Raw genomic sequence first — 72,089 nt, 5'->3', positions numbered from 1 at the left:
AACAGACACCGGCAGTTTTACGAGACAAAACCTAAATTGAAGAGGCTGGCTTTGTGCCAGGATTTTAGCTGCACACCCAATGATGTCACTAGGGTTTCATTTCTTCTTTCTTGGAGAGACTTCTGAATCACTTCCTTATCGTGTAATCCTATGCAAAAAATCACAGACACATTTTTCTAGGAGCTAAGAATGAAATTGAAAACAAGAATTAGATGCAGTATTTTATTTCTTTTGAGCAGATTACTAGGCTTCTGTTCTTCCTATAATCATCTATGATCTCTGCGTATGATTAAGCGGCTATTCTTGATGCATATTAAGATGCTACACTCAGTTTTCACTTAAGTATCTATTAAAATCATCAGTATTACCGTGGTTAAAATTAAAGCTAAGGCAATTGTCAGGGATGGATATTAAGGTGCAGATTTATTAAGGTTCGAATTGGAAATTCAAATACGAGTTCTCGAGTTGGATTTTTGGTCAAAACTCATAAAATCAAGTTGGGAAAAATCCAAACTCGAATTCGAGATTTATCATACCTGGACCCTGGGAACAATTTGACTATTGGCCATCTAAAACTTGCTGAGTTCTTGTATAAGTCAATGGCAGAGGTCCAGTGACCCATTTGAAGATGATAATAGTCTTCCTGACATTTAAAGTTTTTTCCAGAGAAAAAACTTGACTCGAGTTTAGTCAAATTTGATTCGATTTCGATTCAAGTTTTAGGCCGGTAATATTAGAGTTTTAGATATTCGAATTTTTTCTTAAATACGATAGTATTCAAATTTCGAGGTCATTCAAAGTCATTCAAGTTCATTCGAATTTAAAAAAAAACTTGACATTCGACCTTTGATACAACTCCTATATGTCAACCCGCTAAATACACTACAGCAGAATGAGGCTAAAATACTTAAAGACAAATGCATTGACATGATTTAGGCTTTTGTATTAAAGGCTATAGTACATGGGACAATGCTGTTGTAATAAGGTAGAAATCAACAAGGTTAAAAATGCCCCCAACCCACCTCTCACCGCTTCCAATAGAAATCCATAGGAAATGCAGTGCCTGAAGCACTAGGGTTACTGCCTGGCTGATATTTCTTTGGCCTAGCCAGTAAAATACGAGCCAGTGCGGTATTACAAATTTACCAGCAATACACTTACTTAGCAAATTTCAATCCCTGCCTCTGATCCACCTCAATTCCGGTTCCCCATTCTCCCTCCATCCTGCCCATTACCTCTTTTACCCTGTCTCCTCACGATTCACCCTTTACTTCTGCCCTTGTGTCATTGGTCAGTATCAGGCCAACTAAAAGTGGCAACCCTAAGCAAGCATGAAGACTCCTGATGCCACTAGCCTTTGATCAGCAAAGTGTGTGCTGGTCTAGTAGAATTATGAAAGCAAACATCTGATGCAAATAATTACTGGGCCAGTACAAATGCATAGAAATTCCTAGAAGGGGGTAGTTCACTATTACTTGTTGATGCAGACATATGTATTCGAAGACAATGTGGCGTTTGGTTTCATTTCAATTCTTCTAGCAATATTGATATTGTTTGTTCAGCAACTCTCTAAACTGGAATTTCTACTGCTGTCTGGTTGCTAGGGCTTAATTATCCCGACAACCAGGCATCAGTATGGAGGTAAGAATGATATATCAAAAGGAGAGGGCCTGACTCAGGTTTCAGTTACTCCCTGAAAAGAAAAGAGTACTTTTAGTTACAGGCTGGAAAAATACAACATAGGAACGCAAATAATTAAAAAAATTATAAACAATAAATAGTGAGCAGTTGATAAGTTGCTTACACTAGATTCATCTATAAAGGAGCAATAGTAAAACAGGCGAAATGTTTCGTCAAATAAGTAAAAAATAAAAAATACTCTAATAAAACAAAGACTACAAATTATCATAAAAAACACAGTTAGGGGCTCATTTACTAAGGGTCGAAGTGAATTTTTGAATTAAAAAAAAAAGTAATGTTTGGGTACTTCGACCATCGAATAGGCCGAAATTCGATTTAAATTGAAAAAACTTCACAAATTCGACCATTCGAATATCTAAGTACTGTCTCTTTAAAAAACTTCAACACTTCGCCACCTTAATCCTGCCAAATTGCTGTTTAGCCTATGGGGGAACCTTCTATAACCCATATATATTGGCTACGTTTTGAGAAGTAGAAGGGTTTTTTGTAAAATCATACGATCGTACGATTAAATCGTACGAGTAAAACGATTCAAAGGATTTTATTGTGCGATCAAATGATTTTAATTTTAAGGAAAACACCTTTCACTTTGACTATCGTACTACACCTATTCGATGGTCTAATTTTGAAGGTTTTTCACTTCGAAATTCGACCCTTGATAAATCTGCCCCTAAATGTTTAATACGTGGCTTACAAACCAATGCCCCTAAATATGATTAACAACTAATATTTACTACCCTCGACAATCAGCATGGTTAGTTTTAGTATTGTTTAATGTTTCTGTGAAATCAAAACACATTGACATATTAAATATGATAATGGATCCAAGTAAATCTACATCTAAATCAGGTCTGTAGGAGCCTACATTCAACTTAAATACAGTTTTAGGTCTGATGTTCCCTTTGGCATTATATCCTAATTACAGTGCAGCTAGCATTGCACTACTTTGTAAGACAATCATTGTTTTGCAGGAAAGAGGATCTTGTCAACATATACAGTCAGTGTAAGAAGAAATCCAGAAGCACATCATTATATTGCTCAGTGAAGTCGATGTTTTATTAAGCCCATGTGTATCCGCAAAAAGGACAACTTTTCCGCCCCCTCTGGGCCCTTTGTCAAGGATTAGTCTTCCTTGGACCCCCTACCTCCCGTCACCGGATTTCCTATGGAAATCCATGACGTAGGGTGGGGAGGGTTTTAAAAAATTTTTTAAAAATAGGCAACCCATGGGCCGCCCCCAAAACCGTGCCGCCCTAGGCACAGGCCCTTGGGGGCCTTTATATAAATAAGGCCCGGGACTTTACTGAGCAATATAATGGTGTCCTTCTGGATTTCCTCTTACATGTATCTATGACTCAAGGGAAGGGTCTTCCAGTAGAGCACCCAGCACTTTCAACAAGTGTATTTCATCAGGTAGAGCATTCCACCATCATGCAGTACCATATGCAGTAAGTGTAACTGATCTGTATCAAACAGTCTGAGAATACATTTGTTTATCAGCTGGGCCTACATGTAAGTGTAATGGAAAATCTGAGTTAGTAACTACTTTATAGAAATTAGGGAAGTCTGCAACAGAACTAGTATACTAGTAGACTTAATCATATAAAAAGAACTTTATATTCTTTTATTTGTTATGTCACATTTGTATTCTTTAAATATACAACACTTTTTATGTTTTGTCAATCATTTTATAAAAGATGCATATAAAAAGGGCATGCTGCACAGCATCCCCTCGATGCTAACTTTACTTGTAATACCACCGCATAGAGATGCATTGTTTTCTATGGGTTCAGGCAGGAGGGAGAGTGCAGCAGTCACCATAACTTGTAATCGGGAAGTGTGGGTGCAAGCAAGAAGCAGGGTGCAGCTGGAGTACAGGTCCTCTCTCCCTCAGGCCTTACCTGCAGTTATGGGGTCTGCTTTAGCATAGTTATACCACTGGTTACCACTAAGTGGGTTAAAAAGTTTGGCAATAATTTCAGGATCTATTGTCCAGACTGCTAGAGGTTTTCCGTATAAGGGATCTTTCTATAATTTAAATTGCCATAATTTAGTTATAGATTATAGAAGATCCCTATAAAGATAATTTAAACATTAAATAAACCTAACAGGATTCATGCAGTTAATTTGGATCAAGTACAAGGTAATGTTTCTTTTCTACAGAAAAACAGGAAATCGGTTTTAATAATTAGAATTATTTGCTTAAAATGGAATCTATTGAATATGGCCTTCCCGTTATTCAGAGCTTTCTGGATTACTGGTTTCCAGATACATGTACCATCGACTTTTTATGGTTCTGGAGAAAGCCCTACAAGGATTTCCAGTACATTATTTTAAAGCTGAAATTGAAATTCTTGTTCTGATTACTATTTCATATTTATATCAAACCAAGCACATTATTTAACCCAGGCATATTTAATACAATATTATGGGGATTTGATTAAACTCTATAAACATTACAAGACTCTTCCTCCCACATCCCTTACAGAAAAACTGGCGTTTCTAATGTGTTCCAGTAATGACTCAGAGGTACTTAGAGTGATAAGTCAAAGAACATCTGAAATTTCCCTGCCTCCTGGACCGTCTATGGTTCTTTAGCAACAAAACATATTTTTTACAAACACATTGTTCACTTTGATTCTAACAAGAGTGTTACTATGGGCAACTCAGAAAGAATGAATTATGAAATGTCTTACTCTCTCTCTGGGATACATGTACTTAGCCCACACATTCTGTAGCAACAAAGAGCACTGGTTAAAAAAATTATTCTGACTTTCATAATAAAAAATTATTAAGGTGGTACATCACAGGAATATATACCAGTTACTTTATAAATACTTAAATCCAAGGAAGATAATTGACAATTGGCTGATGATTGATGTTACCGGGGTGGTTAGTTTAGGATGGCCAATTCTAAGCAAATGTATCAACTGGTTTTCATTATTTTATTATTTTTTCAGTTTTCCCAGTTTTCAAATGGGGGGGTCACTGACCACATCTAAAAACAAATGCTCTGCAAGGTAACAAATGTATTGTTATTGCTAATTTTTATTACTCCTCTTTCTATTCAGGCACTTTCCTATTCATATTCCAGTCTCTTATTCAAATAAATGTATGGTTGCTAGGGTAATTTTGACCCTAGCACACAGACTGCTGAAATTGCAAACTGGAGAGCTGTTAAATAAAAAGCTAAATAACTCAAAAACCACAAATGTTAAAAATAAAAACCAATTGCAAATTATCCCAGAATATCACTCAATACATCTAACTACATCATACAAGCCCTTTAATTCCAAATCAGACAATGCTTGCCTTGTTAATTTACTAAGCAACATATCAGTATATTGTAAGTCAGTTTAAAGCAGTTGCAAATTCATTTCATCTGTTAAAGAGAGAGTTCAGGACAGGATCAGAGAGACCTGAGTGGAAGAAATAAACAATGTATAAAATTGGAGCTTATGGCTTAAATGCTGAAAGAGGGCAGAAAATGAAGGCCAGTAATTCAAAAAACTATAAAGAAAAATGATGACCAGTTGAAAAGCTGCGAAAAATAGCCAGTGCTATGACAAACGCTAACCTCTGTCACTTGAAATGTTGCTCCAGTATAGAAAAATCTCTGGAAAATAATATTCTAAATTGTATGCGTTTGGAAAAAAAAATACTTTGTTTCGTATTTCTTATTAAAACTATGTGACAGATTGTATGTACTTTAAACAGAGGAATCCTGATGGGAACATTTTTTAGAAATTGACACAATTATCAAAGCAGATCCTAAGGGGTAGCTTTATCAAAGAGTGAAGTTAGAGATCTCCACAGTCCACAGAGTAAAATACCGCCTCTCTCCATTCATTTCTATGGGATTTTTAAATGCGTATTCATCAAATGGTGAACTTTCACTATCACCCTTTGATAAATACGACTTTAAAAATCACAAAGAAACAAATGGAGAAAGGCGGTATTTCACTGTGGACTGTGGAGATTTCCAACTTCACTCTTTGATAAATCTACCCCTAGGAATGCATTTTCTTTGAGCAGTCAAACACATTCTTTTCTATTATTTGTTAGAGCTCAGCACTCCTGCTAAGCACTAACACACGTAAAAAATTAATCTGATGCAAATGTCACTATTGTAAAAAAAATAATCCATTAAACTGAAACTGGCAATGAATTGTATTCAGGAGGATCTTTAGTGTAAAGCCAATCTATTAGTGGGTGAATTAGTGAAAATATAATTTTTCTCTGGAAATAAGTACTAGAGGAATAATATATAACTCAATGAAATACAAAGGTAACCATATTATTTTTGCTGTATCCTAGATGGAGTTTTAACAGACATCTCTAGATTAATTCTTTTAAATTTTCTCTAGGAATGAGAACAATGTCATATACACTTCTATAAACATTCCTTTATTAAACCCAGACACAAATTATGACTTCATAAAAGAATGCAGTGTGAATTATAGTGCAATTCACATCAGCATCTTGTTGACATAAAGGTGACTCCTGTGGGTGCTGCTGTGCCAGGGATTTACAGTTCAAGCCATTAAATTGAGAACATGGGAGGTTAAACTTTCGGGTTCCAAGCTGTGCCAAGGATTATAGTATGCTATAAATACTCACTGAGTAGCTGGAAAGGGCAGCATTTATAACTTCCCTAAAAAACAGTAACCTGACTTTAACGAGAAAATAAAGCTACAGTTTAAATGTAATGGCCTGTTAATGGGAAAAGTCTTTGAAAAAAAATCCATTATTGGTCTAATAATTTTCCAGCCACAGAGACAGAAATTCCAGACATACCTTTGTGGAATGCACTCTACCTCCACTCTGCATTGATTTCAGTGCGAGAGAATGCAAATAGTAGATAAACCAGAATAAATAAAATCAAAATGCAATAATATCTTGAGTGGATATAGTAGACCAGGCTAATCTCATTCGTTTTGGTAAACAAGAACAGTGTTACAATCATATAATATCTAAATATCCAGGAAAGATGTCATATGACACTACTTGGTTATAACCTCCCTTTATACTGCTATCCTTGCTTATTGTTATGTATGTGCCCAACAATACTGTAGATGTTGATTTAAAGGGATTCTGTCTTGATTTTTTTATGTATTTTTTATTTCTAAATTACACTGTTTACAATGCAAATAATTCACTCTACAATATAGAATTTAATTCCTGAACCAGGAAGTGCATTTTTTTAAGTTGTAATATTGGTGTGTAGGCAGCCATCTCAGGTCATTTTGCCTGGTCATGTACTTTCAGAAAGAGTCAGCACTTTAGGATGGAACTTCTTTCTGGCAGGCTGTTGTTTCTCCTACTCAATGTAACTGAATGTAACACAGTGGGACCTGGCTGCAGCAGTAAAGAGTGACTGAAGTTTATCAGAGCACAAGTGACATGACTTGGGGCAGCTAGGAAACTGACAATATGTCTAGCCCAATGTCATATTTCAAAATTAAATATAAAAAAGTGGATTTCAGTGCAGAATTCTGAGCAGCACTATGAACTGATGCATTTTGGGGAAAAAAAAATTCCATGACAGTATCCCTTTAATGAAATCTGTTATATACCACCCTATTTCTAACATCAGATTTGGTGCAAGCAGGCATTACAAAAATGGGTTACTGTAATGTGCCCTTCTACAATAACAATCATAGGTCATGTCAATTGGGTTTACATTCTGATATATACAGTAGGTGCTTCTTAGGACCATTTGCAAAATGACACCAAGAAAAAATAGCATTAGAAACAGTGTAAAATAAATTACATTTATAAAGACCCACTGTTCAATCCATATCAAGAAAGAAGTAAACCACTGCAAAGAGATAATGTTTTTTATACAGGTTTGAGATGAATTTTATCCTGCACTAATGACATATTTTATGCCATTTACACCATCTCAGACCTGGCATAAATATAAAATATACTGTAAATGAATCAAAAGAAATAACATACTTTATTTGCCTGCTATGGAACAGCACTTTTACACTTGATGGGCCAAAGCAAAATGGGTCAGATTCACTCATCACTAACCAGTTCAGAGGCCTCTCTGAACATGGCTGGCTGGCTGGAGGTGCCTGTACTCTTGCTCTAGTGATATAAATTCTTCTATAATTCTATATCATCCATCTACAGTCCTACCTCTCCAAACTGTTTACTACAAAAACGGCAGATTTTCAAACTATGTTATATTTATAGGCCTTAATGAGCATGAGAGAAGGTTTGAGGGTTGCATGATTAACATATGCAGGAACTTTAGCACAATGCCATACACATTCACATATAATTGCTGTTTTGTGATACTGAAAACTACACACAGTGTGCCACAGTTAACATCTGCCTGTATCTTTCCATCGATCTCAAACATTCCCATGACTAATCCTACAGCTGTAAACAGATGGAATGTCTGGACACGGGAGGCAGAAGAAAGTGCAGAGGACAATGCACTGGATTCAGTTGAAACGATCACGTATATAATGAATAGAAATACCACATTATCTTTGGAAGAGATACAGTAAGACACAAGAGGGAAGTTTGGTTTCAGGGACAGAAAAAGAAAACAGATAATGTGATAGCAGAAAACAGATAATGTGAAGCAGTGATAGGCAGATAACATGAGATCTCCATAAAATGGCTTCCAGATCTACTGCTTTCCAAGACAAAGTGGGACACTTTAGGAATAGTGCAATTTATACAGTAGAGCAGAGAAGGCTGAGATATTTTTAGTATATGTATCAGGGATTTCAGACCTGCAGCTCTCCAGTCAGTGTCGGACTGAGGGGCCTGGGACCCACTGCCTGTTGCTTCGGGGGCCCCCAAACCACCTCCCGGGTCCCCCATCCGCAACCCCACACCAGGTCCCACCACTGGCAGAGTTTGCTAGAAGATCCCTGGCATTTTTTCAACTGTCTCAGTCTGCGTGGTCTTCACTGATCATCTCTATAATCGCTGTAGCCACATACACTCACAAATAGACTCTCGCTTACACACACTCATATTAATCAAGATGTTGGGGTGTGAATACTCCAATAAAGAGCTTAATCATCTTTATGCATCTCATATATAGTGGACACACTTTTGGGTACACTTTCCTCGATGTAGCAGCACAAAGGGTACAAGATAAGAAGAGCGTCCCTCTGTAAAAAAGGATATGGTAATATTCCTAGAACAGCTGAGATTCAAACTGGCAAAGAAAATGGATTTCCTAATCTAAAGTAATTACAAATTTCTCCATAGATTTCTGTTGAGTTTTCATGAGATACACAATGAAATAGATCAGATTGTCTCTGGCCAAATATGTGCAGGTCTTATTAGCAAGGAATCTCTACTGAAGTTGCATGTACTGGTTTTAAACAGCTGCAGAAAGCAATGATTCTTGAATCCTCATTTTCTATACATTTTCCAACCCTCTTGTGAGCAGACAGTATGCAGAACTAATGTGATATGCCAGGTTTTCTCATGAGAATCTTCTACATAGGTATAGTTATATATCTTTTTAACTACTTCCTTAGAAACATTATTAGTCCACTGTATTTATATGATGTCATATTTTAGATTATTATTTATTTATCTAAGTGGCAAACTGCTAGATGGGGAAACAAATCAAAGGTAGCCTGGACTTCATTTTAACATTTATCTTCTAGGCTGTAAAATACTAAAGGCCCCTTACATTGTCCCTGTCTTTACACCAACCCCTTTTTAATCTCACATCCTATATCTATCCAGAAATGAATTTGGAATTATGCTGCAGTTTTGTTTTCTAATGTGGGGGACAAGTGCCCACAGACACAACAGATCTCTGGACATATACCTGTATCACCAATACTTAATCTCACTCACAGTTAACATCACTTTTCACTCGACCACACAGGCACTCTGCCTCTCATCTCATCTTTTTCACCACACATCCAAACACTCGCAAAATCTTGCTGTATTCAGCTGTGCAACATTGCCCAAATACAGCCGTATCTCCATTCAGACACAACCAAAACACTTAAATAGTCTCATCATCTCTCACCTTGTCTACTGCAACCTATCCTTGCAGGTATTCCAACAAGTCACCTTTCACAACTCCAATCTATTCTAAATGCTGCTGCTAGACTCATCATCCTTCTTACAGCTCAACATCAGCTGCTCCCCTATGCATGTCCCTTCACTGGCTCCCAATCTCTAGAATCAATCTCAAACTAACACTCACATTCAAGGCCCTAAACAATGAAGCCCCTCCCTATATTTCATATCTGGTCTCAAAATACTCTCCTTTTCGCAACCTTCACTCTGCTACTGACCTATGCCTCTCTTCTCATCACTTCAGCTCATTCTCATCTACAAGACTTCTCTCAGGCTTCTGCTTTTCTCTGGAACTCTCTGCCTCGAACTGTCAGACTCTCTCCTTCCTTCCAAACTCTAAAGACCCACCTGTTTAGGGAAGCTTATTCAATGTATCAAAACTTCTTCATTGCATCTTAATTAAGTCATATTATAAATCACAAATGTGTTTCTAAAATCTTTATGTCTCAATTGTACCCTAACCCTTTAGTTTGTAAACTCTTGCAAGTAGGGCCCGCTAATCCTATTGTACTCTGTAAACCCTTGTTTGTTATTTACTGTTTGCTCCCTGATTGTTATATAATGTAAAGCACTGTGTAACTTGTTGGTACTATATAAATAAATGATGATGAAATGACGATGATAATCTTAAACTCACAACAATGAGTTCACATGTGCAACAAAATACAACAGTGGCCTCTACAGGTATTATTACAATTAACACATAATTCATTTATACAATATATAGGGAAGAACTTTTGATTATCATCTTAGTTAGCCAATAAAGGTATCACCTTTAGGGCTGGGACACACTGGGCGATTTGGGGAGATTTAGTCGCCTGGCGACTAATCGCCGCGACTTTCCACGACCAATCTTCCCCGAATGCTTCCCCTCGCTCTGCGCCTGGCTAAAACGAAAAATCGCCTGCGCTAATCACACGCGGCGATTCGTTTTCCGAAGTCGCCCGAAGTTTCCTCGTGAGGCAACTTCGGGCGACTTCGGAAAACGAATCGCTGCGTGTGATTAGCGCAGGCGATTTTTCATTTTAGCCAGGCGCAGAGAGAGGGGAAGCATTCGGGGAGAAAAGTCGCTGCGATTAGTCGCCAGGCAACTAAATCTCCCCAAATCGCCCAGTGTGTCCCTACCCTTACACCACTTTTGTTATGCTTCATATCAAAAGTTCTTCCCTATAACTTTCTCAACGGGCTAATATTATACAATATAAAAACTGAATTTACTACTTATCTTTAAAAACATGTGAAGATGAAAAAGGTCAACCCGTTGTTTTTTGTTATTTTTGTTAAGTCCTTAAAATTTAATTACTCATTATTTACCTGCAAAACAAACCCAAAATGATGATTTATAAAAGCACCTGAAACAAAAGGTTAAATACAAATAAAGACGTACATTATTGCAATTTAGAATTGCCCCATGAAAATCTCCAATATAAATGATTGAAATTTTCAGGGTTCTTCCAGAAAAGTTTACCTAGTCTGGAACGCCATTAACTTGTGCTCTAAGCTTTGCTAAAAACAACACAAATCTGCAGTGTGATTCAGTAGGAAGACAGAGAGCTGTGTGGCCACATTAACTCAAAATATACACGTTTGCTTGCTTAAAGGGGTGGTTCACATTTAGGTTAACCTTTAGTAAGTTACAGAATGGCTAAGTCTAAGCAACTTTTCAATTGGTCTTCATTATTTATTTTTTATAGTTTTTAAATGATTTGCCTTTTTCTTCTGACACTTTCCAACTTTCAAATGGAGGTCACTGACCCCATATAAAAACAAATGCGCTGTAAGGCTACAAATGCATTGTGATTGCTACTTTTTATTAATCATCTTCCTATTTAGGCCTCTCCTATTGATATTCCAGTCTCTTATTCAAATCAATGCATGGTTGCTATGATAATTTGGATCCTAGCAACCAGACTGCTGAAATAACAAACTGGAGAGCTGCTGAATAACTAAAAAAACCACAAATAATACTAACGGCAGAGACACACGCTCAGATTCGGGGAGGTTAGTCGCCCAGCGAAAAAAATCCTCTTCTTCGGGGCAATTAATCTCCCCAAACTGCCTCGCCGGCGGGTTGGCACTCGGAGTGCTTCGTTTTCCGAAGTCATCTCACGAGGAAACTTTGGCGACTTCGGAAAATGAAACGCTCAGAGTGCCATCCCGCTGGTGATTTTGATTCTAGCCGGCGGGAGGCAGTTTGGGGAGATTAGTTGCCCCGAAGAAGAGGCGATTTATCGCCAGGTGACTAAATCTCCCTGAATCTGAGCATGTGTCTCTGCCCTAAAAGTTCATTTAAAAGTGAACAAATCCTATAAAGAGCAAGTCAACCCCAAAATAAAAAATTGCCTAATAAAAGCATAATTCAAACTAAATTTGCAATATAAATTTATTACAAATTTTCTTCAGAGTGGCCTGAACTGAACCAGTGCCCCTGTACCATTTGAACCTAGAGTGTTAAATAAATCCTGGGAAAAACGGAAACAGTAACTTTATCTTTGCTGTATAATATGCGCAATTAGTAGATATTATATTTCACTCATTAAACCTTAAGTAGCTCCAGTTGACTGAAATCAAATTTGCTATCATGGGGCAATTTATATGATGTAAAAGTATATGAATAAACTTGAAACTATGACAAAACAGATGTTTGTTAATGTATCTAATATAATAGCACAACTTGTCAGTTAGTGGCAGACATGCATACCTGAGGTAGATGAAATGGGCATGGCTGCAGCAATGCTGAAAATATTAAAATTAGATGCTGAAGCTTGTACTGAACAGTATCATTCACCTTTACCATTAAAACCCAACAGCATTATATGAATCCTGGGACTATATAAAAGACAACTTAAAAAAAAAAGATTCTTAATTGTTTGCTAGATTATGCACAATGAGTAGGCCTTATACTTTAGAAACACACTTAAAGGTAGATGGTATATGTTGGCAGGGCAGCCATCAGGGGGGGACAGGGGGGGAGAGTTGTAAGGGGCCCCGAGGGTAAGGGGGGGCCCGACCATGCCGCACTTACTTGATTAGATGGGCCCCCTGCTTTCTGAGAGCTGCTGACTTCGGGAAGGCAGGGCGGAGCACAAGGGGAGGTATCTTCTGTCCAATACTTCTCCTTATTGGTCACTGAGTTTAAGTCCCGGTTGAGCTGCTCAGGGATTGGATAGCTGAGGTTTGAACTTCTCCTCCAGCTCATCCAATCACCATGCAGCTTTACCAGGACTTGAAATTCTGTGACCAATAAGCAAAGAAAATGCTGTCACTGGAAGAAGATGCAGCCACCTGTGTTCCCCTCCTCCATTCTGTAGTTGGCAGCTCACTTGTGGGCCACACTAATGAAGTAGGTGTAACATGGTAGGGCTCCCCTAAAGGTAACCCTTTGTGGTCCTTGTTGTGTGGTGGGGCACTGGGCACTAATTTTTTTCAAACTTCTTGTGGGGGCATGTTTTTTTACATGGATGTTTAAGGGGGGCCCTGGCCACCAATTTTCTTATAACGTGGGGGGGGGGCTGGCCACCAATTTTTTTCCCCATGTGGGGTCCTAGCCACCAATATTTTTTAATGGGGGGGCCCTGACCACAAGTGTTTTTTTCAATGGAGGGGTCCTGACCACCAATATTTTTTTATTAACATGTGGGAACCATAGCCACCAATTTTTTTTTTTTTTACTGTGTGGTAGGGGGTGGACCTGTGGGGTGGGCGGACCTGTAGGTGGGGCTTTTGGTGGGCACAGCCCAGGAAATTTGCTGCTGATGGCAGCCCTGTATATTGGGGTTGAATCAAATAAAAGTATTTGGGAATATGGGGTTTTGAGCCGGGGAAAGCGTCTCTTTTGTTTTTGTAGTTTTGACATAGGATGGTAAACTAGTAAACACATGCACATCAGCCACGAGGTAGGTGTGATTTTTGTTGTTTGTGGTATTTGGGTGGATTGAATTAGCTCAAATGTATTTCAGAATTTGGAGACTTTTACCCGACCGTGTCTATTACTTGGTTTTGCAGGTTGGACCCAGGAGTGAAAAAAAGCTGTAGATCCCGCAGGCACTTCAACTGGTCTTAGGTAAGTATACTCCTTGATGCTTGTGGTATGTGGAAGTGTTTAATGTTTTTTTTTTATTTATTTTATTTTAAATACCCCTCTGCACACTAAGCCATGTTTTGACACTCAGCAGAGAGTATCAGCTTTCGCTTGTTTTGTTCATGTGCATCACTAAACATAGGGTGGTCGCAGGGGGGGATCTAAAAAAAATCCTTTTCCTTCCTTTAGCCCACACTACAGCATATGGGGAGTTGATCCTTCCTGCCAGAGTTGTTCCAGGGAAATACAGTATCTATTCAGGACTGATTCTGTTATTTAGCAATCCTAGCAACCAAATATTAGTCAAGCAGTAGAAATCAAAAATTCAAGAACCACAAACAAGTGCTCTTACTATAAGCTAAGGAACGTGGCCTGCTTTGATCAAAATGCCTATATCTGTTGCTTTTATCCATCTATTGACATGAATATTAAGGGGTTTATTTATCATGCTATGTAAAAAGTGGAGTGAAACGTCACTGGTGATGTTGCTTATAGCAAACAATTGGATCTTGCTTTTGTTTTTTGAAATGTAATTGCTGATTGGTTGCTCTGGGCACCGGTAATGCTTCCCTTTTAACACAGCATGATAAATAGGCCCCTATGTGCTATTCCAACAGTTACTGCCTGAAACTGCACACTGAATGGAAGGTGAAGGTAATAGCAGTTTTGACCATGGCGGCAGTTGGCAATTAAAACACTTTTGTGCGATTGCACTAAAAGATATTTTTAGATATATTCCCTATGAAGTTTAGGGCAGGTCACCATGATTTCTTTTAAAACGGCAATAGTTTATTCCTGGAATAAAAATGGTAAGTAAAATAAGGTGTATGATATTGAAACCTGACATAAGCTTTTTTTCACTGAGAATGTCTGTCCTATAAGGATAATTTCAATGTGTAAACTGAGGAAGGAAAGCTCAATCATTTAGCAAATGTGAATGCAAAAAAAAAAAAAAAAAACTTTTACATATAGAAATGGCATCTAATTCTAGAAACTCATTAGCCAGCTGAAATACTGTAATGCTATTTCCTGCAGTGTCTGGTTTAAGCAAACAATTCCCATGCCTGTGCTATAACAACATTTGGGTTTTTTACCTGCATGGTCAGCACTTAACATTAAATCCTGGCCATAAAATGTATTCAAAAATGTAAGAAAAAAATCCTAAAAAAATTGTAAAACCACCTAAATACTAGGCCAACGAGAAGGAAATCTGATTTCATCTGGAAATAATTAACAAAGCATCTTGCAATACGTCAGCGAAAGAAAGAGTAGAGTTGGAACCGTCTCATGTTAAAAACAAGAAACCAAAGAAAAAAAAAACAGTTTGGAAGCAGTTTTCACTAGGATACAAGATAAAATGTATTTTAAAGGCATACTGAGGCAAGATCTGTTATATTCTAATCTACTGATGGTGGACAGACTGATAGATGTGGAGAGCATCTAGCTGTGAAACAAAACTCACCATTTATACTTGTTTTTCAACATGCAAATGGGTTTCCCTCCATGTTGAAGCTACATGCATGTTTGTTTTGTTGTATTAAGTAAAACCAATAGCTGTGGTTGTGAATTAGGAATCACATTGATTAACTTTCATGGCAAATAAATGTAGGTTAAAGCTATGTCATAAGAATGTCATCCCTAAGCTATTTTCTATAGCTGAAAGTCATAACCAGAACAGTAACCAATAAAAACAGATATAGTTTCATGTAACTGAATCAGACCAATCAAATAACATTGGTTACTATGGGTTATATCTGTGGTACAAAAGGTATTTGTGCCTGTAAATTTGTCAGATCAGTCTGACAGCAACTGAAAAGAAATGTGTGAATAAGTTATATGAAGTAAAAATATTTCTTTCATACAAAGGCATTTGTTGGGGTAAAAAGCAACCCCCCCAGTGTGAAGGATATTGATTGGAGAAGCCTACTGCAAAGGAGATTAACTGAGCTGCCTGATCTGTCATTATGCAAAAATTGTATGTTTCATTTTACAGTGGCATAACTATAGAGGAAGCTTCCTCTATAGCTTTAAATAAGTCCCCCTATCCAACAGAAATCCCCTTCCTTGGCCGCACTGCTAACGGCTGGGAGCAATTGCAGTGAGTTAACTTTTGTTTAAGGGTAAAACAGCATAATTATCATGCCACCAAAAGCAGCAATCAGCTGAGTGCTTTCTCCCCTATGCGTTTCAAAGAAGACACAAGAAACCTATATGAAGAAACGTTCTGCTTTCAAAAGCTTTGTGGAGGAAAAGCACATTTAGAACTTTTGCTTTGTAGTCCCATTGATACTTTCTTTGACATGTAAAAAAAAAAAAAAAAAGTTCCTCCCAGAAACCATGAAGTATAGTATTCACCACTAGGAGGCAAATCCAATGATTAATGTCTCCTTCCTCTGCTACTACCAGAAGAATTGGTGTCTTCAATGAGACAGGACCTCTCGGGCACTTTAATGAATTACTACGTCAATTCATTAACTACGTCAACTTCACACTAACACCATGGGTTAACCTAGAGATCCCCACAACGGAGTCCATCTACTCAGGCTCTACTCCCCAACATGGGATCTCTGTGAGGACGTTCATAATATAATCAGGGGTGCCTTGTCAGTGCAGATAGACCTTATTTTTTAAACTCATATACATACACTGCTGGCAGCCTCTGTATATACAGAATAATTGCACACAGGCTAAGCAGAAACGGATAATTGTGTCATTGTACCTTTAAGACAGAGCAAAATCACACTAGTGCCTGCTGAAAAGCTAATCTCTCCATTTCCACTACAATAAGCTGCAATAAAGGAAGCCTGGCGGAAAAAAAGCCCATGACTTTGCTCGACACAGTGCCATTCAAGTACGCCAGACTCTGTTCACAGAACAGAATGTTAATATATGTATTAGGGTTGGAGATGTATAATGAAATACATCGGACAGAATCGTCAAAACAGTAATTTTTAAATGTGTGTCTTAACACAAGAGTTTCTTTTTTATAGACTTACAAATGGCTTTTTGTCTTTTTTCCCCCCTTCCTGCCTTACAAATGTAATAACTTGTCTGTGCTATAACAACTGTCACAGAAGTTTCTTTGTGTTTTGAATGTTTGTAGAGTTCTTTTATAAATATGTGGATAAATTACTCAAATGATAGCATTCCTAGCATCAATAAAATATTTTAAAACATTTACCCAACATTGGGGGGCAGATTTATCAAAGATCGAGATGAAGTTTCGAAGTGAAAAACTTTGAATTTCGAGCTATTTGTGTACTTCGACTAGTGAATAGTCATACTTTGTTTTGAATGCGAAAAAACGTTGAAATTCGAAGGTCGAGTTTTTTTGAAGTTCTGTCTCTTTAAAACTTAGACTTTGACCATTAGCCACCTAAAAGTTGCCGAAGTGCTGTTTTAGCCTATGGGGGACCTCCTACAACCTGTATGGAGTATCGAAGGTCGAAGTTAAAGAAAACTTTGAATCAAAATATGATCGTACGATTCGAAGCAGGACGAATTTGGCCCACTTCGACCCCAAAAAACCTTCAACCTCCATTCGATTGGTCTTTTTGAATTCGAAGTTCGAAGTTTTTTTAACTTCGACCTTCCATAAATATGCCCCTAAGGATTGAATGAAAATTCCAATTTTCTAATTGTCAAATTTGACTAGGGAATTGTGCAAACCTGATTAGTCTGAAAAATTTGAATTAGATTTTTGAGATTTATCATACTCTGGCCCTTTAGGAATTCTAATTTGACTATTTGCCACCTAAAACCTGCCAAATTGCTCTATAAGTCAATAGGAGAAGTCCAGGGGTCACTTTGGAGTTTTTTTGTAGTCTTCTAGTTTTTTTTGGAAAAAAAACTCGAATCGAGTTTGATTGAATTGGATTAGAGTTTCAGGTTTGTTTAAATTCGTCCGACTGTTACAAATATAAATCTCCACAAGTCGAATTTTGAATTCATTCAAATTTAAGAGATTTAAAAAAAAAATGAATTCAAATGAATTTGAAATTCGACTCGATAAATGTGCCTCTAATTGCCATAGATAATGACTTTAACCCAAATATATTTTCTTGCTTCTGTATAATGGGATACAAAAACATTTAGCCCAATATCCAGCATCTAAGGGAGGACGCAATAAATTTTAAACAGAAAAAGATAAACATTCGGTAGTCCAGCTGCTTGAGCTACCAGCTGCAACTCAGACTGCTGACTGCTTGTGTCAGGGAACGTCTATGGCACCTTACAGCAGCCCTTCTGGCATTTGCCAGAACCCACAGATTGCCAGTCCGGGCCTGAAGCAAAAAAAAAAAAAAAAATTATATATATATATATATATATATATATATATATATATATATATATATATATATATATTGTAATAAACTCTTGGTTTTATATCAAAACAACTTGCAGTTGGGTTGCAATTTGTATTTGGTATGTGAATACTAATTTCATTTGAATGCCGCAAGCAGTTTAAATCAGGCAGGAGTCTGGTAAAGCCATTCCACAACTACAAAAAACAAGACAAATTATTTAAAGGGGACCAGTCACCCTAAAAAATAATTCACTTACAATAAATAAATTATTTAAATATTGTTTCTTTTAGTCTTGGAATTCCCAATCACTTGAAATAGGCAGCAGCCATTTTGCGGACACAGTTATTAAGACAAGCTTTAGATCATGCCAAAATCTTGTTTATGCACCAAAATGGGGCACCTGATGCCCATGTCCATGCACTGGCTACACAATTAAATGTTGGAGATGGAGGGGAAATGTAAGGAACGCAGTGACATCTATAAATTGCATAATAGAAAGTGAAAGTAATTGACTGCCCAACGCTTAGAGGAGTGGCAGGCAATCTATGATTGACAGTTTTAAATAAGATTATAACCAGTATGGTTGTTCATAAAAAAAAAAAAGAATTTGGGTTTCATGATTCATTTTAAAAGGACTTTCATTATACAGATTTTCAGGTGTGGGTCACGGGTCCCCTTTCAAGGGGTTGTTTACCGTCCAACACTTTTAGTTCAGTTGTTTTTCAGAGTTCACCAGAGATAAAGACTTTTTCAGTTACTTTCTATTTGTGACTGGCTTTCTAATACTGAAGTTTCATTATACACCTTGCTATGACTTTCTGAAGCGGGGGTCACCGACTCTGTAAACTGTTTTAAATTGCTAGATTTCTTATCTTTGGCACTCTTGAGTCAAATCCCTGAGATTCATTAAACAGAGCTGTTTAATTGTTCTTAGTTGCTGATATTCCACAGATGCTGCTGATAAATATATCAACTAATGTAGCAAATTGTTACAGTCCAGAATCCGCACCTGGATTACTGAGCTGCCAGACTGAATCACCAGAGACAAGAACATAATGTAATAATCACCATTTAATGGTTTTACATTGTCAACAGAGCTAAACATTTGCAAAATTTTAAATAACGAATGATCTGAAAACAACTGAACTGAACAAAGAGCTGGAAGGTGAACAACCCCTTTAATTACTTCAATCTAGAAAGATAGTCCTTAAAGGAATTGTTCAGTATAAAAATAAAAACGGGGTAAATGTATAGGCTGTGCAAAATAAAAAATGTTTCTAATATAGTTAGTTAGATTAAGGGGGTTATTTACAAAGCCCCGAATGCAAAAATCACGAAATTTTTTTTTTTTTTTTATAAAATGGGACTTTTAAAAATTCACGAATTTTTCGGAATTTATTAAACCCCGAGCCTGGAAAACTCAGAATCCGAAATCCCAGCATCTCAGACCTGTCGAGATTGCATATAAGTCAGTGGGAGAACTCCCAACGATTTTATTGATTTGCACTGGGTCTCGTGCCAAACCCCGAAGTTTTCAGAGGTTTTGGGCAAAAATCTGAGGTTTCAAGTGAAACCTCCGTATAACATGTGAAAATCAGGTGAAACCTCAGAAAAAATCGTGAAAATCTGAGTTTTTACCGCAAAGCAAATTTTGGAAAAATGTAATAATACATTTTATAATTTAAATAAGCGTTAAACCCCAAGCTGCTTAGATTTGAGTTTGTAGCAGCCAATATTGAGATCATTTTGGACCTTGATAAATAACCCCCTACAAGTCCGTGTGGTCTCCTATATGTGGGACTGACCACTAGGATAGAGAAAGAGAGAATAAGGGAACACAAGTCAGCTGTAAAACAAAAAAAAAAATAGATCAGGCAGTTGCATCACATTTCACGTATAAAGGTCATGAGGTATAAAGGTCATGAGGTTCACCAATTGAAATGTCAAATAATTGATCAGGTTCCCATTTTTTGTCATTGGGGCAATAGCATTAAAGAATTATTAAAAAGAGAAGCCAAATGGATTCATTTATTGGAAACACTAGAACCCCATGACCTAAATGTAACTACAAGAGATAAGTGATACAATTTTGATTCTTTGTTGAATTGTTGGGAGAAGTTATACATTGCAGCCATGAGATGGCTCTGTTTGAGAAAGTATAAATTGTAACACAGTAAATGTATCAGTAACAGGAAGCAGGCCCGAAACGTTGTATTGTTGCAGATCATTAAAGCCATGTGCTAAATAAAGGCTTTTTAAACTAAAAATCCTTGAACGGAGCTGTGTCACATATTGGTACATTACATTTTTGCCTAACTATATTAGAAACATTTTTTATTTTGCACAGCCTATTTATCCATTTTTTATTTTTAAACTGAACTGTTCCATTAAAGTGAAGTTCCTATTTCGAGAATGAACATATGCATAGTCCATTATATCCCCAAGATTTACAATTTTGAGGGAATCTTAGAGTATCCTTTAATCCTTCTATGGACATAATTTAATAGGCATCAAGACTTTGTGGCCTGGATGTGTACTCTTCATTTGCTAGATAAAAATAAGGTTCTTTAAAGTCCACCAAAATAGCCAATATTTGTCAACTGGTGTTGATACTTTTGGAGTGTTCTGTGACATGATGCTTCTTTGTATGCTTCTGCAGTAACTGTTTGTCAGGGGACGAATAATGACAAAAGTTGCAGTTGAACATCTCCCCCGTGTGGTGACGCCGGACATGCAGATCAAGACTTTTCTTCTGTATACTGTAAAGAAAAAAAGTATGAATTCAACTATTCAAATTTGGCGTTTTCATATGCATTATACTGTATATGTAGCTGTTTTAACTATGTAAACTCTTAACACCTTAGTGTGTATGTATACACTGCCTTGCAAAAGTATTGGCTTTTTACCTATTTTGTTACATTCCAACCTGTAATTTAAATGTTTCTTAATCTTATTTTATTTGATGAAATAGTCTAAGTTGGTGAAGTGAAATGAAAAAAAATATATATATAAAAAAAAACAACTGAAAATTAGCATGTGTTCACCCCTTTTGCCATGAAGCCCCTAAAACATCCTGGTGCAACTAATTACCTTCAAAAGTCACATAATTGAAAGTGAAAGTGAAATAAATTCCACCTGTGTGCATCTAAGTGTCACATTATCTGTTAGTATAAACACACCTTTTTTTTTTTTTTGAAGGGCCCCAGAGGCTGCAACATGGTACCACAACAAACCTGCCAAGAGAGGGCTGCCCACCAAAACTCACAGACTGGGCAAGGAGGGCATTAATCAGAGAGGCAGCACAGAGACCAAAGGTAACCCTAAAAAGGAGTTGCAGAGTACCACAGCAGAGACTGGAGTATCTGTCCATAGGACCGCAATAAGCCGCACACTCCATAGAGCTGGGCTTTATGGAAGAGTGGCCAGAAAAAAATCAATAAATAAGAAGGCACGTTTTGAGTTTTCTAAAAGGCATGTGGGCTACTCCCCAAATGTATGGAGGAAGGTGCTCTGGTCAGATGAGACTAAAATTTACCTTTTCAGTCACAAAGGAAAAGGCTATGTTTGGCGCAAACCCAATACATCCCATCACCCCAAGAACACCATTGCCACAGCCACAGTAGTGGCATCATCATGCCGTGAGGACTAGGACTGGAAAACTGGTTTGAGTCGAGGGAAAGATGGATGGTGCTAAATACAGGGATATTCTTGAGCAAAACCTGTGTCAGTCTGCCTGTGATTTGAGACTGGGACAGAGGTACGCCTTCCAGCAGAACAATGAGCCAAAGCATACTGCTAAAGCAACACTCGAGTGGTTTAAGGTGAAACATTTAAATGTGCTGGAATGGCCTAGTCGAAGTCCAGACCTCAATTCAATTGAGAATCTGTGGTCAGACTTAAAGATGTTCACAAGCGAAAACTATCCAACATAAAGGAGGTGGAGCAGTTTTGCCTTGAGGAATGGGCAAAAATCCCAGTGGCAAGATGTGGCAAGCTCATAGAGACTAAAGGTGGCCATACATGGGCAGATAAAGCTGCCGATATCGGTCGTTTGGACCGATTTGACAGCTTATCTGCCCGTGTATGGGGGCTTCCGACGGGTCTTCCCGATCGATATCTGGCCACGATATCGATCGGGAAGGTTGGATTTTTACCCGACCGACCCGTCGGAGCCGCTTGGCACATCGTAATTCGATCGTTCGGCCATACGGCGAACGTTCGAATTACCCCCGATATAGCCACGCAGTTTAGTGGCATATCAGGGAAAGATCCGCTCGTTTGGCGATGTCGCCAAACGAGCAGATCTTGGAGTCTATGGCCACCTTTATCCAAAGCGACTTGCAGCTGTAATTGCCGCAAAAGCTGGCTCTAAAAAGTACTGACTTTAGGGGGGTTAATAGTTATGCATGCTGAAGATTTCTGTTATTTTGTCCTATTTGTTGTTTGCTTCACAATTAAAAAAATCTTCAAAGTTGTAGGCATGTTCTATAAATGAAATGGTGCAAACTCTCAAACAATCCATTTTAATATATTTATATCGAAAGATTTCCACTCTCATAGTGGAAAGTGCTATTACATCATTTTGGCGCCTTTCTGTATTGTTGAAGGTATAGAGAACGGTCCTAATGAGGACCAAAAAGTAGGACTAATGAACAAATGTGTGAAAAATAAAGAATCATGTTATAAAGGAAGTAGAATATATGGCTGTATAACTGTTCTAACTGTGCACCACGCTATTTATCTATTAGAGTAGGCGCCAATTTACCATAGCAGAATGGTTAGAATGAGAGACTGTAAGTTAAAATAGGAGAGGGGGGAACAGAAATACATTGTGATAAACTGTAACAATTATAATAAAATGTTAGCCTCACAGAAAAATAGTTTTTGTCTTCTAGGTCAGTGAAAACCGGAATGGAGAATTATAATTGAATTATTAAAAATACAATTCAACTGAAAAGTTGCCAAGGACATTCTAAGAGGATAGAACTCCACGGTGCGGCTCGAGCCTGCCTTAAAGATACAGGAAGTGAAGGACAAATCGCAGGTAAGAACTACATTTATACATATATATATAGGTAAACAGTCCCTTTAAATTAACAATTAAACAAAAACAATATAGATTTATATTTATAAGAATAGACTACTAAATAGGCACCACCAAAAAATTCCTGCTCTTTTGTGTAAGGTCTTTCCATGCTTTTCAGTGGGAAGAGGTGCGACTAAGGGTGTTTGGATTAACACATGAGAGCACCAAAGCCTTTAAGTGTTATAATGTCGTAATTAATCTAGCTATGATATACTTACCAGCTATATGAACACTGCTGACATTTATAAGGCTTCTCGCTGGTGTGGGTTCTGATATGTCGGCGCAAAGAGCTGGCATCTATTGATGCATATGAGCATAACTTACATTTAAATGGCTTCTCACCTGGATAAATATTAGAACAGAAAGAAAATGATTGTTTTGCAAATTGAAACTCCCATGATATAGCCCAAGCAATTGAAATCAGCAAGAGGTATGGGATGGCATAAACACTCACTTTAGACAGGGTGAAACTTCTTATTATAGGCATCTGAATGAAAATGTGTCACTTGGGAAACTAACTGCAGCATTCACCTGCAAGGGTCTCAGCTGACACACACTCAACTGGCTGAAATCGGTCTTCAGATATAGTGGATCCTGCAGAGCAGTTTGGGAGCTATATTCTCAGTATTTCAATACCACAAGAAACATTCCCATCTGGCAATGGCATGATAAGTTTTTTTTTTCCTTTTTGCACTTTAACAGAAAATCCCATTTGCCAAGAACTTGAGTGGACCTTGGATGAGGTCCCATATGTACAAACATTGGCCTGAAGGCCGTCTTTAAAAGGGCAGTATAACTCCTTATTCAACAGGAGTTCAATGAATAGGGATTCTGCTTAACATACTTGCTACCTATTGTTCTCTAATTATAAACAATAGATGATGTTTATTTCTGAGCAATCTTAAAGGAAAACTATACCCCCAAAATGAATACTTAAGCAACAGATAGTTTATATCAAATTGAATGACATATTAAAGAATCTTAACAAACTGGAATATATATTTACATAAATATTGCCCTTTTACATCTCTTGCCTTGAACCACCATTTCGTGACTCTATCTGTGCTGCCTCAGAGATCACCTGACCAGAAATACTACAACACTAACTGTAACAGGAAGAAGTGAGGAAGCAAAAGGCAGAACTCTGTCTGTTAATTGGCTCATGTGACCTTACATGTGGTTTGTATGTGTACACAGTGAATCTTACGATCTCAGGGGGCGGCCGTTATTTTTTAAAATGGCAATTTTCTATTTATGATTACCCAATGGCACATACTACTAAAAAAGTATATTATTATGCTAATGGTTCATTTACATGAAGCAGGGTTTTACACATGAGCTGTTTTACTCAGTATCTTTTAATAGAGACCTACATTGTTTGGGGGGTATAGTTTTCCTTTAACTAAACACACCTGTCCAGCTTAGTTTGCAGTGCACCACCAGACACTACCAGTAATTCATTAAAAAAAATATGTCACCCAGTTTTGGGGACCAGTATGCACTTCCACATTTATCGTAGTCCTTTCATTGGACCTAACCTAAAACTAATTAGGCAAAAGGGCTTATTCACTGCTTTGAGAGGGAGTCCGATTAGAAAATATCTGAATACCTAAAGCAAATACAGGGTGGAAAAAAGCTGTAGAATACTGTAAATGAACACCCATTGTATGCTGTAACAAAAGAGACAGCAGATACAGCAGCTATTGGGGGTTGGAAAGGGTATATAGGTCATGGCGCATGCACAGTTTCAAGATATTTCCTTACTTTTTTGCTTTTCTGTAGGGGTAATCATATTTTGTAGTTAGAAAATTATGCTGTGTTGGTGGGGAAAAAGGGAAATCTACAAGCATATGCTCTGGTCATCTCTATGTTTCTTGATGGATAAGAAAACTTTTGAAGAAATACTAAATACTAAAGGGTGAAGGAACGTTTCTCATAAGCTTGATAAAAGACTCATGGCAGTCTGAAACGTTGCTGAATTTTCAGGTCAGAGCCCATTTTCTTAATAAAGGCGTTTTAACCAAAGAATCTTGTGGCTGGTGCGTTCTGTGAGTATGCTGATCTCAGAAGCAAAAAGCAACCCCTAGAAAATTTCCTTTTCAAATACATTTGTTCTAACATATATTAGAGTAAATAAATGTTACATTACAACTTATTTGTTGATATTCAAGTTTGCCTTTTTCCCATGTCATCATTACATAAACTCACCAGTATGTACTCTCATATGTTGTATTAATGAAGCCTTCAGTCTGGTTTTATACTCGCACTGTTGGCACTGAAATGGTTTGTCTCCAGCGTGCACTCCCATGTGCCTCTGTAGTGCCAGCTTAGAAGAACAATTCCTATAAAACAGAATAGACAGGTAACAGTTGAAATATTATATGGTTATAAGTCACATGTACACATATGGCCTGTTAGCTAAGAAAACATCTAAAAATGCTTGAAGGCATTTTCTGTGTAAGCACTATTAACATTTTACATGCAATATTCAATCTATGGTGCCAAATATTAAAATAGCGGTGTGTTAGTGCCTTGGATTCAACATTTATAGGTTTCTCTTTGATTAATTCCATCTATTTACCAGAATTACATGACATGGCACAGATCCAAAGAGTTGACATGGGAAGGGTTAAAGGGGATTAAATGCTATACATGCTAGGTTTTACTTTAATTTCACATTCACTCAAAACTGTGATTTCAAAACTCTCTAAAGTGACAAAAGAGATATGTGTCCAGAGCTCACTAGGACCATGACCAGCCCTATCAACTGGAAGTCAGAAGAGCTACAAGATATCACCTTTTTAATGTGCCACACAAGGTACTTCCTGTGATGAAAACAATAGGCAAAAAATAAAATACAAAAAGTAAACGCCCAATTCTTTGAACTCATGTTGACCATGTTGGAAGTAGTATAGTGACCATGTAATACAGAAATCAGTTCAATGAATGTGTTTGTGTTTAGGCCTTTTAATGTATTAATCTGCCTGACCTGCAGATCTATTGTTTGCTAGAAGGATTAGGAAATAAGACTGGAGGTTGCTGAAAATATGTAGCAATGTTGACCCTTTTATAAGAGGATGGTTGTTGATGGTGGAGACTGCGGAAAATTTATAGCAGGGAGGTCTACTTGGCAAATGTATTCAACCCTGTCCAGCAATGACCATTACTGAGGTGTGGGTGTGTGTGTTAATAAGGGCAATAGGTTCAGCACTGCCACATATTTGTTGTAGAATGTTTGCTCCTGAACCATCAGCACCTTAAAGTGGCTCTCTTTTACAGGGGACTACATGTCTATGAATCCCCTGACATCAAGTGCTAGGAGAAGCAGTGCAATAAGGGCAGAGTCAAACGGGAATGTTTTTTTCGCCTGCAATTTGTTAGATGTGGCTGTGCAGGCGACTAATCTCCAGAAAATGCCTCTCCATTGCCGGTAAAATAAATTGCTGGCAGTATGGCCAACTGACCGCTTAATCACCAGAAGTTTCCTCTGGCAACTGTGGGCGATTGAGCAATCAGCTGTACATATCACCAGCGATTTCAGTCACCAGCAATGGAAAGGCATTTTTGGGAGGTTTGTCGCCCGCAGCTGCGTCTAAAAAAATCGCAGCCGACAAATCTTCCCATGTGCCACTGCCCTTATACCTGGGGGGCTGCAGGTTGCATGTTCTTCAATCAAAAAGAATACAGTTTAAAGGCAACAGTGCTTAAAATGTTTAGTTTTTAATGGTAAAATTAATACCTGCTGCAAATATTACAGGTGAATTCTAGGACTGGAATTTTCGGTGTCTTGGCAGGGACACTAGCCTCAACAGCAAATGTGTGATCTTCTGTTTTCTTTTTCTTAACACTTTCCCTGGTCTTCTGTTTGCGATGGAAATTTTTATGATGTAGGTTCACTTGATAGTTGCTCGTAAATGTCTGTTCACACAGTGGGCATGAGACAGAGCCATGTTTTCTATGTTTGGCCAAGTGTGCTTTCAGCTGTGCCCTGTATGCATGAAAAGATCTTTATTTAGTATTTTGTATGAGCTGTATCAACATAATCAATATGAACAAATAAAAGGATTTCAAGGGTTCCATCTATGGTTACAGTACTCTATGTAAAAAATCTGTGAGTCTGACATGTTTATCTATAGGAAAGAATAAAATGGCAGCCCAATAATTATACAAATTGAAATGTGTTAAATGTCTGATAGATGTGTGTTCAGTTTTATAGTGACCCTTCCCTGCTAGTGAATGCTTTGGGGAAGGCAATTGCATTAAAGGTAGATACCTACTCTCTGTAAAATCTTTGGTTGCACGTACTACATATATAGGGCTGAAGACTGCTGTCATGAACACACAGATGTTTATAGATCTTGCTCCATTCATGATCTGCACAGTAAAAGAATAAAGTTAACAAACGTATGAGAGTGCAAATGGCTACCATCTTAATGATTTTTAGAAGAATTCCTATTAAACTGTATATCATTCCAAATAGAGCATTACTGTCTATATGATGAAACTCATTGGCTGCTGAAAAGGAAAAGAAACAGCAGCACATCAGAACAGTCTGGTCTGTAGTCTAGCAGAATGATTTCTGGAAGTGTGCAACGATATATACTGTATATTGTGCTGATGATAACAAATGTGAAAGTTGATTTAAAGAGGACTATGCTAACTTTTTAATCACATATGCACATACCTAATTGCAATAAATTTAGAAAGACAAGGATTAAAAAAGAAACATGAAGACAAACTGCAAATGTCTATGAGAAATTATTTAGTAAATATACTTGACGTTCATTTTAAATGCTTTTCATTCCTTTGGCTAATATACCTTTACTGTGCCTCAGTGAAGACTGTACAATTTGTTGAGGCCTCAGAGAAATCCTTTTTCCTTGTTCTTCACGTTGTGTGCCTGTGCACTGTAATGCAGCATTAACATCCCCTGCCATCAGACAACTACAGGTAAATGCTGGTCTCCTCTTCCTTAACTCTGATCTCTGACTTTAGAGTTTACTAGAATGCAAATACTTTCTATGGTATTTATAAGATAAAATGTTGCATTTACTTGGATATGATTTTTACTCATTGAGGAAATGTACATAAACATAATGATGTACGTCACATATCATCATTATATGAGACTTGTGTAAGTGTGCAAAGTGAAATATTCCTGTATTTTCATTGTATCTGAGAAATGCTGATCTTTCTGCATTATTGATCAGTTTTAAAAGCTTGTGACATTTCCTTCATGTACAGGTCATCAGTATTTACAAATAATGTGTCTTCAATTGACAGAAAACTATAACCCATGGATTTATTTTCGATTACTTCTGTCCAGGACAAAGAGAGGCTGTGCCATAAAGCACACAGTATGTTTAGGTTTTTTTTCTTTAATAGGCGTACTACAATTTCATGAACATTATGATCATTCTTATATTGTCTTATAAGCGACTCAATGACGAAATTAGAGAACAGAAAACGTACCTACAAATCCACACTGCCAACATTTAAATCCATCTTCATGATGGCATGTCAGGTGCAGATTTCTGATATGTTCTGTTTCAAAGGAGGAAGGGCATTTTGAGCAGAAGAAGGCATTCTTTTTTATGTTATGGATTCTCATATGTGCTTTCCAATTTCTGCGCATAAAAAAATGTTTCTTGCACACCTGACAATTATAACCCATTTTTATACTGCTGTGAGTTTTTAAATGCTTTTCCATTGCAATCCATTCCACTGTATAGCAGTTACAATGAAAACACTTAAAACCACCATCCTTTCCGTGACACTGCATGTGGACTCTATAACAGTCTTTTGATTTTAGCTGTAGCTGACAAATTTCACACATATACTTTTGTTTGTCATTAACGCCTTTTGCCATACTCCTTCCTATATGCGTACAAACATCATCTTTTGTAACTTTGCTGTGTCTCTTAGAAAGACTCCTTTTCAGCGTGACTTCTGAGGTCTCCGTTCCAGATGATAAAGAATGTGTCTTGATACTGGAGATTCTGCAAAGCCCAAGAGACAAGAGATGCTCACACTGAGCATCTTCCTCGTCTTTGCTTTTACTGAACGTAGGAGAGTTTGTAGTACTGGAAGGAGGAATTGATTCTGCTGGAGCAGACTCATCCAGCTGGAAAGGAGATGGATCCTCTCCAAAGAGCGAATTCACTTCACTTGAATTTGTCAAATTTGCATTGTCACATTGATCGCCAATGCTCATATCACATGATTCTGGGCTCATTGTGTTCAGCATTCTATACACAGGTAACAAGAAGGGCATTTTCTCCAGGTTCTCCTCATTATCTTTGTTTTCTTGCGTAATATCCTCTCCAATGCCATAGGAATCATTTTCATCTTGATCAGTGTTTATTTCCAAGTCCCTAGAAAGGAACTGTAGTTGGTCTAGCTGGTGAACATCTGACACATGAAGACACATTTTATTTTTCAGGCTGCTAGTAAACTGGCATACCTTGCACCTATAAATTTCAACCAAAAACACTTCCACCAGGTTGGCAATCTGCACATCAAAGTCATCAGCAGGTGACATATAGAACTTGGAGGTTGCAACTTCAGCAGGAATTTGTAATGTTGCTGGTGGGGTGCACTGGAATTTAGATTTCAGTTCATTCATTTCTTAACAGACTGAGCAATAGCACTCCTGAAAAACATAAATTGCATATTCAGTAAATATATTTATTTTGCTACTTTTGTTCGCTTTTATTACTTAATTTTTTCACTTTTCTTACATGTTACCTGTAGTATCACACCAATGTCAGATTAATATTGTCCTCTCCTGGTATTCTTTTCTTATCTGCTGTTCCTTTAGAGATGACATAAAGCACTTCAAATTATATGATTGGCCTATTTCTTGGTGAACTCTTTAATTATAACATAAAATAATCTCCTTCACTCAATCTAGGCTCTAGCTTCTGACCTTCGTCTCTCTTCATCCCATTCCTGACTGCAAGACTTCTGCATGGAACTCTCTGCCTCCAGCTATCAGACTCTCCCCGTCCTTCCAAATGTTCCCTAAAGATCTACCTATTTAGGAAAGCATATTCAGTATATCTTGATCAGGCATCAACTTATAAGGAATATGAAACGACAAGTAATTTGTGATGTGTACAATGTAACCTAACCCTTAAACTTGTAAACTCTTTAGAGAAGGGCCCACTGATCGTATGTTTAATCTGAAACCCCTGTTCATCGTAAATCATTGCAAAGCACTGCATAACTCGTTGGTGCTACATAATTAAATAAATGATAATAGGAGACTGGAGATTTCTGATAATATGCTGGGAAAGCTGGGGAAACAGTTTTGTTATGACCCAAGTATAGGACCACAAAAGGAAGAGAACCCAAAATCACTGAAAATGTATGCTCTAAAGCGAAATGTCTTTAATTTAATATTAGTTTAAATTTAAAATATTAAAGGTCATAATCTGATGTAAAGTTTAATATCTCTGCAAATGTATTTTATAAATAGGTTTTTATTTTATAAATCAGCTGCTACATTAACAAATTCAAATATTTACTGGGGACATTTTTGGATCATTCAGTAAAGGCCTTTTACTTTGGTGTCAAAGTATTATAAGTAAAGTTTTTTTTTACCTCTAAACAAGAGTATATGATGGCAAACAACTTATTTCAGGTTATCTAAAAAAATAAAATAAACAAACACTATCCAAACTGTTGCTTGAGCATATAAATTCTGTCACTTTAAAAATACCCAATAGATATAATGGTCTTTTAAGGCAGCCCGGGATGTGGCTTGGTGCCGCATTAGAACAGACGTATCCAGGCTTAGCTCTGTCTCCTGGTCTTTAATATCCTGCTAATATCAGAGACATCACTGCATAAAACAGAGTCACATTCGGAACCTCTACCTTAGAGAACACTGATGGGAAAAAACAAGGCACAGAAGCAAACATCTGAGACCATGGCTCGCATTGAAAATTTTGCTCGGGAGGCCCACTCCAACCAAGATGCAGACAGGGCCTACCTCTAACGCTGCAAACCCTGACAGGCAGTAGTAGCAGTGCAATGACTCCCCTCCAAAGACTACTGCTTAGCCTTACGACCCCATACTCAAACACTGGCAATAGGGCTACTGTGGTTCTTGACATTGCCAAGGCTTTTGACACTGTGTAATGGCCCTACCTATGGATGGTCCTTGCAGCCTTTGGCCTTGGCCCCAAATTCATTGTCCTTGTACAGCTTTTATACAAGTCCTATTTGGCTTCACTCAGGGTAGGGACAAATAACAAGCCCTCCTTCCAACTTACCCAAAGCAGGAGACAGGGCTGCCACCTGTCTTTCCTGCTCTTTGCAGGGCAATTGAACCTTTTGCAGCAGTGGCCGACCAATATACAGATTGACCTTATTGGCATATAACGCACAGGATATCCCGTTGGAAAATCCGACCAAGAGATTAGGTGAGCTTCACTTGTACTCTTAATTGCTGACCAATATACATACAAGGCTGGATATCTCCTTACCAAGTTGGCAAGTTGCAACTCTACACTGATAACACTTATTTGTTTGGGAGACAGGGATGTGTGTGGAAGAAAATCCATATTGTTTCCCCTTGGTGGGAGAAAATCTTGCTAGGTGTGCATTAACAATCACTACTAATTTTACCTACCTAGGAGTGGATAGCCCTACCCATCTCTACCTACTACAAACTAAATATTGTCCCTTTGCTTGGCTGGACCAGCAGTAAATTTGCTGCTTGAAGCAATTTGCCAGTTGGACCCCCAGGTCATATTCAACTCATGAAAGTGTTCATGCAACCAAAGATAATGTATGCACTTTGGCATGCTCCTATGGCACCCCCCGAAAACTCCTTTTAAAAATCTGGAATCTCTAATCAGAGCATTTATTTGGGGCAAGGGTAGAGCCAGAATGGGTCTCTCTTATTTAAAGAGACCTAGCTACAATGGTATGGTTGCACTCCTAGACTTCCACATATTATACCTAGCTGTTCAACGGTCTCATATATGCCCTCTAATCCGGGATAACCCTTGCATACCACTATACAACACCTGGAGGCAGAATCAACCTACGCTATCGTCAGCTTAGCAGACCCGGCTACTTTCCCCACCACACCCCAGAGTCAACTACATAGTTCAGCTGTAAAGGGGACCTAAGATGTGACAAAGAAAATAATGCATATCGCTCAACGTGATCCCTCTAGTCCATTATGGGGCAATAAAGTTTGCAGCAATCTTTTGCTGGTTAAGGTGTGGAATTGTAAATATCAACGATACCTTTTGCAATCCTTAGACACCAACACTCATTGCCGTCATCACAATGGTTACATTTGGTAGACTGCAATGGTCTCTTACAAAGAAACATAAGCAATTCTCCCATAACATCAAAGATGCTCTCTGCTGCTAACAATCATCAAACTACGTCCAGGGAAATGTAAAATTGCAACTATATACAAACTTATCCTTACAGCAATATGTAACTCCACTAGTTTGAGAAGTTTGGCTCTCTGGAAAAAAGATCTGGGGAAACAAGCTCTGATCACCCCCAAACTTGTATCAAAAAATCGCAGACACAAATTTCTACAACTTTACAACAGCATGACTTATAGGTAACTTTTTATGTACATTCATATTTTAAAAATACGGTAAGTTTTTTAGTTTCAATATCACTTTAATAAACTCTTACCTGAACAAAAGAAATGCAGCCGAGTAACATTTTCCAAACAAAAACTGTATTAAAGCAAGTATTGCAAACAGCAAACCTTTACATTAAAATATATTTTACAGTACAAACGGACATACTCTAATCAATTCAATATTATTAAAACATCAGTAATCATACTTGTAAAAATTCTAAATGAGTTGAGCCAAACATTTTTTAAATTAACTATGCAGCATCCCCCTTGGAACTAGCAATGTTTCAAACAAAAAAAGACCCTTAATGGAGAACCACAACTTAGTAAAGTATTCAGCTAGAAATACTACAGCAGTTTATGAAGACTTTACAGCAATCCTATATATTAAACTCTACAAAAAGTATGCTATATAGTACATAAGTACATATATTTATATATTCGGACACGCCGCCTGTAGCCATGTGTTTTGTCACAGAACTCTGTGGAGACATCCGGGAAAATTATCTCTCTTGTAATACATAGATTTATACTTAGTTAAGTATAAACTATACTTTAGTGGGTGCAAAATGTTTTGTAGTTTTAAAGGGGACCGTTACCCAAAAAAATTATTCAAAATCCTATTTTATCACATTAGTCAAGCAAAATGAACTTTAATTACACTGTATAAATTATTTGAATCTTGTTTCCTTCAGTCTGGGAATTCAACATGATAGCAAGCAGGCAGCAGCCATTTTGTGGACACTGTTATTAAGGCAAGCCTTGCATCATCTCAGAATCTTGTTTGCGCACCAGAATGGGGGACTCAATGTCCATTCCCATGCCCTGGCAGACAATATTTGATTGACAGCTGAGGTTTTTAAAGGAGTTTACAACAGCTATGAATCAGGGCCAGAACTAGGGGTAGGCAGAAGAGGCACGTGCCTAGGGTGCAGCGGTGGTGGGGCGCTGGCATGTGCCCTTCTGTTTGCCTACCTGTGTTCCGGCCCTTCTATAAAAGCTCACCAGCGCAGGACTTAATACTTTGCCCTGCTTCTTCCCAGACCCGCTCCTCCCATGATGCGCTCGTCACCACTAACACCCGCCCACCACACTCGTTGTGCAGTGCTGGTAGCAGTGCAGCGGGGAAATGTATTGCAGAGGGGAGGTGCAGGAGGGAGGGTGGTGAGCGTCGCGTCCTGCCTTGGGCACAGTAAGTGCCTGGCCCGGCACTAGCGCACACCCGGTTTTCCGTGCATGCGTGCACACAATTTTTCGCACATGCGCCACTGTGGGGCGCTCCAACTAGCCGGCGTCTGCCCAGGCTGGCCCGGCACTGCTATGAATGCTTTAATAAAAATAGAAATTTTATTTCATGTTTAATTTGAAAAGGACTTTTATTATACAGATGTTTGTGTCTGGGTAACAGGTCCACTTTAAATGTCACTCATTCATTTACCTCTATCAATAACATAACCTATACAAAGAAGTAATTAAATATGTTCCAAAATGTTCTTTGTATACAGTAACATAGTACCAAAGACAGACAGAACTGTTTTGTAAATATCATTTACACAGTGTATGGGGATCTGCATTTTCACTCAGATAATCTGTTGCCTGGGTGTGTTTGTATTTGAGGACGATGTTAAATAACATGAGAAATCAGTTATTAGGCTGCTACAGACCTTAAACAATCCACAAACTCAAAATATTTACACTACACACATAATATGAGATATGAACTATGCTGGAGCAGGGACTGTTGAAATGATGTATAATCTCTGCAAAAACCTGCGGATTATACGGCGTTATACAAATAAAGAATGCTAATAATATTAATACTGCCACAACTGTGGTAGAAGTAGTAACTTTAGAGAAAGGCTGAAAAAGAAGAGTGGAATTGGTCAGGCGAGGGACAAATATTGCTTGTACACATGGCTAGGTATGGATCAGCAGATGCAATTTAGAACCCGACTTCCGAACACATTTTAAGATACCACCCACGTATAACTTACGTTCTGTCTCTTCTTCTTCTTGCCGGTCTACGCACCCAGCATGCATCACGGTTACGACTGCTAGTTCCTAGTTTGGTGTTGGCCTCCGCTGACGTCACACGCAAGCGATCATCACGCAGGATGTATACTTTAACCCCAAGCTGCTGTTGGTATAGTGCGCCGTCTCTTTGTGAAGGGGCTTAAATTATAGTCAGGGTGGAAACTTCTAAATTAAATTATTATATCATTTAGGAAGAGACGGTCTAGGCAGGAACTCAAGGAACACGGGGACAGCTTCGAAGTTTAGCTCCCCTGCGGTATTTTTGGTAGTAAGTAGTAGTATCTGGCCAATCATGGTTGGGCATTAGGCCAAAGTGTTCTAATGCCACAAAATTGTTCTAGAGACCAGTACGGGGCACGGATGACGTTTCGCTCCTGTTTTTTGCGGGACAGTCTCAGATTGTAGATTGTTGACCTGACATTCTCTTTGATCAACAGCCAAAAAAGGATACAAAGTTTCTGAAATTCAATTTAAAAAGAGGCTTTTGGCAGAGAGCCCAGAACACTCAGCGCCTGCACTTTGATACATTTGTAACAATTTAAGATAAACAAAGATACAATTGTAACTACAGTAGAACCCCCATTTTACGTCTTTCAGGGGACCAGGAAAAAATGATGTAGAATTCGGGTAAATGGAAAATCAGGGAAATGTAACTTTTTCTTCAAGTACTGAAAGGATATTCACACAGAAGTCAGTTTTACTTTAAGATACAATATTTACTGTGTTAATAACAAGGGTTAAGTTACACTATGGTGGGCATGTGCAAGGCCTCTCTGTCAGTCACATACACAACCACAATAAATAATATTTATAAAGGGAAAAAAAAACAGTTTTTGGGAACATCAGGACAAAATTTTGATGTAAAATCCAGGAAAACATTACTTAAAATCAGGGAAATGCACCCATTGAAGTGCATTATAAAGTGGTGGGACCACAAATAGAAAAAGTAAAATGCAGGGGAACTTAAAATCAGGGTACTTAAAATTAAGTTTTCACTGTATTTAAGATAAGTAAGTCTCTTGGGAGAACTGAGACTCACCTTCATTAGCATAACTGTTATAACACATAAAACATTGCCCTTAAACTCCCCGAAATGTCTTCAAACGTTCTATAAACGTTTTTGTAAAATGAGCATGGTATTTAGGGGATTTGCCCATAAAATTAGCATTGCCAAAAAAATGTTTGGCATGCTGCTTGCAGCAGATCTTTTTGTTCCTCTTTCTGTTTTTGAAACGTTGGGAGGCAATTAAAAGGGTTCGGGGGCATGAGGCTAGTTTTGCAGCTGTAATGCTACTTAAAGGGGTCAGTGTTGGACTGGGGCACTTGGGGCCCACCAGACAACCTGATCTGAAGGGCCCCTCCATATACTTACGAAAGCCCACAAGGGAAAAAAAAGGAAATGCATACCAAAGTGAACATTTTTATTTGTATACTATTAAATAGCATTAAGTTGTCATAAATATTAAATAACCTTATTACCGAAAAAGAACAAAGTTGTTTTATAAGAAATATAAATAAAGCAGTATAATTGAGTAAAAATCTTAGTCTCCTAGAACAGACATAATCACACAGTACAGAGCAACCAATCTCAAATGCGTAGTATATGCCATTGGGTAATCATAAATAGCAAATTGCCATTTTAAAAAATAAGGACCACCCCCTGGGATCGTAGTATTCACTGTGCCATTTACAGACAGAGTTCTGTCTTTTGCTTCAACACTTCTTCCTGTTACAGTTAGAGTTGTAGTATTTCTGGTCAGTTGATCTCTGAGGCAGCACACAGACCATCATGAAATGGTGGCTCAAGGCAAGAGATGTAAAAGGGCAATATTTACTTACATATATAGACCAGTTTGGTAAGATTCTTTAATATGCCACTTAATATGATCTGTTGCTTAAATTAATTTTGGGGGTATAGTTTTCCTTTATGGCCAACATAGTCCATGCCCCCCCCCAACCCCTCAGGGTGATTAAGGCCGACATTTGCTCACCAGCACTGTGGTGTGTAGTATGTTGTTGTTCAACAAAACAGGGCTGGCAGAGGAGACGGGGAGTAGGCAGAAGAGAAGACTGCAATAGGTAGTCACGCAGTCATCAGCACAACTTTAGGACGTATTGGACGCCGGGCAGTCTGTGATGTCATCATGAGGCGCAGCGCACTGTCGCACACTGAAACATGCGCAGCGCACAACCAAAACCACGTGGCACATAGCATAGCAGAGTCAGGCTGCAGGCAGCAGCTTTGCCAGCCAGGAGCCCAGGTTAAGTAGTGGCAGCGCTGCGGGCCCATTGCAAAACCAGAGCGCTGGCAAAAAAAATAGATGGGAGTGTGGTCGGGCCTTGACTGGGGCCCACCGGGACTTTTCCCGGTGTCCCGGTGGGCGAGTCCGACTGAAAGGGGTTGTTCACCTTTCAGATAACTTTTAGTATGATGTAGAGAATGATATTCTGAGATAATTGGGTTTTTTTATTATTGAAGGTTTTTGATTTATTTAGCTTTTTATTCAACAGCTCTTCAATTTGCATTTCAAGCAATCTGGTAACTAGGGCCCAAATTACCCTAGCAACCATGCATTGATTTGAATAAGAGACTCGAATATGAATATGAGAGAGTCTAAATAGAAGGATCAGTAATAAAAAGTAGCAATAACAATACATTTGTAGCTTTACAGAGCATTTGTTTTTTTAGAAGGGGACGGCGACGCCCGTTTGAAAGCTGCAAAGAATCAGAAGAAAAAGACAAATAACTATAAAACTATGAAAAAATAAATAATGAAAACCAATTAAAAAGTTGCTAGAATTGGTCGTTCTATAACATACTAAATGTTAATTTAAAAGTGAACTACCCCTTTAAAGAAACTGAAACACCAAATAAATTAAAGTGTTTTAAAGCTAGCAGTGGAAATATAATGTGCTGTTACTGTTCTGGGTGTGTTTGTTTCAGAAACTTTACTATAGTTTATATAAAGACCTTTTCCCATCTGCAATCAATTATAACCGCTGCCTTTCCACTCTGCTCAGCAGGGCCAAAAATAAGGAATGTATCAGCTAGTGGTGACACCCCCCCCCCCCCCCCGATCTGCTTTAGAAAGATGTAAGAAGGTGAAAATGAAACTTTAAACTTAAATATTAATAAAAACGGTCACAAATACAAAGTGATTTAAAGGAGCACTAAAGCTTAAATAAAGGTAGAAATGTTGCACATTATGCTGTGGGCTTTGATACCAGCCACAGTACTCCAGTAGTAAAGATTTTTGCCTCCAAAGATTCCCCTGTAGCTCCCCCATCTTCTTTTCTGCCTATTCACTGCACATGCTGCATGCTGCTGTCACTTACTGAACTTAGGTGCCAAAGCACATTATACTAAATATACATGATAGCAATGTCACAATATAAGGCTGGTAATTAAATATTTCAGATTATTGATACAAGGCAGCTCAGAACCCAGCACAATTAGAATCAGAATTAATAATCAGCCCTATAGCATTAGCTTATATGACAGGCAAACCTGATTTTCTGCTTGATGATTTGTAACGGCCCCTAAGCTTAGGTTCTCAAAAGCTGCTCAAAACAAACTGCGCATGTGCATGTCATAGATACTTCAAGATGAGCATCTTCTGTGACAATTTTGAAGGCCTGGATCATTGTTACTATAAAGATGCTAAACCTTTAGGCTCGTTCAATAGCTTTTTCAGCCATATTTATTTCTAGGGCTCAGTTGGAACAGATGGGTGGGACAAGATGGATTTTTGGATGCATTGTCAACAAATCAACCCAAAATGCTGCTTTTTTGAGCAGTTTAGCTTCTGTATTTAAGAGTATAATGCATTGACACTTTCTTGTTTTTCATACAATGTCTCCTTTAATTTGGCAGAGTTTGTCATCAAGTGCTTTATTAAACATTAAAGGAGAACTAAACACCCGTACCAAAAAGCCTCCCTTTCCTCACTTCCTGGCATTGTCCTCTCCCTCCCCTCACTGTGCATTAGTAAAATAAAAAAATCCTTTGAAAAAATCTGACCCTAAAAAGCAGAGCAATGCAGCGGAGCTTCAGGGTAACATCTTCTGTCGCTTTAAATTCTTTCGGGACTCAGCGACGATTTGCTCATGCCCAGTTGAAGCAAATTCCCAACTTGGCCTAACTTTGAATGCCCCCACAGAAGTCCTAAAAGAAACCGAAGCAGCAGAAGATGACGCCCTGGAGCTCCGCTGCACTGCTCTGCATTTCATGGTTGGAGGGCCGCATGCTGCATTTTCATACGAGATTCGGTTATATGTAGTTTGTACCTGCGATTTCACATTCAGTTCCATTCTCTTCTGCACATCCGACTCGTTGCATGTGTGTCATCGCATGGCGATGAATCAGAAGTTAAGTGTGCAGTGGAGTTCAGCCCTTATGCCTTACAACATGATTGTGGGACTGTGTGTATCGTACCCCCAGCCAAAAATTCTACTGAGGGGGCCTAACGCAAACAGTCCTCTTCCTCTTCACCCCCCTCCCGACCCACTCGAGCCGTACCTCCTTGGCCTGCATTGCAATGCTATTTTAAAGGTAAAAGATGGGTTGGGGAGGGGGGAATATGATGCAGTAGACCCTGTGCTCAGTGTTGGACTGGCGCACCGGGATACCAGGAAAACTCCCGGTGGTCCCAGGTGTCAGTGGGCCTTCCTGCTTCTAAACATTTGCCCTATTTCATGGTCATTATCAATTTCTATAACAAAGAAGCTAAATAGATGGATTAATATATTACAGTATGTAAAGAAATAAGACTAGAAGAATAGAGGTTGAGTGAGGAGAAGAAGAATAACAGAACTGAGAGTGGGCCCCTGGTATAAGGTTTTTGGGTGGGCCCCTGGTGTCCAAGTCCAACACTGTGTGGAGGCCCCTGAGGTAGCAGTCCCAGTGGGCCCAGGCCCCCGTTATTCAGACCCCCTGCGGCCGCAGGGTCTGCTGTATCTAGGGTTGCCACCTGGCCGGTAAGCATGATGGTTGATCCCAATGTTATTAATAGGGAAACAAAATAGATATATAGGAAGGCTGGTATTTTTTTCCAGAAAAGGTTGCAACCCTAGCTGTATAGGGAGTTACTCCAGTGGTATCCATTGTTGTAATATTGTTTGACAATGATATTTTAAAATAATTTGCACTTCGTCTTCATTGTTTATATAAGAATTTGCACACACAGTCCATGTTGCTTGATTAATATGATATTTGATGATCTGAGTGTCACATCTCCTTTAATAGTTTGTATGGTCCTTTCTTGCATGGAACAGAAGAAAAAAAAATCAGAATAATGTACGTGACATCATTTCTATACCTATTGCTCCCACATTAAAAACATTGACATTATTTCAGTGACCAGATCTCTCCTTAGACTAAGCACACTTAGGAAAGCAGGATCTACGAAAACGTTTACAAAGTATTTGAAGTATACAGTGTATACAGAGACAGGAACGGCCCAGGGACTATCAGTGAAGACTATGATAAGCAAAGACCTATGGGTTGGTGCTCTGCTGCGTATTTAAAACTTTCTTATCCCTCTGCTTCGCCGTTGGGAAACTGAGGTTGAAAACATCACACGCTGCCCACAACGTTTTACGACACACAAACAACAAGAAAATAATCATTCGTCGCCTGAGCAGGAACTCATTTTTGCCAGCGACGGAAGTGACGATTTTTCCCCTTTCCGCTCCCCGTAACCTCGTCTCCTCCGAGGTGTTTAGCGAGCGAGGAACATGGCTGCTGTGGATTCGGAGCTACGGGACGCAGAGTAAGACTGTTTATTTTGGCAGAGCACGGATGGTCTAATTGTCCATGGGATACCGGAACGGGAATGGGCAATGGAAATACATTAGGGTTCTTTAATCTGGTTCATTTACTTGCTTCTGCAAAGGCCCCGCCGCCATTCTCTGGAAGGGGGAGGGGAAGTCGGATAGGATTATTTACTATTGAGGGTTTCGGCAGCAGATTCTATTTTATACCCGTAAATCGCTTTTGCCACAAACTCTGCTTCTTGCCTGTACTGTACAAATGGCTTGGGGGAGGGGGTGGCTGTTGTATATAGAACATAAGAACAACTACGAGAAAATCACAACAATTATAACCTAACACATTTCTGGGCAGGTCGTAAATACTGTTTTGAATTGTACCTTAATTTAATGATGTGAGTTAGGCCCATAATAACCTGTTGAACTACACAACTTACATGGCCCCAAGATTTTAAGATGTACCCAGTTAGCCATTGAAAAAATGTAGAAAATGTAAAGTTTAGTGATACCTTTTATTGTCTAACCGAATAAGTAAGAATTGCAAGCTTTCCGAGCATGTCGGGAAAAATACCTGACAAAGGGGCCTGGGTGCTCTGAAAGTTTGCAATTTACACGTTATAACTGTATCACCAAACGTTACACTTTCTACATGACTGCAAGAAGCAGACTGCTGGGAAACGTCAGTGATAGTCCCTGTTAAATCGCTGAGGTGTAAACAAAGGCTAAATACCTATGACGAAATGTTTGTTGCATGCTATGCTTTCTACACTATGTTTTGTTTAAGACCTGTAACATGTGATACAATGTTCTTCCTTATTTTCATTTGACATTTTAAACTGCTTACTTTATTCACTCAATAAACTACCCGAATTTAAAAAAAAAAAAAACATAGGCTAAATAAGTGCTCTCCTCATGTTTGCCCACGTCAATGCAAAATTCATGTCTGTGTTGCAGCTGTAGAGTGCTTTCATTAATTGACGTTTGCATCGAAAGGCATCATTTAGTGAGCAGCAGCATAATTTTTTTTTTGAGCATTGAAATCAGGTACCTCCTAAGGTACCTGATTTGCAATATAATGGCCTGGCCTTGCACATTAATGGTCAAGTAGAATTTGCAGTTTTGTTCGATCTTGTAGGCAGTAATGAATAATGGGGCTGGTTTCATTCCAGGCTAAAACTTATCTTTAAAAATGGCCCCTTTATTAGAGCTCCCTATATAGATCTTTGAAAGCAATGAATTTATAACGTGCTATTGTGCTGCGCTGGTAAGAGCTGTGTGTTTGCTTCAGATAGACCAGTGATCCCCAACCAGTAGCTTGTAAGCAACATGATGTTTTCCAACCCCTTGGATGTTGCTCCCAGTGGCTTCAAAGCAGGTGTTTATTTTTGAAGTCCAGGCTTGGAGGCAAGTTTTGTTGCATAAAAACCATGTGTACTGCCAAACAGAGACTCCTGTAGGCTGACAGTCCACATAGGGGCTACCAAATAGCCAATCACAGCTCTTATTTGGCACCCCAGGAAGTTTTTGCATGCCTGTGTTGCTCCCCAACTCTTTTTATTTTTGAATTTGGCTCACGGGTAAAAAAGGTTGGGGACCCCTGAGATAGACCAATATTGTTTATATAAGCAAGCTGCTGTGTAGTCATGGGGCAGCCATTCAAGCTGGAAAAGGGGAGAAAGGCACAGGATACACAGTAGATAACAGATACTCTATGTATTATACAATGAGAATCTTCAGAATTTACTTATCTACTTTGTATCCTGTGCTTGAATGGCTGCCCCATGGTTACCCAGCAGCTTGTATATAAACTATATTGGTCTTTCTGAAGCAAATACACAGTTTTACCAGTGCATGCTAACAGTATATTATATGTTAATTATTTTTGGTGTTACTGTTCCTTTAAGTACTTCTGACTTCCCTACACAGATTGGAAAAAAGGCAGCAGGTAGTGGAAAAGATGGGTTGGACTAATAGGCATTTTGGAGATTTTAAATAAGTCATAATTTACATTTTGTATATGTATTACCTTATTGCAGAGTGGAAGATGCTGATACATCAGATAAGAGTGGAGTAGAGGAAAATGGAGAAGTCTCAGAAGAAGAACAGCCCCAAAACAAGCACAGCAAACACAAGAAAAAGAAACACAAGCATCGGAGCAAGCACAAGAAACATAAACATTCTTCTGAGGAGGAGAAAGATAAAAAACACAAACATAAGCATAAACACAAAAAACACAAAAGAAAAGATTCTGGAAATATTGAGAAAGGGGATGTTTCCCCTTCAAAGAGGGCAAAACTGGATGACTTTGCTTTGCTGGAAGACTTAGAAAAACAGCGTGCTATGATAAAAGCTGAACTTGACAATGAATTAATGGAGGGAAAAGTTCAGTCTGGCATGGGTTTAATATTGCAGGGTTATAACTCTGGATCTGAAGAGGAAGGTGAGATTAACGAAAAAGCCCGTAATGGTAAAAAAACTTCTTCCAAGTCAAATGCCAAGGGAAAACATGATCTTGATTCCAAACCTGCCTCCAGTAAAGCCAAAGAGAAGGCAAAACATAAATCAGAAAAGAAAAAAACCAAAACCAATTCTGAAGTTGTTAAAGAAAAAATACCAAGCAGCAAATCAAAGGAGAGAAGAAAATCTAAAAGTCCAGCAAAAAGAAGTAAATCAGAAGATCAGCCAAGAAGGTCACCTGCCCTTCACCGGCAGTCACCAGAAAAAAATATAAAAACAAAATCACCTCAAGAAGAAAGGGTGAAGTCAAGAGATAGAAAGAAATCACCAGTGGCTAGTGAGAGTAAAAGCAGAGAGAGAACGAAAAAATCAAAATCCCCTGTTTCTAGAAGGAGCAAATCAAAAGAGAGACGTTCAAAATCAAAAGAGAGGAAACCCAGGAAGTCTGAGTCAGACAGAGATAAAAAGCCTCTTAAATCTCCATCAAAAGATGCTTCTTCTGGAAAAGAAAACCGATCACCTGGGCGTAGAACAGCACGGAGTCCTAAGGCCAGAAGCCTGTCTCCTAAACTGCGTGATAGGGCTGTAAGACACAGCAGATCTCCACCTGTTCATGATCGCAAAAGTAAACAGTCTCCACCAAGAATACAGTCCCCCACAAGGAGAGCTAAGAGCAAATCTGTTGAAAGAAAAAGACGAGAACCAGAAAGAAGGAGGCTATCTTCTCCCAGGTAATAATACAAATTGTTGTTTACCAGTTCTTTAAAGGTTTTTTTTTTTAGTTTACTATGACAGTGTTCTCACCAGCTCTTTTTTGCTGGGCAAAAAGCCCAATGGTAGGACACTATGTATTGACTGTAGATGCACCCAACAAACACTATTGGTGTCTACAAAAACAATGCTATTAGGATGGGAGAAGCTTTAATTATTGAATTATTTAATTATTATTCCCGCTGGCATGCTTTTTTGCCCTCCACTTTTTTTTGGTGGGGAGAACAATGCTATGATAAAGACAGTAGCAATCTAAGACAATTAGAAATTAGTCTTTATTTTTATTTCGTTTTTAAAGGGGTGGTTCACCTTTAAGGTAACTTTTATTATGTTATAGAACGGCCAATTCTAAGCAACTTTTTAGTAAGTTTCCATTATTAATTTTTTTTTTAGTTTTATAGTTATTTGCCTTTTTCTTCTGACTCTTTGTAGCTTTCAAATGGGCGTCGCTGACTCCCTTCTAAAAAAAAAACAAATGCACTGTAAAGTTACAAATGTATTGTTAAAGTTATTATTATTATTATTAACATGTATTTATATAGCGCCAACATATTGCGTAACACTGTAAAGTAAATGTGATTATACAACTACATAACATGAAATACATATATAGAATATATGGAGTAACAAACATCACAATCAATACAGGTACAAAGAGGTGAGGAAGGCCCTATGCATAGGCATACAGTCTAAAGGGAAGGGAGTAATACACAAGGTGTGGGAGTGGGCAAGATCGAAGTAAGTGGGTGAGAAATGTGGTGTTGTATGTGGTGTTGCGTTTGGTAGTTAAGCAGAGTGAGGGTAGGCTTCTCGAAAAAAGTGCGTTTTCAGAGATTTTTTGAAAGCAGAAAGGTTGGGAGAAAGTCGGACAGACCGTGGGAGAGCGTTCCAAAGGAGGGGTGCAGCCCTTCCAAAGTCTTGAATGCGAGCATGTGAGGAGGTAATGAGAGAAGAGTTGAGTAGCAGGTCAGTAGAGGAGCGTAGTAAGTGAGTGGGTGAGTATATAGAGATGAGTTCAGAGATGTAGGGTGGAGCAGAGTTGTGAAGTGCTTTGAAAGTCAGTGTCATTAATTTGAATTTGATTCTGAAAGGTAACGGAAGCCAGTGCAGGGATTGACAGAATGGCGAGGCAGAGGAGGAGCGGTTGCTGAGGTGTATGAGCCTCGCAGCAGTGTTCATTATGGACTGGAGAGCTGACAGTCTCTGGAGGGGGAGGCCAATTAAAAGAGTTACAGTAGTCTAGACGCGATATGATGAGAGAGTGAATAAGAATTTTGGCAGCGTCTTGGGTGATAAATTATCGTATTTTGGATATGTTCCTTAGGTGGAAGTGACATGATTTAATACGTGACTGGATATGAGGAGTGAATGACAGGGCAGAATCTAGGATAACCCCAAGGCACCGGGCCTGGGGAGAGGGGGTGATAGTGGAATTGTTAACTATGATAGATACTTCGGGGATGCTACTGGTGTTAGTTGGAGGAAAGAGAACCATTTCAGTTTTAGAGAGGTTTAATTTAAGGTAGCGTTGCGACATCCAGGTAGAGATATCGGACAGGCAGGAGGAGACGCGAGTTAGGAGTTCTGGGTTGAGATCAGGAGATGAGAGATGAGAGATAAGATGTTGAGGAACTCCAACAGAAAGAGGTTGGGGAGAAGATGATACTCCATTGTAGGAGACACTGAAGGAACGATTGGTGATGTAAGAAGAGAACCAGGACAGGGCTGTGTCACGAAGGCCAAGCGACTGGAGGGACTGGAGGAGGAGAGGGTGATCTACAGTGTCAAATGCGGCTGAGAGGTCAAGCAGTATTAGTAGTGAGAAATGATTGTTGGCTTTAGCGGTTAAAAGGTCATTTGTTAGTCGAGTCAGGGCAGTTTCCGTGGAGTGTTGTTGCTTAAAACCAGATTGTAGGGGGTCCAGCAGGTTATTGTCAGAGAGGAATGAGGTAAGTCGGTTGTAGACTAGGCGCTCAAGTAGTTTAGAGATGAAAGGTAGCAGAGAGATAGGTCGGAGGTTGTCAAGATTGGAGGGATCAAGAGAGGGTTTTTTCAGAATGGGGGTGACAAGAGCATGTTTTAGTTGAGAAGGAAACAGTCCAGTTGAGAGCGAAAGATTAAATAGGTGAGTTAAGGCTTTGATTAGACAAGGATTGGTATTGCGGAGAAGTTTTGAGGGAATTGGATCAAGCGGGCAGGTGGTAAGGTGAGAAGAGGCCAGAAGCTTTGAGACTTCCTCATCAGTGACAGGGGTGAAGGAGCACAGGAGAGACTGGGCAGTGTGGAGGGAGGGTGGTGGAAGTCTAGGGGGGTTGAGTAGTGTAATGTCCCTTCTGATAGTGTCAATTTTGTTTTTGAAGTGCTCAGCAATATCTTGAGCAGAGACAGATGTGCCTGGAGGGGGTGGAGAAGGGGAAAGGAGAGTGTTAAAGGTGGAGAAAAGTTGTGCTGGTTTTTTAGAAAGGGAGTTAATGAGTGAAGTAAAGTATGTTTGTTTGGCTTGGAAGAGGCTGGTGTTAAAGGAGCGCAGGGCAGATTTGTAGCTCCAAAAGTCTGATTCTGAACGGGATTTGTGCCAGCGACGCTCAAGTGCACGTGAGTGTCTTTGGAGCGCTTTTGTATGAGCAGTATGCCAAGGTTGAAGTGGTTTGGGTCGAGAACGTTTAGTTTTTATAGGAGCAAGCTCATTTAGGGCAGTGGTGAGAGTACTATAGTAGACAGAGGTAGCCACATTAGGACATGAGATGGCTGAGATATTAGAGTGAAGAGAGTCAAAGGAAGAAGAGAGATGTGACACGTCTACAGCTTGCAAGTCACGGTAAGTACGTGTTTGGGGAATAGCAGGGGGTGAGGAGGGGGTTAGTGAGAGTTGAAATGTGAGCATATTGTGATCAGAGAGGGGAAATGGGGAGTTAGTAAAATTGGAGGTTGAACAGAGTCTGGTAAATATGAGATCCAGAGCATTACCATTGAAGTGAGAGGGGGAGTCTGAGCACAAAGATAAGCCTAGGGAGGAGGTTAGTGAAAGAAGTTTGGAGACAGAAGAGTTGTTAATGTTGTTAACGGGTATATTAAAGTCACCTAATATGATGGATGGGATGTTAGATGAAAGAAAGTAAGGAAGCCAAGCAGCAAAGTTGTCCAGAAATTGTGCAGTTGGTCCTGGTGGTTGATATATAACAGCAATGCAGAGTGAAACAGGAGAAAAGAGCCTAATGCAGTGAGCCTCAAATGAGGAGAATGATAAAGAGGGAACAGGTGGAAGAACTTTAAATGTACAGCGGGGAGAGAGAAGCAAACCCACCCCACCTCCAAGTCTGTCACCAGGCCTGGGAGTATGAGTAAGGTGTAGGCCCCCATAGGACAGGGCAGCAGGTGAGGCAGTGTCAGTAGGAGACAGCCAGGTTTCAGTAAGCGCAAGTAGGTTAAAGGAATTTGCAATGAAATGGTTGTGTATAGCGGTGAGCTTGTTGCAAACAGATCTGGCATTCCAGAGAGCACATGAAAGATTAACTGGGTTTTTGGGTATAGGAATAAGTGTTCTGTACTGTTTGAATTTGCTCCGGAGAGAAGGAGCTCGTGGCCGTGATATAACTGGGATGGGGTAAGGGCCAGGGTTTGGGGAAATGTCCCCAGCTGCCAGCAGTAGAATAGAAAGATAGACTAAGTGAGAGTGGGATTTATAAGTCCTTGGTTTGTATGAAAAGGAGGAGATTTGTGGAATAGCTAAACAGAGTTACTTTTTATTACTGATCTTTCTATTCAGGCCTTCTCCTATTCATATTCCAGTCTCTTATTCAAATCAATGCATGTTTGCTAGTGTAATTTGGACCCTAGTTACCAGATTGGTTAAAATGCAAATTGAAGAGCTGCTGAATAAAAAGCTAAATAACTCGAAAACCTTCAATAATAAAAAATGAAAACAGATTGCAAATTGTCTCAGAATATCACTCTCTACAAGTCTACATCATACTAAAACTTATCTCAAAGGTGAGCAACCCCTTTAAATTATTTATATTTTTTGCTTCAGCAACTCTTGGGGGCAGATCTATAAGGTCTAGGTGAATTTTCTAAGTGAAAAACTTGAATTTCAAGGTATTTTTTGTGTACTTCGACTAAGGAATAGTCCAACTTCGATTCGAATTTAAAAAAAATTCGAAGATCAAAGTACTGTCTCTTTAAAACTTCGACCATTCGCCACCTAAAAGCTGCCGAAGTGCTGTTTTAGCCTATAGGGAACTCCTAGAACCTGTATGGAGGCTATTGGGGGAGTTTGGGAGATCGAAGTTTAAAAAAACTTTGAATCATAGTAGATCAACGTATCACTACTTCGAATCTTACTATTCGAAGTAGGCCAAATTCGGGCCACGTCGACCCCAAAAAACTTTGACCTCCATTTGGTTGGTCTTTTTGAATTTCAAGTTCGAAGCTTTTTTTAATATGCCCCTTGGTCTTGAATAGTACGTGATTTTTTTGACAAACGGACAGTATTTTCAGTTGCAGGTCGGATATTCAAATAATCACCAAATTAAGCTACATAGATTAGATCTGTCTATAAAATTTGAAAAATGATTATAAATATGAGCATCCCATTTAAAGGGATTCTGTCGTGATTTTTATGGTGTAGTTTTATTTACTGTTTACATTTCTAATAATTCATAATCTTTGTACAATTTTATACTCTTTAGCTGCAAAATTGCCGGGTAGGCTGCTATCTCAGGTCATTGTGCCTGATCCTGAGCTTTCAGAAGGAGCCAGCACTTCACAATAGAACTGCTTTCAGATAAGCTATTGTAGCTCACACCCAATGTAACTGAAGAAGTCACAGTGGGACTTGAATTTGTATTATTGAGTGCTATTCTCATATTTAGGGTTCAAGCACACGGCAGATTCGGGAGATTTAGTCGCCTGGTGACTAATCGCCTCTTCTGCAAGTCGACAATCTCCCCTTTGGAAATCGAAGTGCCGCGAGTGCATTAGCGCTAGCGTTTTGTCATTATAGCAGACGGCAGGCAGGGAGGAAGGCAGTTTGGGGAGATTGTCGCCTCGCAGAAGAGGCGATAAATCACCAGGTGACTAAATCTCCCTGAATCTGCCCATGTGCTAGCTCCCTTATTAGGGAGCTGTTATCTTTGTACTTTCCCATTGTTCTGTTGTTAGGTTGCTGGGGGGGGGGTAGAGGGGGATGATATCACGCCAACTTGCAGTGCAGCAGTAAAGAGTGACTGAAGTTTAGCAGAGCAAAAGTCACATGACTGCGGATCTTTTGAAAATGTATTTCAGTGGAGAAGTCTGCTGGAGTAGCACTATTAATTTTTTTTGTGTTTTGAAAACTGAACCCAGTTTTATTTCTGCCCCTTCAGCAATAATGAGCTCTTATGAAGAAACTTTGTTTGTCTCTGTAGAACCTCATTAACAGCAATGAATGAGATCTGTTCACTCACCATTTACTGTAACTATGTTTTGAGCAGATCAAGAATTAGGGAGGATATCGCAGCAAGACATGATCGAATAAAAGAAGCCAGTCCTCCTAGATGGTCTCCTTCTCGTAGACGACCAAGCAGGTCTCCAGTGCGAAGGCGATCACGCTCCCCTCTGAGGAGGAGCAGATCCCCTAGGAGAAGAAGCAGATCGCCCCATAGACGGTAAATATGAATTGGGTCTCTAGCACCTAAAATAACAAGTCTTATGATTAAATACTGTTGTTTTCAGTTGTGGTTTCTCACTGCGGGCATTTTTTGTGGTATATCAATATTTGAGCTGCATTCAAATCTTATCTTAAAACTGTATTCAAATCTTATCTTAAATGTTTGCACTTTGGTGTTGAAGTGTGATACAGGTATGGTATACGTTATCCAGAAAGCTCTGAATGATCCCAACAAAGATACAATTCATCTGATTGGAGGCAAAACCATCCTTTTGGGGTTTTTTTAAACGTAAATTATTTTTCAGTAGAGTTAAGATATGCAGGTACCAATTAATCCCTTGTGTTTTACATATTTATTTGATTTTCACATAAACAAGAAAAATCACTATGACAGCATATATCAAGCAGACTAAGAGGATGTCAATTAATACCTTTTTCTGAATGGCCCAGGACTCAAGCACTTGGGATAACCTGTATCAACATTATTATTATTAATGTCATGAAAACTACTCTATCAACGACACAACTCTTGGGTTTCATTATAAGGGGTTACACTCAGTCTCTCAATCACCTTACACACAGATTAGACCAACATCAGACCCCCCAAGTCATACACCCAGAAAATTAATTCGCTGCCACCATCTATCATTAACAGGCGATAGAAACCTAATGTGACTATTCCCCTGCCCTCTATAACAGGTAACACAATACAACAATGCATCAAACACACTCTCATATGATAGGTTAAGATCCTACTAGTTCAACAATCACTCCATCAGCGAAAGGGTTAATTTACATTCAAAACACGCTTTCCTGCTAGTCGTGCTAGTTATTCAACATACAAATAAGTAACTTTCACTTTCCACACATACAAAGAGTTAATACACTTAGCATTCATATGAGCTATGAGTTTGTTAGAGCATAAGGACAAAAGTTATTAAAATGTTATTTTACATATTACCACAGTAACAGTGCATATATATAAAAAGCATATTACAAACAAGACATAAAATTGCAAAAACAGTGCGTAAAATAAAAGGGAATAAAAACACTAAGAAAACCCTAGGTACTTTACCAAGTTTAGAATTTGCTGTTGTGCCCCCCTGTGGAAATGTCCAAAAACTAAATGCCTCCAGTGTTAACTCTTGTGATGCCAGAGTAATACTGCCCTGGCATGACAATTAACATTATTTAGAGCGCCATCATATTTCACATCACTTATAGATTGACAGATGCAGGTGATACGCCTTTAGAAAGAAAGTTAGAGATGTCTCAGTCTGGAAAAAGTTTTAAAAATATTGAAAAAACACTGAAAATCTGTTATTCCACTGTCTGGAAGATCTACAAATGGATGGAAGAGGAGTAGTCAGCACCTGGTTTCTCACTTTTCTTTGGAAATGGTGGACATTCTACAATGGCCACTTTCCATTGGCAAAACTGTGTAGCAGAAGATTAATTGAACAGCACCACCTACTCTTCAAATAGTTAAAAAGCCTTTATTAATGCTTTTGTGGGCATCACCACAACATTTCAGGCCATACAACCTTTTATCAAGCTAGATTATTAAGCTTGATAAAAGGCCGCATTTGAAGAGTTGGTGGTGCTGTTCAATTAATCATCTGCTACACAGATCTACAAATTGAAACAACTGTCATTGTTGGCAGGCAGTCCCAGCAAGTTCATCCTGAAAGCAGAACGCGAGATGCTGCAAGAACCATAGAATTTCACCACAGGGCAAACTGGTAGCTTTTCTTCACTACTGATGTTAAAGTACATAAGTTTGCCAGGAAAAAAGACCCAGAGGGCAAGACTAAACACCATGACAACTTAGGCAAAGATCAGGACATCTGGAACAGTGTGCGCAGAACAAACAAGACAATGATAGAGCTGTTTGGCACAGTACCAGAAGACCTGATTGGACTTGACAATGACCCTAAACACTCTAGTAAATCAATAATCTATCAAGAAATGTCTGAAAAAGGATGATAGATTTTGGAATGGGAAAGTCTAAATCCAATTGAGATGCTGTGTGGTTGGGGGGATTTGAAATGGACTATATATGCAAGAACCTTCCCTAAAACATTTTCTCTCTGTTGATGTTAGAAATTGGTAGACAGTTCAAAAAAAATAAAAAAAAAACACACACACACACACACACACTCTCTCTCTCTCTCTCACACACTCACACTTTGAATTGGAATCATATGACTGTATTGAGATAATAGAAACATAATAAACCCAGGCTTATATTTAGATTTAAATACTTTATTAATTTATATTACTCTTCATATATTATGAGAGGAAGCACCCCACTAACATAAATAGCTTATTGCTCCTGGATAAAGGCCCTATCACTTATAAGTATCTGTATAATTTACAGTAGGGGTATTTTATATAATATGCACTGTCTTTTCAACAGAGAAAGAGGTAGAAGAAGTAGATCTCGTTTAAGGCGGAGGTCACATTCCCGAAGTGGACGTTTTCGTAGAAGAAGAAGCAGAAGCAAAGATAAAGAGGACAAGTTTAAAGGAAGCCTTTCTGAGGGGATGAAAATTGAGCAAGAATCTTCTGATGATAAGTATGGGTTATACTTTTTGTGGTTTGTTATAAAACTAAGTATATGCAAGATGTGTTTTAAATACCTGTATGTTGCTGTTGACCATTATACATTCTAAACTACCAAACCTTTCCACTTTATTTGTAATTTTACAAATGTGGTTCTTATGCAGAAGAGATAAAATATTTATGGAGATACAAAGGAGCCAAAACCTCTGATGAGAAATTAAATCAAGATGAATTGGATGGATTTATGAACACTTAGCATTTATTGCATTAAGTTCATTTTAAAGGTTTACCTTATGTCTGTGGCCTGTCTAAAATAACAAATGTAAACACACTTTACCAGCCATTCGTCCATAATTCCAAAAATATCTAGATCAACAGACACCATTTGAGTAGTTTCTAAGAGCGCAAAATACATTCTCCATATATCTTTTTTAACTGAAATCAGTATCTCTCTGTCCCTTGCTATTCTCTGAGCTGCTGATTCTGATTATTGAAACAGTGTAGCAGAAGCTTGCTAGTTAACAGGCCTGTGAAGTAGCATACAAGGCATTTTAGGAAATGGCTGTAGGAGGCAAGGGCCCTGCTGCCATGAAGTGAGTTGTGAAACTTGCTTCAGGCGTCCGTAGCCTGCAAAGTTACTAGGGTCGGCAGAAAGCTTCTCCTAGTAACTTTAAGAGACAAATTACTGGTTATTACAGGGCCTGGTCAACCCATTTAGGTACTGCTGTTGTGACATTGATTCAGTTGGAGTGATCTATATGCTGGAAGTGAAGCAAAGAATGCACATCACACTTACCACTTCAAAATGAGTGAAGTTTCTTCTTTAACGGTAGATATAAAAACGCAACCCCAGTTTCACTGTGTTTTTTTCTAGTTGACTGGTCAAAGATGTTATAGAAGTTAAGAATAAAAAGTGTGCACACCTTCCACTGTAGAGTAGCTAGTTCCTAAATTTGTGCTCATGAGTCTTGTTAAAACATCTAGCATAGCATCGGTTGGTACACATACCATCACTGACTGTCAGTGAACTTTTAATGAACAATGTGGTTCATTTTGAATGTAAGAATTTACAGAAAGTATTTCATGATATTTGCTGAATGTTTGCAAATCTGTTTTCTGTTTCTGATGAGATGTTTGCTTTTTTAAGCCTGGAAGATTTTGACGTGGAAGAAGAAGATGAGGAAGCTGTAATAGAACAGAGGCGACTACAGAGACTAGCAATTGTACAAGTATGTTGATATAATTATAGGAGCATTTTATTCTGTGTTTGTAACAATCCAAGTTTCCAAGTTAACATAATCTGCATCTTCATACTATGACTCTTTAAAGCTCCTTAAACATAGCATCTGTCAAAATGTTAATTCTTATCACTTATGGAATAGTCTTAATAATGTCCTCTATCATGCTGTTCCATTAGAGAATTTAATGGAACAGCATGATAAACCTTTATTTCTGGGGAACAATCTGATACAATTGAACTGAAAAAAGTATTTGTACGGTGAGCAACCCCTTTGAACAAATAGGTATTATGTTAAGCTAATATTTATAGAATGTTTTCGTTAAATTAGGTTTTGCCTACTAACATATCACTTTATCTTGTATCAGAAATATAGTTACTTATATGAAGACAGCAATATGTCTATGCCGTCGGAGCCTAGCAGTCCTCAGAGCAGTACACGAAGTCGTTCACCTTCTCCAGACGATATCCTTGAACGGGTTGCTGCCGATGTTAAAGAATATGAGAGAGAGAACATTGACACGTTTGAAGCTTCTGTGAAAGCCAAATATAATCTCATGACTGAACAGAATAATGGTAAGAACTTGCTGCTGAAGTTGCAAACTATAGACTGTTTTCTGACTTGCTACTTGTAATTATTAGAAGAGTTACCAAGTCATATTATCCAAGTTTGACTCTTAATTTGTACCATGTTTAGCTCCTAATCTATTCCATATTTTTAAGTAAGTTTCTCTTGTTGTTAAACTATTTACTAGAATACAATTCTAAATGTTTTCTTTGTTTTCTTTAAGGTGCGATTCAGAAGAAGGTATTAGCACCAGACATGTTCACAGAATCTGATGACATGTTTGCTGCATATTTTGACGTACGTATAATTTTTAAGGAAATTCACAAGAACTTCTGGTTTCCCCAGCACCCTGTAAAAAGCCGGGAACAAAACTATAGCTTGGTGTAGAGCTTTGTTTGTAGTGCCCTGCTTGTAGTATAAACTTGTCCATTCATATCTTGAGACAGTTATCTAGTTTAGATGTTGCCTATTCTGGCCACCCACATGTTGGGCATAATCACACTGATCCAAATGGTTGGTGCACAGTTCAACTATCAAATCAGCTATTTGGATTTGCCACTAGCCTGATCAAATATGAATTGGCAAGGTGATTTGTAAAGCCAAGCATATTGTGTAGCACTGCAATGTGTATAGCCATGCATTTGATTTATATTTGTACATAAACGTGACAAGTAATCTTTGCTTTTCGCCCCGGTTTCTGTGTAATGCAGCATATGTATTTTTCCTTGTCATTATTTATCATTTTAAAAGTAACCCATGTAAATTTTACATTTCAGAGTGCTCGTTTTAGGGCTGCTGGAATTGGAAAAGATTTCAAGGAAAATCCTAATCTGAGGGATAACTGGACAGATTCAGAAGGCTATTACCGTAAGCTTTTTTTTTTTTACCTCTCTATGTGTTTAAAAATAATTATTTGCACAACATTGTATTTTGTATACAAATACCGTTGTATATAGTTTGTTTGGTTACTGTGCTTGCTCTCAAGTTTTTGATCTGCATAGTTAGATAAATTCAGTCCGCTTTTAATGATAACATTTATTTAAAACACTAAAAAATGCCTTTATTGGCTGAAAAAATATGGCGTCTAGTATGTTCTTTAAGAGCAAATTGAAGGCTCATTCTTTATTCTTAGTTCTGCATAATACAAGAAAAATTAAGACATTCTCTTTTTAGTAATGCTTTGCTTGGACTATTTACAGTTATCTGCTTTATTTCAGGTGTAAACATTGGTGAAATACTGGAAAAACGTTATAATGTATATGGATACACTGGTCAGGGTGTATTCAGTAATGTTGTACGTGCTCGGGATATGGCAAGAGCAAATCAAGAGGTTGCTGTCAAAATTATCAGAAACAACGAACTTATGTAAGTTTTTCAAATATGCTACTTCCAACTTGTCGAGTTTGTGGTTGCAAGCCCAGCATGCATCTAAACTTGATAAGAGAAAATTTCCAAATATGTTTCCACACTGTGCCACCACTCCCTCCAATAAAACTGGGAATACAAAGTATCCATATCCAAGTGGAAATATTATTTAGTTGGTTAATAACCAGAACCATACACAGAGAGATAAGGAAAAGTTGTGGCAGTGGTTTTACGTCGCCCAATTCTTTTACAATATATCCCCATATACCCCCTGAAATGTATGATTTGGTGACACATACTTACCCCCCTGTAGCAACATTAGTGCACAATTCAAGAGTGGGCTTTTTTCACAAACACATTAGCACTGGAATCCTTTTCCCTCATGCATGCATGGTCTAGCACTTAACAAGCATAGGAACCTGTGACATAAATTTTAAACAACTGACCGTTAGTGTTACGACTGTATGTTTGAAAGTTAGAAGTTAGAAAGTTACATCATCTTTCATTATATGAGGAGATCACCTTAACTGGTGGTGCCCTTAAAAAAAGATTCCTTTAATTTGTTTCAAAAGCATTTGTGTTGATTTTAGAGATTTCTCTGTGACGGAAGCTTTCACATTGAGCTTCAAAAATACAGTCAAATGCTTTTGATTTTAAACATTGCTCTTAAGTACACCTTTATGGGCAGATTTATCAAGGGTCGAATTGAAAATTAAATTTTCAAGTTTTTTTTATGATCAAAACTTTCAAATTCTATTAAGGAAGAAGTTATTCAAATTCAATTAGAGTTTTTTAAAAAAAATTGAATTTGATTTTCGAGATTTATCATACTCTGGCCCTTTAAGAACTCAAATTCGGCTATTCGCCACCTAAAACCTGACAAATGTTCAAGTCAATGTGAGACCTCCAGGGAGTTGTTTGCAGCCTTCCAAACAGAGTTTTTTTTTTAGGAGAAAAAAACATGAATCAAATTCTATTGGAATTCGATTTGAGTTTTTGGGTACATTCTATTCATCCAACTTTTAAAAAATCGATTTTATTAATAAATTTAGTCGAATTGCGAGTTCATGGGGATTTAAAAAAACTTGCATGAATTTAAAATTCAACCCTTGATAATTGTGCCTCTTAATGTTGAGATGAGTGGATGCTAAATTTACTCTTTTTTTAATTAGGCAAAAAACTGGTTTGAAAGAACTTGAGTTCCTTAAGAAGTTGAATGATGCTGACCCAGATGACAAGTTCCATTGTTTACGATTATTCAGGCACTTTTATCACAAGCAACATTTGTGTCTAGTGTTTGAGCCACTCAGGTAGTGTATTCTTCATTTTCATTTTTTTTTCTTTATTATTATTATTAATTTATGACAATACATCACAGGGCGTTTTCTCAAATTTTTAATAACATTTTTTACAGCATGAATTTGAGGGAGGTTCTGAAAAAATATGGAAAAGATGTTGGACTGCATATTAAAGCTGTGAGATCCTACAGCCAGCAGCTCTTTCTGGCATTAAAACTTTTAAAAAGATGCAATATCCTTCATGCTGATATTAAGCCTGATAATATTTTGGTAAGACTTTTATAGAATATATTTGTATTTTGAAAGTGTTTAAACTTGGTACATTTAAAAAGCATATTGCTTGTTCATATTATATGTTGTCTTATATTGTTTATTTTATCATCCACCTCAGGTAAACGAATCCAAAACTATACTGAAACTTTGTGATTTTGGATCAGCATCTCATGTTGCAGATAATGATATTACGCCCTACCTTGTCAGCCGATTTTACAGAGCACCTGAAATTAGTAGGTATCTTATGTTGAGCAGTCATTGACCACTTAATATAATCTCTGCTGCTTAACAAAATGCAATGCTTTTTACATTTTTTAAACATTACACGCAGAGCTGTGAAGTCAGAGTCGGAAACAATTTTGGATACCTGGAGTCAGTCGCCAAAAAATGCTCTGACTCCTAATAACTTTAAATACAAGCACTGAAAATAATCAAATCAGATTTAAGAGCTTCTATGAAGGAGGATATGGCAGAAGCAATTCTGTATCTAAGAACAATACTTTAGTTAATTTTGGATTGTATTTAACAGCTATTCTACACCTAAATGTCAAGTTCAATTAATATAAAACTTGTTTTAGGTTTTCCAATATGTAGTTGTGGTTTATATTTTTGAGCTTTGGCAGTGATAAAATGCCTTGTATGCTGTGTACCTAAAGATATACTGTATAATATACATATACTGTTAGCATGCACTGGTAAAAACTGTGTGTTTGCTTCAGAAAGACTACTATAGTTTATATAAATAAGTTGCTATGTAGCCATGGGGGCAGTTTTACCAGTGCAGAGCAACAGTACGGTACATAATATTTTAATAACTTTGATACACTTGCAGTTTTTACTGTTCTTTTAAAAACAGAGGAGTCTGAGTCAAAGGATTTATGTACCAACTCCAGAGCCCTGGTTACCAGTCTTTTGCTCCTCTGTATCTAACTTTTAGTTCAGGGGTTACTGGGTGTAAATTACTTTCATGGTAATGAAGCAGCTAACCTTTACACATACATATGAGAAAAGACCAAGGTCCATGAAGTTCAACTCCTCTAAATGAACCCAGTGCACATATATACACATACTTGCATCTACTCGCATAACCTCACTGCCCTCACTGTTAAAGGAGAAGGAAAGCTACCATGGCTGTTTATTGCCAATAGATTAGCCACAACTGTGCAAGCTAGAACGCCATTTTTATGCTTTAGAATGCTTTTCCATACCTGAGTAGCTCTAGACACTGCCTGTTTGTTTAGGATAGCAGCTGCCATATTAGCTTGCTGTCACCTGCCTGAATCTCTCTCAGATTACAGCAGGGAGGGATAGAGGAGCAAACTGAGCAAGCCCAAGCCCCGGAGGTTTAAGCTGAAAACATGAAGTCTGATACAGAAGCCCATGTATACACAATAGAAGGAAAGAAATGTGGTGTTTTTGACAGGACTCAGAGCAGCATTACTTTGAGGGTTTACTAATATATTCATATAGACGTTTCTGATAAAGCTTACTTAGTTTTAACCTTTCCTTCTCCTTTAAGAGGGAGTCTTGGTACTGCTCTTGTTTGAGAAATTAGTCCTTCTTTGAGACGTACTTGTAAATTCAGCTCACTGTAGGTCGAGCATAGTCCGTATATAGTTGAGTTTAGGTACATGCCTGAGTTACTACTCTATATAGCAAAGCAGTTTTGGAGCGTGGTATTTATGATTGTATATTAATTTTATCCTGCAAGAAGCAGCATGGGTGCTCTCATTTATATTAAATACATGCAGATACTTCGAGTAACTCTCTGCCAAATAACCTACCAAATAACCTAGGTCCTAGGCAATTGTGTATTGTTTGCATTTAATGTAAAAAGTGACTTATTGGTCGGTTAGCGCATTGGACCATCTTGCTTATAGCTGCCTTTAGGTTCCAGTATTCCACCTGATCTTTTTACAGAGGAATCCATTTGGCCTAAATCCAAAAATTATGAGTTTGTTGCATCACTTGCAACATATACTTGAAAAAATGCAACTTTTTTTTGTTTTGGTGATGCTAGCCCCTATTGTTATTTCACTGCCACAGTTAACAGTTTCATATGGCAGGAAAAATTCAGTGGTATTTTTTCTGTGAAGATTGACATTCATCCAGGTCATTATATATCTGTAGAAATAAGTCAAATCAACTGGACTTGCTGTATTTTTTCCTAAAGGACATTTCACCAGTCATCCAACTGGCTTTCTCAATTCAGAATAACTTGTAAATAATACTTTCTCGGGAATATATACTCTGAAATGTTGCTCCAGTGGGATTTTGTTTTTACATTTGGAACGTTTATTGGTTTTAAAGTTTTAGATCACAAAAAAAGTGTTCCAGCATATTATCATTGACGAGCATAGTAGTATTTACAACATTCCGTGTAATGGTGATCATGCACTACAAGGTTCTTTCATAAGTTAAAATTTAATTTGGTCAAGCTCCTCTAGGAGGCTGTGCCTGATTCATGGGAAATTTTTTAAACAATCGTTTAGTGGCTGTGCTAACAGTCTGCTTATACTTTAATGTTACATTTGTTTGTCCATATAGAACAGAGAAGCTTAATTATGTCACTATTCTCTTACAGTAATTGGAAAAATGTACGACTATGGAATAGATATGTGGTCAGTGGGTTGCACCTTATATGAACTCTATAATGGAAAGATTTTATTCCCTGGCAAAACTAACAATCACATGCTAAAATTAGCTATGGATTTGAAAGGAAAAATGCCAAACAAGGTAAGTTACTAGTTTAGTTAGATGTAGTTACCAAGTTTTATATGTGTAAAATGTCCAATCTTAATGAAATTATTACTGTATCTTGTTAAACACAGTTCCAATTTAGCTTTTTTTTTTTTTTTTTATAACATGAACAATATTTTCCACCTCTCCTTTAGGCCCATGGGACATTCTCAGCTGTGTTTTTCTGCTGGGGGAAAGCACTGAGTTTAGTATTGCAGCCTGTCATTTGCTTAAATAGTGTAAAAACTATGTTTTTTTTTTAAATATTTGTAAACAAATATATGTGTCAACAAACACCACTCACCAAGGTGATATTTAAATATATTTAATGTGTAAAAATGTGTTACAGAAAATACATACAAATTAACAGATACCTAGCCAGTCAAATGCTCTATTGACAGCCTACCAAAATAATATGTATGTATCAATATGTTGTATAAAAGTTTTGTGTATGTCTGTATTGTGTGAGAGTCAGTGTGTGTCTGTTTGTGTGTGTCCAGTGTGAGAGCGAGAAACTTCTTTGTCCAGGGATATATTCAAAACCTGTGGGATTCACCTCCCCCAGCCTACCCATAAGACATTCCATTTATTTCCTGTAACCTAATCCCATCCAGACGTAAGGAACAAATGGAGTATGGGAATCAGTGTGTGAAAGATGTGTGAATGACAAGTCATGAGTGCACGAATGAAACATATTCAAACTTAATCAATACTGGAATATAACCATTTTTCCAATACCCAATATTTAACAAAGAGAATCTGCCTTACACTATAGTGCTGACAGTTGGATTTCGTCCAGAAATCACATATTTCACTGTTTTCTTACTGAATTGTGGCTTTCTTCTGGTATCAGGCAGATTGTAGAAATAAAAAGCTCCCTGGCCACTTTTGGGTACTTCTCCATTGGTAGAGAAGATGCCTTGGTTGTTACTTTTCTGTACTTGCCTGATAGGAGTATACATGGGCACTACCTTGTCTATCGCAGTCTATGTTCCTTCCAAATCCATTGTCTGACAAATTGAGATACTTGTGACTCTGGAAGAGTGCAGAATTGTCCTCCTACTTATGTGCAGGGGGAACGACTTACTAAACTGAAGATGCCTCTGCATTAAATGATTAGATCTTTGCATGCCTTCTTTAGAGTGCTTGACACAAAGCTTTTTTTTTCTTTTTCCTTTACAGATGATTCGGAAAGGTGTTTGTAAGGACCAGCACTTTGATGCAAATCTCAACTTTATGTACATTGAAGTCGATAAAGTAACAGAAAGGGTATGCCTTTTTCTTTTATGCACATTTTACTCTTTTGGGAACAGATTTTTTTGTATTTGGTTATTTTCAGTGCTATGAATTCCAATCACATGTTTTTTTGTTTTTATACCATAGGAGAAAGTTACCGTCATGAGCACTATTAACCCAACAAAGGACCTATCGGCAGACTTAGTAGGCTGTCAACGACTTCCAGAAGATCAACGTAAAAAAGTACATCAACTTAAGGACTTGCTGGATCAGATTCTAATGCTAGATCCAGCTAAAAGGATAAGCATCAATCAAGCTCTTCAACACCCATTCATCCAGGAAAAAATCTAACTGTTCCAAATGGTTTCACTATCTCCCGCCAGATCTGAAGACCTTTTCCAGCAACTTATTAATGTATATAAATCTATAAATCTTTCTCCTGCAAAGCTGAAAAAGCATGACTTGTTTAAATAACAAGGAAGGTTTTGGTTTCCTTTTTTCAGAGCTGTTTGAGTAAATGATATATCTACACAATGTTTCCACTATCAAACTGACTGTAAATTGATAGGAAAAGTTATGTCTGCAGTGCTAATGCAGTCTGCTGTCAGTTACACAGTGTTGGAATTTAATGCTTGGATGTTGATATTTTATTTTTAGCAGTCATGGCTCATATCTTTTATTTTTTACTTTTATTAAATTCGTCTTTTTGGTCTTGAGAAAACTTGACCAGCATAAATGCTGTTTATATTCACATTTCCCTAGGTTGTGTGCACAGGCCTCTGCACCATGCCCTTGTACTAGTCAGTGCCGAAGGGGGGCCTATTCCTTCATGAGCCTACCTCCAGGGATGGTTTCCTCTTTTAAAGCAGGTTGTGTACAACTTTCAGTACACTGAAGGTAAGCTAAACCATCAGCATCACTGGTATTTTTAAACGTCTGTGTTTGTATATTATATAAATAACTATTGCTTTTGTCAGCGGACAAATGAGAATTTGATTTCTAGTGGCAGAGTTAACCCCCTGCATGTTTCACAAGTGACCTGTTGTTGGGATTTCTTTATGTTGCGTTTGATTTGGACTGTATAACAGCAGCAGTTGCAACACTTTCTCTTCAATACTGTTACCATTGTTTGCGCACTTGATGGATAAAGCGCCTTCAGTGTACTGTCTAAGTAAATTTTGTACTTTTTTTTTTTTTTTTTTTTTTTAAATCTGTTTTCTTCATATTGAGCATTTAATTCATGTGTTATAATGACCCAGAAATGTTACATTCAAAATCAAATATGGGGACAATGTTGGTCATGTTTAAAATAACATTTTAACAAACCAAAATGTATGTCTTGAAATGTGCATTTGTGTTATTTCAGTCTGTGCCAAAGGGGTTCCCGTTTTTTCTGTTCATGGTGATTCTCTCTGGCACTGACTGAAGTTTCTGGTTAAAATGTTAACTTTTCTCTGTTTTCATTACTTGTGATCATGTTGTCTTTCAATACAGGCATAAACTCTTCACTCTTGAACAAAAGCAGCTGCTTTTTAAAAGCGGTAATTGCTTCTTTACCTTTTTATTTCTTTTGTAAATGAAGCTTTTCTTTGAAAAAAAAAAGAAATCAGTCTTTAAATTGTTCTTTTGCATAAACTGACTTTTCACTTCTTATAAAGTGAAGATTGTTCTGCTGCATGTTCAGTGACCCATGCAGGTATCTGTATGTTTTCAGTATGCATCATTAGATAATAAAGTCTTTTGTGAACAAGTTATCTGTAGCCATTTTTAAGAGCTTTCATTTGATTTGTTGCCCTACAACTGGTAACTGTGGACATCCAACTAGGGATGCATTATTTCTTGCAAGCATTTTCCCACAGAAGATCATTTGCATTATCTTACCAGCCCTCGGATAGCTAAATTAGGCCAGCATTCCCAGCTCCTGTGTTTCTTTTTTTTTTTTTTTTTCTTTAAATTTATTTTCCCTTTTTTGTCCTCTTAGCCATGTACATATATATAGGTTTGCCCATACCGCATCTGTTTTTTTCTAATGGATAATACAATGCCCCTGCTCATAATCAGAGTAATGTAAAACTTCCTGATGACTTGGTGTTGACTAATATTTGTGCTGTTTTCTCACTTTTCCTCTTGATGGTGCTGAAAGGAAATAAAGGAAAGCAAGACACAGGCCTCCCAGCGTCTGATTTGCTGAGACACCAGCATCACCTTCCTCACAAGGTCATTTCTGACAGCATGTGTAGATAAGCATTTAGCAAAAATATTCAGACAAAATGGATTTACCCACAGTTTTATTTATAAAAGGAAATCCTGTTTATTAGTTTTAAAATGCAAAGCACTTGTTCCTGGTCAAAAAAATCTATACAAAAGTATGGATAGAAATGATGTAGGTCTTTTTTTGTATCATTTCTGTTTTTCTCTGCAAATAAAAAGGGAATAATCCATTTTGTGAAAGGTGGATTTTTTTTGTTGAGTGCCCAGTTTATGTATATATTTCTAACATTCCGAAGGGCAAGATTTGTTATGCCGAATCACAGTTGATAGTATTGAGTTTCGCAGGATTTCTAAGATTAGAAATTGTGGATCCTCGGATGGAACCACCTCGCAGCATCTGCTCAGACAAGAAAAAGATAGAAATCTTTGCAAAATATTAGACTCTCTGCAAAAAGCTTTGTTTTTATATTGAAGGATAAAGTTGCTGGTTTACCCGTTTCTTTGTGTTTTAGATGCAGTTTGGCTGAAGACGATTGCAAGAAGACCAACACCAAGGTTCCTTTTGTAAGAGTGAAACACAAAGTTTGACTTCTTAAACATTTTTAATTAAACAGATCTCTGTATAGTGATGTTTTATACATGTTTATAGGGACACTGACGCAGTTGGAAATATCATTTGTATGGCATGCCGGGGACATCTTTCCTAGGGATGACATTTATTTTTCCAATCATGTGATTTTTGCAGATGGAGCCTTCAATTTCCTCTCTGCGTTCAATGTGAATGCTTAGGATGTCAGTTTGCTGGCAGCTTGTATAGAAGAATGCAGCAGCTGTCCAACTTTTTAACCATCCTTGGACCTGAAATTTTTTGCCAGTTCTAATCGTTTAAAAAAGCATGTATTTTTCAGTTTTATTTTAAGTGTGATTTCTAGAAAATCCGGTCTTGTGGATGGCATACAAATTGTCTACCAGATTGAGTTAATGTCCCTTTAACACCTAAAATTTTATAATATGTACCTGCATAATGTTTCATTTCAGAAGTTGTCCTGAAACTATTTTTCTAAAGATGGATTTAGCAAGGAGTAAAATTAAAAATGTCAGCGATAACATGTTTTTCTATGTCACTGTAATATATGGAGTTACGGATGAATGAAATTGAGTTAATGGAGTAAAAATTAAACGTTCACCCTGACATTGAAATTTACTTTGTATTGAGTTGTGCACAATAAAAGGAAATTTTATTCAAACTCCAGGCTGGAGTTTGAATGTGAGGCCTGAGAAGAAGCAGAAGTAGGTTTTAAAATGGCAAATTGCTATTTTTTACATTACTGATACAGGTATGGGATCCGTTAACCAGAAACCAGTTATCCAGAAAGCTCTGATTTACGGAAAGACCATCTCCCATAGACTCCATTATAATCAAATAATCCAAATATTTTAAAACGATTTCCTTTTTCTCTGTAATAGTAAAACATTACCTTGCACTTGATCCAAATTAATATATAATTATATATATATATATATCATTATTCCTTAATGGAAGCAAAACCAGCCTATTGGGCTTATTTAATAGTTACATAATTTTTTAGTAGACTTGAAGATCCAAATTACAGAAAGACCCCTTATGCCGAAAGCCCCAGGTCCCGAGCATTCTGGATAACAGATCCTATACCTGAATCATGAATGCGTAAACTGATCACTGCCTGCTGTGTGGCCCAGGTAAGGGCCAGGCAGTATTGTAGCATATTGTACTGAAGCAAGAAGCATCTCTTGACATATCCCTATTCAGTTCTATTATTCAATGTAACAGGATAAATAGAACCGAGCAATTAAGCCCCAGGTAAGGATTTCTGCTTCAGTTAATGAAAAGGTTGCCATTCTGCTTGGCCTGGCTAAACAGCAAGGGCTGCTCATTTCACACAATCTTTATATTAGCAGTGTAAAACTGCTAGTACCATGGGAAAAAATAAATGTAAATTGCAAAAGTTCTTCAAAAGGACAAGGAGCAATTATATCATGTTATACATAGGATATACCTGTATTTCCTTTTTCGGTAATCATTTCGTATCTAATGTGTAAATCAAAAACCTTACGTATTTAGGAAGGTCTTCATAAATCCAGGTCTTTTTATGCCATAATTAGTAAAATTGCTAAGGAATCATAAGAACATTTCTTATTTATTTGATTACTCAGTACATGCAGAACTTATGGTTCATTCAAAATTCATTATTCCTAACCAGAAGTTAAGGTTTTTCATAGTTTTGCAAATGTTTCATTGTTTACCGTAAAACTAAACTTCGTCAGTAACTTACTGAACTTTAAATTATCTAAACAACTTTTCACAAATTACATCCACAAAGCAGTTTATCACCAAAAAAAAGCATTAAATGGAACTGCGTGAACCAATGAAAAGGCAAAGTTATGGTTCAGTAATTCTCTAACTTAAAACAGCACATTTAGAGTCCATTTTTATTTCTAGTCTATTTTTCTTGACATAAATACAGATTTTAATACTGAGAGAATTATCTATATATATTTTATATTTCTCAGACTACATGGTTTTTGATTTTTGAGACACATTTTAGAGAGAGAGATATATATTTGGGGAAGTTATTTTTTTTTATTTGGTTGTTGGATAACTTCAAATGTAGTAACTTTAAAAACTGTATTCATCTGTCTGAAATGACATTTTGTTCAAAAATCAGAGACCAGACACTATGCAATGATAGGGTAAATAAGTAAGAGGAACATTATTTCACATCATTGTGTATTTACATTTTATTAATTGACAAATCATTGCGTGTCTTTAGTCTATTGGTTACCTATTCATGTTTACTAAGTAGAACAGCAGATTGCTATGTTAAAAATACTTTATCTTCAGGATTCGGCTTTTTGGCAACAGAAGAATCTTTTTTTGCAAACGTTCATTAGTTTGCTATAAAGGGTTAAATGCTTTTATTTCTAAGATACTGTATTTACATTGTTTTTCTTGCGAAGAAAGCAAACTACTGTTTTTAGCTCATGTTCCTGCTCAGCGGGCTGGAAGATCTGCTTTCATTATTAAATACTGTTTTGCCACTTTATATCTTGTGATAAGACACCAAGGAATCCGGAAACTGTACTACAGCCTGTTGAATAAGAGATTTAAGAAAGTATAAACCAATTTCTATAAATATATTCTCTTCTGTGCCTATTAATAGTACATTGATTTTAGGGTGGCAAAGAAGAGGGGCAGATTTTGCCCACTTATAAGTAACCCACTAATATGTGATTATCATTGGTTACAAGAGCTGTATACCTGTTTTCATTCCTCCATACACTGAATGATTGCATTTTTCTTTTATATTTGTTATTGTAAACTTATACATTTTTGTCTTTTTTGTACATAGGGTAAGATACTCTACCCCCCTGGAATTTTTGGTGACTGTGAAGAGAAGAAAGAGTTCACTTTGTCTTTCCGTTGTTCATGAAACATAGAAAATATGTTTAGAAAATAGACTATATTTAGAAATATAGTTTCCATATATGAATGCAAGGCCTCTGGCTCATGCCCCTCATAACAGAGAGAAACGGCAAGATGTTGGGGTCTTTATGTATTAAGTATAAGTGAACTGCTTTTGGTTGTATACCTTTGTGAGAAACCTTTGTGCACATACAAACCACAACCTCAAGATCACTACAGATTTTATAAGATATCAAGGCATAAATCCTGATGTAAAATGGAATTTGGATCCAACAGTTTAACAGAAACGGGGCATTGCCTGATTTGGTCTGTTGACACAAGAGCTTACTCTAAAACAACACGTTACTTAGAAGCAAAGAAAATGTATAAAGGTAGCTGTAATCTGATTTAGTTAAGCCACTTAGGCCCCTTATTTGTAGAGATCAAATGTATCTTTTCATCATTGTGGCAATACAATGAAGTTATATAAAGTTATCAAAGTGATTGGTAAATTTGATTTACGAAGCAGAAAAAAAGATGGGTGTTCAGTACGATCACCATTATGGGTCAGATTTTTATTTTAGAAGAATTTTACTATTAACTATTTCAAGGCAATGTTTGATCGCTTCTGACCATTTCTTTTGGCTTAAGTTGTCTTAGGGCACTGGAATTTGGAAGTTTTGGCGCCAGAGTTTAATCTTCTCTAGTGCGTATAACACTGTCCGAAGTTTCCTTGCCACCGGCCATAATGCAAATCCTTTTTAAAGTAAATCCAGCCAACAATTTTGCAGCTGTTGTCTCTTCAGAACGGTTTCAGCATTTATGTTTAACCGATATGTTATGTGTCAACCGATATCTTGTTTGAAAGTATGTGTATAACTATTATGGATTTCCCTCTGTAAACAAACTTTTTAATAAATGAGAATTTTTCCCCAAATTTAAAGTGGTCGCTTTTCTACATTCTTCATTACTGTGTGTTTAACTCTAATAAACAGGTTTACTATTGATACCATATGTTGTGGTGCCCAATTCTAAATCCACCGGTCATTACTATACTAATATAAAGGTCTAGCAAGTGGGAAGTGTAACTGTTCCTCCGCTTTAATCTACTCTCTGGAGTATCTGTGCCCAGGCCGATGCAGTGTCTCTGTGTGCAGACACAAATGGGGAGGATTTTGGCACAAAAATGCTTGTTTAAGCATTTCATTGTTGAAATCTGCACTGTGAGCAGGAAGACACCTGGCATCCAAGGAGACGACCGTCTACTTGACAGATGTTTTAGAGCTTACATAGTAACATAGTAAGTAAGGTTGAAAAAAGACATGTCCATCAAGTTCAACCTTTTAGTTTTATTTTTTATCTGCCTAACTGCTAGTTGATCCAGAGGAAGGCAAAAAACCCATCTGAAGCCTCTCCAATTTGCCCCAGAGGGGGAAAAAAAATCCTTCCTGACTCCAAAATGGCAATCGGACTAGTCCCTGGATCAACTTGTACTATGAGCTATCTTCCATAACCCTGTATTCTCTCACTTGCTAAAAAGCTATCCAACCCCTTCTTAAAGCTATCTAATGTATCAGCCTGTACAACTGATTCAGGGAGAGAATTTCACATCTTCACAGCTCTCACAGTAAAAAAAAAAAAACCCTTCCGAATATTTAGGCGGAACTTCTTTTCTTCTAATTGGAATGGGTGACCTTGTGTCAGCTGGAAAGACCTACTGGTAAAGCATTAGAGAGATTATTATATGATCCCCTTATATATTTATACATAGTTATCATATCACCCCTTAAGCGCCTCTTCTCCAGCGTGAACATCCCCAATTTTGTCTTTCCTCATAGCTAAAATTTTCCATACCTTTTACCAGCTTAGTTGCCCTTCTCTGTACCCTCTCTAATACAATATTGTCCTGTTTGAGTGATGGAGAAAAAAACTGTACGGCATATTCTAGATGGGGCCTTACAAGTGCTCTATACAGTGGCAGAATGACCCCCTCCTCCCTTGACTCTATGCCCCTTTTAATACAGCTCAAGACCTTATTTGCCCTTGATGCTGCTGACTGGCATTGCTTGCTACAGCCAAGTTTATCATCTACAAGGACTCCAAGGTCCTTTTCCATAATGGATTTGCCTAGTGCAGTCCCATTAAGGGTATAAGTGGCTTGGATATTTTTACATCCCAGCTGCATGACTTTACATTTATCAAGATTGAATCTCATTTGCCACTTAGCTGCCCAGATCGCCAGTTTGTCAAGATCACGTTGCAAGGATGCTGCATCCTGGATGGAATTAATTGGGCTGGCTAGTTTTGTGTCATCTGCAAACACCGATACATTGCTTACAATACCCTCCCCTAAGTCATTAATGAACAAGTTAAATAAAAATGGACCCAATACCGAGCCCTGAGGGACCCCACTAAGAACCTTACTCCAAGTAGAGAATGTCCCATTAACAACCACCCTCTGTACCCGATCCTGTAGCCAGTTTCCTATCCATGTGCAAACGACTTCATTAAGCCCAACAGACCTTAGTTTAGAAAGCAGTCGTTTGTGTGGCACAGTATCAAACGCTTTGACAAAATCCAAATAGATCACATCTACTGCCCCAGAATCTTACTTACCACATCATAAAATGCAATCAAATTTGTCTGACATGACCTATCCTTCATAAAGCCATGCTGATTGTTGCTCATAATGCCATTCATTAGGACAAAATTTTGAATGTGATCCCTTAACAAGCCTTCAAATAATTTGCCCACCACAGATGTCATGCTTACTGGCCTATAATTGCCAGGCTGAGATCGTAATCCCTTTTTAAATATTGTAATAACATCAGCTTTTCTCCAATCCATAGGCACCATACCAGATGACCGTGAATCTGAGAAAATCAGAAATAAGGGCTGGTCTAAAACTGAACTAAACTCTCTTAGAACACGGGGGGTGTATGCCATCAGGCCCTGGAGCCTTGTTTACATTAATTTGTATTAAAGCTTTTTGAATCATATCCTGAGTCAGCCACTGACTAGATTGAGCTGAACCATTTGTGCAGTTATAAAGTGAGCCTGTGAACCCAGACTCCTCTATTGTATACACTGAAGAAAAGAACTGATTTAACACATTTGCCTTATCTGTATCTGTTACAACCATACTGGTACCATTATTTAATGGAGCAACACTCTCAACCTGCATCTTTTTACTATTAATATATTTAAAAAACTTTTTATTGTTAGTTTTCACCTCCACCGCAATTAACTCTTCATTTCTTTTCTTAGCCTTCCGGATTTTAAATGCCTTTCTCTTCTTTCCCATTAACTTATTTACTTCTGTATTAAGCCACACAGGGTGATTCTTAGAGCTTCTAAGGGAATAAATTGAGAACAGTAATGGTTTAATATCATTTTAAAGGACAACCATTGTTACAAGTCTTCCAGAGTATCTAAGATACCCAGCCGACATTTAGTGGTTCTGCCTGCAAAAAGATGCCATGGTTGGGCACTGCTACTGTTGGTCACTGGAACATGTGGGTACAGCTGTGATGGTTTATAGTTGGGCAGTCTCTGTGATCCATGTATATCAAACTACTAAAGAAAATCGGCAAATGAGCGGACCCTGATATGCCCACATTGAGGTGGGCGATATTGGGCTGATGCGGCCATCTGCTCTAGGACCCAACGATCGGATCATAATGCATCCAATACGGGCGGTCGGATCGGAGGACCACATCAACGCACAGATACGGGCGCAATCCAACAGGATTTTTAAACCCTGCTTGATCGACTGACTCGGCCTGTCGGCAGCTTTTACCGGCCCATGTATGGCGAGCTTTACCAGCCACCTCTGTAAACCAGAAAGGGAACAGACCCTGTCGGAAATGCAGAACAGGGTTTGATTCTTTGTCAACCACAAAGGCAGCTTCCAGAATGGACCAATCACATGAAATCCCAGGTGGGCCATAATAGGGACCAATCAGCTAATACTACTGGACCAATTTGGTGCCATTTGGTGAGCATGCCCAGTTTAGTCTGCTTGTAGAATAGAGACAGCACAACTCTTGCATGAGGACTTGGGGACAACTATGTGTATTGTACCATAGTCCTGGCTTTGTTTTCCCCCACAGTGGGGTCAATTACTTTGGAACATGGACTGGCTACACTTGACATTAAACAGAAAGGCCAAAGTTGTTGAAAAAACATTTGGTGCAACAGTGTTGGAAGACATCTAAGAAATAACATAATATTTGCCATTTTTACCTGCAAAATAACAGTTATTTTATCACACCGCTCAAGAGTTAATAGTAAGAAATGGCATGTATGACTGCTCCTAAAAAAATAATAAATATGTGTATATAATCACACAAAAAGTTACATTGTGTTCTCATCACATAAACCCCAGTCCAAGGGTTACCATGAATTACAAATCCCCAAATAAGTGAAAGAAGCTCATTAGTAGAAACACAGTAGGAAAAATTGTAATAAAATGAAAGGTTATTTATTAGGACCTATGTAGCCTAACGCTTTTCGTGCCAAATGAACACTTACTCATACCCATATGGCATGAAACGCGTTAGGCTACATATGTCCTAAAAAATAACCTTTCATTTTATTACTATTTTTGCTACTGTATTTACTACTAGTGAGTCTCTCTCACTTATTTGGGTATTTGTAATTTATCCCACTGCTCCCCTTGCCTTTTTAACTAAATGTTGTGTATCTGCACCAAAATCTACCATGTCTGCCCAAGCAGAAACAATGCTTCCGGGTGCAGGCAGATCAGGAGTGGAAGAGCAGCTGATTCTTGGCTTGCATGTCTGGCACTGGCCTAAATCTCCCAAAACAAATCTTTTAACATAAATTAAACCCAATGGGATTGTTTTGCTTTTAATAAGGATTAATTATAGGATCAAGTACAAGGCATTGTTTTATTATTACAGAGAAAGGGGAATCATTTTTAAAGTTTTGGATTTGGTTTATTTAATGTTTACATGATTTCTTGTAGACTTAAGGTATGAAGATCCTAATTAAGTAAAGATCCATTATCCGGAAAACCCCAGGTCCCTAGAATTCTGGATAAAAAATAATATATATATATATATATATATATATATATATATATATATATATATATAAACATGTCCAAACAAGAAAAGTCAGCACTCAATTTACCAAAAAATTTTGAAAAAAGTGTATTAAGATTCACAAAAGTTCACAAAAAATGCACCATATAACAACCTGCATATAGTAATGTGTCCATCAGCAAAGTTTCGGGCATGCACTGTGCCCTTTCTCAAGCTTTGCAGATAATCACATATCACAGGTGCATATTAAACATTTAAAAGACTCAAACAGGAAGTGACATTGGGGTTACTTAGTAACGGATACAACAGCACTATTAACCCTCGCTATGTCCCCTTTAGTTTAAAGTCAAATCCTTAGCGCAAACATATCAGAGGTAAATATTATTTACAGAAATAGTCATAATCCTTATTCAGACCATTGGGTACTAGTGTATTTAATTTATATATCTGCCACACCTCTCTCTGCTTCAACTTCTGTCCATATTTGAGTGGTGGAATCCTTTCAAGTACAATAAATTTCAATTGGTCTGCGTTATGG

The 72,089-nt window shown here is 37.9% G+C and overlaps 2 protein-coding genes across 17 annotated transcripts; one reads left to right on the top strand and one right to left on the bottom strand.

Annotated features, from left to right (window-relative positions):
- Positions 1-20,175: 20,175 nt before the first annotated feature.
- Positions 20,176-35,018, bottom strand: XB5799681.L (provisional ortholog of zinc finger protein 26 L homeolog). 5 transcript variants are annotated; one of them, XM_041566270.1, is made up of 9 exons: positions 34,865-35,011; positions 30,180-30,286; positions 29,992-30,065; positions 28,724-29,903; positions 27,529-27,625; positions 26,991-27,239; positions 25,460-25,593; positions 23,470-23,593; positions 20,176-20,924 (listed from the first exon to the last, which is right to left on the bottom strand). In XM_041566270.1, exons 4-9 carry the CDS (start codon positions 29,874-29,876, stop codon positions 20,762-20,764), a joined length of 1,920 nt encoding a protein of 639 aa, XP_041422204.1. In that variant the 5' UTR covers positions 29,877-29,903; positions 29,992-30,065; positions 30,180-30,286; positions 34,865-35,011; the 3' UTR covers positions 20,176-20,761. The 5 variants fall into 5 exon arrangements, with proteins under 5 accessions (XP_041422204.1, XP_041422202.1, XP_041422205.1 ...); XM_041566268.1 differs by having other exon boundaries at positions 29,999-30,065; XM_041566271.1 differs by lacking the exon at positions 30,180-30,286 and having other exon boundaries at positions 34,865-35,012.
- A 5,471-nt stretch (positions 35,019-40,489) lies between these two features.
- Positions 40,490-67,419, top strand: prpf4b.L (pre-mRNA processing factor 4B L homeolog). Of its 12 annotated transcripts, none has more exons than XR_005961714.1 (19): positions 40,490-40,675; positions 42,710-43,861; positions 49,373-49,546; positions 51,968-52,126; positions 53,261-53,342; positions 53,719-53,926; positions 54,142-54,215; positions 54,695-54,785; positions 55,136-55,283; positions 56,456-56,593; positions 56,698-56,851; positions 56,973-57,087; positions 59,439-59,590; positions 60,776-60,862; positions 60,977-61,243; positions 62,324-62,370; positions 62,973-63,046; positions 63,553-63,604; positions 66,430-67,419. XR_005961714.1 is itself a non-coding variant. In NM_001097865.1 (16 exon segments), coding segments are annotated over 16 exon segments (2,877 nt in total). In that variant the 5' UTR covers positions 40,608-40,640; the 3' UTR covers positions 61,087-62,581.
- Positions 67,420-72,089: the final 4,670 nt, after the last annotated feature.

The sequence above is a fragment of the Xenopus laevis genome, chromosome 6L (genome assembly GCF_017654675.1).
Source record: "Xenopus laevis strain J_2021 chromosome 6L, Xenopus_laevis_v10.1, whole genome shotgun sequence".
Lineage (NCBI taxonomy): Eukaryota > Metazoa > Chordata > Amphibia > Anura > Pipidae > Xenopus > Xenopus laevis.
This window is presented reverse-complemented; position numbering and strand designations above follow the sequence as displayed.

Bases quoted from the DNA above. Each gene is read 5' to 3' on its own strand.
- XB5799681.L (XM_018267746.2), bottom strand. From the start codon at position 29,876: ATGAATGAACTGAAATCTAAATTCCAGTGCACCCCACCAGCAACATTA. The intron at 27,626-28,723 runs GTACGTTTTCTG...TTTACTGTGCAG, and splicing joins TTGGCAGTGTGGATTTGTAG to ATCATGAATGGAGCAAGATC. The intron at 23,594-25,459 runs GTGAGTTTATGT...ATATTTATCCAG, and splicing joins ACATATGAGAGTACATACTG to GTGAGAAGCCATTTAAATGT.
- prpf4b.L (XM_018266130.2), top strand. From the start codon at position 40,641: ATGGCTGCTGTGGATTCGGAGCTACGGGACGCAGA. The intron at 53,343-53,718 runs GTATGTTGATAT...ATCTTGTATCAG, and splicing joins AGAGACTAGCAATTGTACAA to AAATATAGTTACTTATATGA. The intron at 57,088-59,438 runs GTAGGTATCTTA...ATTCTCTTACAG, and splicing joins TTACAGAGCACCTGAAATTA to TAATTGGAAAAATGTACGAC.